We start from the raw sequence: 66,844 nt of genomic DNA on the forward strand, positions 1-66,844 counted from the left end.
TATGCACGTAGGAATGACGGTTCAAACATTAACCCAAAAATGCAAGGTATTACATTATCTCCCCCTTGGGAACATTCATCCTCGAATGAGACTGGTTAAATAAGAGTACTATACGAAGGTAAATGAGATCATATTTTGAACATGCATGACTTAGAACATGACTACATAACTGATTTCGAAACATGATACATGAACTAAATATCATGAACTGAACTGATTTATTGAATAAATGCAAGAACATAATAATAATTATAAGGCTGAGATAGAAACGAGAGACTCAACTGATGAGTAACCATTACTTCAAGTTGCATCCTATTTTGTGAATTAAATTGAAAGGTTTAGGACATGAATACTTGGGGTGTTATAATACATCTCCCCCTTGGGGTACTTCGTCCACCGAATGATACTGACTTAGCTGAAATACTAAGGAAAGACTGAGATGATGCACAGGAAAATTATGGACTGAATTATGACAGAATATCTAGGATCTGAAACTGATGAATGATGCATGAACTGAGCTGAATTTATAAATTACATGGATGCGAATGAATTAACTCACAAAATAGCCATATTCATGAGAATTTCAAATAGTATGACTAGATACAGAGATGGAAAGACATAGAAACTTGTGTGTCTGACTGCTAGTCTGGATTATTTTCTATACAGACTGAATTATACTGAAATCTTGTACTAGCTATACATTCCACTTGTACACCAACATGACATTCAAGACTATCTTCATAACCACACATGAACTTGTAGGCAAACCACTACAAAAGTATTTTTTTTCCTTATTTTCTCTAAACCTCTATCCTTAAAATTTTCATGCACTAGCCCAAGAAAACACATATAAAATTTTATCTAATCATAACATAAGGGGAGGTCAGTGAAAGTTAGAACATGAGGATCTAAAACATGAAAGAATAACTTTGACACTCAACTAAGGCTTAAAGAATAAAGTATCAATGGCATGAATTCATCAAAGAGGTATGAACTGAGTACATACATGGCATAAACTAAATTTTGCTGATCATTATAAGTATAGCATGAGTATCTGGATCTGAACATACTGTAAAACATGAGTACATGAGTCATGAGCTGCATGACCTGAGTTTGGAGCTCATGATTTCATGGAACATGATTTATACTGCTGAGTGAACTGGAACTCCTCATACTAGAAACTGAAAGCGTATATGGTTTTTCAATAAAGTGCATGGATATGAGATGTGATGATGGAGCTGATATATTAGGCATGAGTAAATATCGTGATGACTGAAAAAATTTGTACTAAGATAAGAATAGGTTGGGAATTGTCCTTCCTTACTGCTTTTCTACACACACTGGCAGTACTACTAGAATCTGAGAGCCTGACTTGGTTACTTGTTCTATCATCTCCCCCTTATCTTTAAGCCATCATCTTAAGTCTGTGACCACTTTACTAAAATCTAAACTGAACTGCAATCACTTTACTCTAGAGTCTGGGGTATAATAATACACATGAATGATAAAATCATCCACACCATCATACTTAATCTCGAATCAAAAAACTTAAATTCTTGCATATACTGTTCAAGCCTACTGATTTACCTTTCGTACAACTAGCCCCATGAATATATAATCTGATCAATCCGAATAACACTATCCCAACTCTACTACTTCTAAACTTATGGGTTTATACTTCTAACTCTAAATCACATACTGTAAAAGAAATTTTGAGAAGAAAATCTAAAAGCACATCTGACTTTGGCTTAATGGACGATTTTCATGAACATGAATAAAAAATTTCAAACTTTAGGACATAAGGGCACTGATGGGATAATTTTTGAACCAACATACAATCCTATAACTATCTGTGGGGACTGGCTGAGGAAACACTGTCAGTAAGGACTTAAGCTTCACTATTTCTATCGCCTCAAAACTAAGGTAGAGATAGGATGAATAGGATCTGCATAAATTTCTTAGATAATACTTTTACTGTATGATCTGAGACTTGAAAGAAGGGAAACATTTTCTAAATACCTTGTAGCCTCTCAAAGAACAGTACAAAGGTCTCCGTACCATTTCGTAAGACTCTACTAGACACGTCTTTATAGACACCCTAGAAAACTTAAACTTTATGCTCTGATACCAAGTTTGTAATGACCTGAGACTATCCCCTAGTCGTCACACGGTGCTTGGAACCACAAGTGATCCCATGTTAACCTATGAACTGGCATACTGTTAAGCAACTGAATTATAATATAATAAATGGTTATTCTGCTGTGCGAAAATATAATCATACTAAAATCTGAAATAAATACAATACTGATAAAGCTTTACAATCTGATAAAGCTGAAGGAAAAAACTGAGATTTACATGACTGACTCTGACTGACATCTATGAAGCCTCTACTATAATGACTATAAATAGTTGGGACATGCCTCCAACTACCACTAATTAATACATATGAAAAATAAATAAATTGTACATAAACTAAAACTATCTGGAGTTCCCAAAATAGGAAAACTCATCACCTGCTGGCTAAAATTTACAACTATCTGATCGTGATGTGCAGGCTATAATTAGTACCTACATTATGAAATAATGTAGTCACATAGACGTATATGTGGATCAGTACTTCTGAAATATACTGAGTATTCAAGGGTGAATGCAATAAGAAAAATTGATTTCATACGTAATCGTAAAACATGCATGCTAAGTGCAACTAGACTCACCAATAGGCTGGAACAAACTAAAAACTGAAATATCTTAAAGCATGAGTGACAAACATTTTTTTATAAGATGGTGAATCTCTACACTTAGTTTCTGTAAACTTTACTTTAATGATATAAGCATAACTAAAGCTGGGATATGATAAAACATGGATACTGTATGAATATTGGGTCTAAAACTACGTAATGGAGACTGACATAGATTTAGGATCTAAATATACAATCACACTGACCATGAATGCATAAACATAAAAACTTATCTGATTAACTGAATGACTGATAGTTGAATACTGGGCATGTAAGACTTAATTGTACTTATTCTAAATAATTAGACTGGAACTGTAGAGTATTATGCATATGAGGAAGGGACTAACTGAGTAACATGAGATAACTGAGCATGAATTCGTGAAACCTGTATTATTTGAGAATGCAAGACCAAGCTATAATATGATTCTGAAATAATATGTAAACTGAGGTATTGAAATACTGATAACTGAATTACTAATAATTGTACGCTATGGTCAAGCAAACCCAAAACTGAACTGAGTTACTAATATAATTACTGGAGTAAGACTCTTACTAAGATGGTAATTGAGACTGTAACTGAGACTGTAACTAAGACTATAACTAAGACTGTAACTAGAACTGAATATTGAGTTCTGATAATTGAGTAACTGATAGCTGTGATTACTGATAACTAAGTTATGGATAACTGGGTGATTGTTTTTGACAATCCTGATTCTGTAGAACTAAACTAAGTTTTATACTAAGCTGGGTAACTGTATCTGACAGTCTCGATTCTGAAACTGAACTAAGGTTTTATACTGAGTCTAAAACTGAAACTGTGGGAGTGTTTATCTAACCAACATGCCTCAATCTGAACTGAGTTGGGGTCCAACCTGTGAACCCTGCTGGAAGGGTGTCAGCACCTTGCCAAGGGATACTAACAATGGCTATGAGTTAACTCTCTCTAATAGAAAGCCCTTTCGTCAACCCTCATTGGTAGGAAAACTCATACAACATGTATCAACCCTAGACTGGTAGAAAGACATCTCAACCTATGGTGGCTACGTAGTTCTGTAACACAGGGATTGCTACAAAGGGTCAAACCCTTTACTGACAGGAATGCCTCCATCCCTGGGTTCACTCGGTGCTGATTCCTACTCCCAACTGAAATAGACACTGAACTGATTTCTATACTATACTAGGCTTGACTGAACTATTACGGATCGTGCTATCTAACTAAACTGAACTGAGTTCACTGAGTTCTATTAACTGACTGAGTACACTAATTCTGTTAACTGACTGAATACGCTGAGTTTTGTAACTGACTGAGTACTATTATACGTGACATCACTGAAATATTCTAAAACTACTATAAATCTAGGTAAACAGCTAGATTGTCGGGCATTAGATATCCCCAGGACTCGATAGCATTGAAAGTAAAATATGGCATGATAATAATAGCATAACAATAGTAGCTTGTTAACAACGCTTTCATTTAGACATTTTGTCAAACACTTGAGAGGCATGAACTTGTACATGAATGGGACCACGTGATAACATGTCGTAATCATGAACTTGAAAATGGGAATATCTTAAACATGGGAGCGTAGCATGATTACATGACTAAGATCATGAATTGGGGAATTCACATGTAATTCGTTTGAAATAGGACATGGGCGTTTCATCAAAACATGTAAAGTTCATAGCTTGAATGTAAGACTGTCTAAAATACGAGGGAACAATAGAGTTACATGGGAAAGTTCATAGCTTGGGGATTCATCTTGAAATTGACTTAACATGATATGGGAATTTCATCAAACATGTGGAAGGCATGAATTTAAAACATAAGAATATTGCTTAACATCACGAATTTAGGATATATCATGGTATTTACTTGAATAATGCATGGGAAACTCAAATTCATGGCAAGGGGAATTCAAAATCTTACATGAAATCATACATGGGCTGAATTAAATTAAAAACATCATGAAAACATGAAACTCAACCTTTCTTGAACATACAAAATACCATAATAATGAAAAAATCATTCTTTAATGAACAAAAAAGGATTTTGAACTCCTACATACCTTAAAGTTTTAATCTTGAAGGAGAAACACAATCTTCAAAGCATTCTTGAATTAGGAAACTTGATTTCTTGCTTTTCTTGAAGAAAAATTGATGTTCTTGGTGTTCTTGAGGAGGCTAGGATTTTTCTTTGAGAGAAAAGATGAATAATTGAGTGTATATTGCTTTTGGGGGCTGAAATTAAGTGTTATGGGCAGATTTGAGTGAGGGGAAGTGACCAAAGTTCCTCTAGACCCTTTATAAACTGAATTAGTGTGTGAAATAGTTTCGTAATGCATTGGCCGATGTGTCGCGTCGCGTCGGCTTACTGCCTCACACGGAAAATGCCATAACTTTTTGCTCGGGTAGCTTATTTTGGCGAAATTAGTATCGTTGAAAAGTTAATTCAATTATATACAATTTGGTAGGTCTTGAGCTACAAAATTCTACGTATATAAAAAGTTATACACATTTAAAGTAGACCCTTATAGAATCGAATGTCAAATTTTGGACGAATCAAAGGCTCTAAGCTCGACTTTGTTCTAAGTGATTCTTATGAACATTTTTCACCTCAAAAGCAAATCAAACATGAGGATAAAGATCATGAAACTCATATTTGCATGGGAATTATTTAGATTATAGCTTATACACGTAGGAATGATGATTCAAAAACTAGCCCGAAAATGTGGGGTATTACAATGTATGTGATTGAGGTCCATGATATATCTCATTCGAGAAAAATGTGGTTTGAAATGTGACAATGTACCCACAGTTTTATACAGAGATAATGCAGTATGCATAGCACATCTTAATGGAGGATTCATAAAAGGAGATAGAACGAAATACATTTTGCTAAAGTTTTTCAACATACATGAGCTACAAAAGAATGGTGATATTAACGTTTAACAGATTCTTTCAAGTGACAATATAGTTGATTTATTCATTAAATCTTCTCCAATTGCAACTTTCAAGAAGATGCTACATAAGATTGTGATGCAAAGGTTTAAGGATGTTCTCATTAGGGGGAGTTGATACGCATTGTACTCTCTTTCTCTTACGAGGTTTAGTCCCACTGAATTTTTCTTGTAAGGTTTTTAATGAGGCAACTTATATGCGTATTGTTAGAGATGTGTACTCTTTTTTCTTCACTAGATTTTTATTTTCACTGGATTTTTTCTAGTAAGGTTTTAACGAGGCACATTATCTATCTAGACATTCAAGGGGAGTGCTATATATGTATTTATATTATAGTGATTGTCTATCAAGATCTAATAAAATCTAGTTGACATCTATCAGAATTTGAAGTATATATCTTTTAGTAAGAAATTAGGAGTATTTTTTCCTATAAATAGAGAAGTTTTATTTATTGTATTCTCAATCAAGATGATCTCTCATCCTTCAAGAGAAATAAATCCCCTATAAGTAGAGGGGTTTTATCTCATCCATCAGGAGAAATAAAGTCTCCCTCTTCTCTCTCAATTTATTCTTGTTGTTCTTTATTTATATTTCATAACAAAAACCAATATATTTTTCAATCACAAAGAAAAGAGGGGTAAATTGTAATTTAGAGAAAATATATGGCTAGGTTTGTTATTAATAAAACTGATTAAAAATTAGCCTTCCTCTGTTGCCCAAAAATTTCCGATGGATGCTGCTCTGTTTTCTCCTTCTTCCCTGTTTGGCGTCAGTGATAGCGACTCCTCTGGTAATTTTTTTAACTATTTCCTAACTATATTCATAAACTATTCATTATTTATTAGTTAAATAGATTTTTTTTTCTTTTTTTTCTGGTGCAGATGAAGAGATAACGGAGACGCAGCAAAATTTTGTGGAGAGGAAGCACCTGTTTCCTGAAATGGTTAGTTTCGATCTAAGTTGCTCGGACTCTTCAAAATATGTATCTGCACACGTGTCCGAGCAACATAGGTTTCAATTGTACTTTCAAGAAATACCCCCGTTGGAATTATTGATTATTTGGGCTTTGTGGTCAGCTCCCAGTAATTTTATACTAGTAGTTATGTATGACACTTTCTGTTTTAACTTATTTGTCTTATTTGTTTGTCTGTTTCGAAAAGAATAGGTATTTACTTTTTTGGCGACTCTTTGATTCAATCTTTTACGTGAGATATTTAAGACCACAAGTTTAAAAGATGTTTTGGTACATTCTACTGCGTCTATTTACTTTTACTTGTCACGCTGCTTTTCGAAAGTCAAACTGCATGAATATTGACCAACATTTTATGGATTGTAACTTGTAGTATTTTTCGTATAACTTTTGAATATCTAAATTTTAAATTTAAAATACTCAATTTAATTCAATTTAGCTTCAAAGATTAGTCAAATTGACTCTTCTGGATTGAAATGTGACAAGTAAAAGTGAACAGAGGGACTACATATTTATTCAAAAATCTTTTTTATTTTCTTAAACTCCTTGCTTGTTAAAACCAAATAAACAAACTGAAACAAAGGTAGTAATTATTACCATTAAAATTCAAGAGCTGAAAAAGAATTGAGTATCTAGAACTTTAGACGTCAGTACAATACTCAATATTGTAATACCACTTAAGTCTAATTTTTCCTCGACATTCCATTTTCTATCACAGTCCATGTAATACCTCACTACTCTCTATATTGTTTTTCCTCTTTGTGTTGTTGCACCTACAAAATGAGTCAAAGCTCTCAATTTATTGGGAATGAAAAATATGCCAATGTCATCAACGACATAAGCAAAAGCTAGCAATTTCAACAATTCCAACTGAAGAGACTTTGGCTGATTTGCCAAATATATAGAAGTTTGAAAAAAGTTATGAAAGGAAGAAAACATCTTCCTTAAAACATGGAATTATGGGGCTAGACCCCACAAATCTTTCCTCCATTTCCATACACCTAAATGAGGTTCCGTCTTCTCATAGAGAGCTCATGCTAACAAGTTCTCTACACAGATCGGACTTGTCTCTTAGTATTGCCTTGGTCAGCATATTCGAAGGATTTTCACTTGTGTGAATCTTTTGACGTGAAACAATTCACTCTGCACTTGTTCATGAATTCAATGATATCTCACATCAATATATGTTGTTTTTATATGGCACATGGAGTTTTTGCTCAAGTCTATTTCACTTTGGCTGTCACAATAGATGACATACTTCATTTGTTGCAATCCATGTTTTTGAAGATATCATTTAAGCCATATCATTTCCTTTCCAGTTTAGTAGCTGCAATATACTCTGTCTCAGTTGTAAATAGTGCAACACATTCAATGTTATCAAAGGCGTGCTTAAAGTGCGTTTAAGACCTAAAGCGAGGCTCAAATGTGTTGAGCGCTTCACGTCACTTAATGTGTGCTTCAATGTCGTCATCAATTTTCTAAGCCATACTTTCCTTGCCAATGAGCCTTTTCTGAAGAGGCAACACTAAACAATTGATATTTCACTTTATTGTGTTTTTTAATTTCTTTGTTCATATATTTGCTATTCATGCTTATAATTGTTAATCTTGAACTACAATATATATATTAGTATTCTTTCCCTCTTTGCGCTTTTTTTCATTAAAGCACTTTATTCACATTTTCCGCTTAAAGTCCCAATAAACCTTAGAGCTTTTTTTGTGTTTTCGCTTTTGATAACACTGGACACATTTCTGCAACTTCTATTGTCATGATATTGCCTCCTCTGGAATGCAAACAAATATCCAGTAGTGGATTTTCTGTTATCAAAGTTACGTGTCATATCAACATCTATAAATCAAAGCAAGGTTTGCAATACCTGTATTTTTGGGTGAATGATGGAAGCCAACACATGTAGAATGGTTACTTTGAATGACATTAATTATGCTATTTTGAAGGGGGAAACGGAAGATTTGCTTTATCTCAAGAATTTTCATCAACCAGTCTTTCTATAAAGCTAGAAAATAAAATAGATGAAGAATGGAGTCTGTTGCACAGACAGATTTGTAGATTTTCTAGGTAATGGTTGAATATAATGTGTTGAACCATAATTTTAGGGAGATAATGCTCGAACCCTATGGGAGCATCTTGGAAGTTTGTATGCTTGGAAGACTGGAAACAACAAGATGTTGTTGATATAACAAATGTTGGATTTAAAATACCATAATGATTCTTCGGTGACAAATCACATGAATAATTTTCAGAGAATCATGAACCGGTTATTTGTTATGGGCCTTAAATTCGATGAAGAAATTCAAGGCTTGCTTCTACTTAGTTCCCTACCAGACTCTTCAGAAATTTTTAGGACTTCACCGTCAAATTTTGTTCCAAATAATATGATTGATATCTATGGATTTTGCCAATAGTAGCCCTCTGAATGAAGAGATGAGATGAATGTCTCAATGTTTTATCTTTATCGGATGTTTTGGTGACTAGCTCTAGGGGAGAAGCATGAAGTGTGGTTATCAGAATAGAGACCATTGTAGAAGTAAATTCAGAGGCAAATTATAAAGATATTGAGTGTTATCATTATCGGTTGAAAGGACACACAAAGAAGTATTGCCGGAAGTTGAAGAAGAACATAGGCAAGGAGGAAAAGAAAAAAGATGGCAATGAAAATTGCGTAGCCACCGTTACTATCGAAGATCTTGTTATTGTCCTTGATGCATAAATATTGCTTGTCATAAGTCAGGTTGGATTGTGGACACTGATGCCACATCTCACGTGACATCACAGAGAGATTTTTTCTCATTTATACCCCAAGTGATTTTGGAAATTTGAGTATGGTTACTAAGACAGTATCTAGGGTTGCTAGTATTGGTACGATTTGCTTGAAAACTAGTATTGGAACTAAACTAGTTTTGAACTATGTAAAGCATACACCTGATGTGTAAAATGTTTGTTTGCACTTGATTCTAGTGGTGTTCTTGATAATGAGGGATATGTTAGTATCAATGGTGGTGGAAAATGGAAACTTATTAAGGGTTCCTTGATTGTGGCTCATGGTACCTATCAAGGATGATATGTTGATTGTGGGCATGCATACTTCTAGGATTGACGAGTTGTAGAAATGGTTGTGTAAGTCTTTTGCTATGAAAGACTTGGGTTATGCTAAGCAGATTTTGAGCATAAGGATTACTCTTCTCAAAGAGGAAAGGATTTACTTAACACTGGAGAAGTACATTGAACGTGTATTGTAGCTTTTCAAGATGAAGAATGCTAAGCTTGGTAGCACACCTCTTGCTGGTCATATAAAGTTGAGCAAGAAGATGTGTTCTACAACAAAGGATGAGAAAGAAAGCATGGATAGAATCCCATATTCCTCCATTGTTGGAAGTTTAATGTATGCAATGATATATACTGGACTCAATATTGCTCACACAGTTTGTATTGTCTGCAGGCTTCTTGATAATCTGGGAAAGGAGCATTGGAAATTAGTCAAATGGATTCTGAGGTACCTGAGAGGCACAACAGGTGATTGTTTGTGATTTGGAGGATATGATCATGTGTCGCGCTATCTACAACTGAGGTGGAGTATATTGTGTTTACTGAAGCTTGCAAGAAAATGATATGGCTTAAACGATATCTTCGAGAACTTGGATTGCAACAAATGGAGTATTTGTCTATTGTGACAGTCAAAGTGCAGTAGACTTGAGCAAGAACTCCATGTACCATGCAAGAAAAAACACATTGACGTGAGATGCCATTGGAATCATAAACAAGTGAAGTTTCACATCAAAAAAGATTCACATAAGTGAAAATCATGTGGATGTGTTGACCAAGCAATACAAGAGACAAGTCTGACCTGTGCAGAGAACTTGTTGGCGTGAGCTCTCTTTGAGAAGACAGAGATACCTCTTTCATGTGCATGTGACGGGAGGGGGAGATTTGTGGGGTCCAACCCCATACCCCATGTTTTAAGGAAGATGTTTTCTTTCTTTGGTAAGTTTTTTCAAACTTCTGTAGATTTGGCAAATCAGCCAAAGTCTCTTCAGTTGTAATTGCTAGCTTTTGCTTATGTCATTGATGACATTGACAAGTTTTTCTCTCGGTATAAATTGAGAGCTTCGACTCATTTGGCATGTACGCCAACACAAAGAGGAAAAACAATATAGAAAGCAGTGAAGTATTCCACAGACTGTAATAGAAAATTTTATATGAAGAAAAAATTAGATTGAGGTGTATTTTAGTGAGGTGGGCAGTTAAAAGAGGGTTATTTCTTTTGACTGTGTAGTGGTCATTTTAAGTAATGTACTTGTGACTATAGAGTGCAAAATTCCTTGTTATAGTGATATCAGTTGCTTCTCTTGACCCGTGTTTTTTCCTTATTTAAAAGGTTTCCACGTAAAATTTTGGTGTCATTATTTTCCCTATTTTATCCCGATTATTTAACGGGGAATATTTTGTTGTTATTCTGCGTTTACCCGACTCACTGAATTTATCTGATTATTCTTTACTCTATGTATGCTCAAGGACATGAGATGTGCTATTTTTTTGGTTTATGCATTGAAATTTTTAGCGGCTTGTTGCTGATCAACTCTAGTTAGTTGGTTTTAAAAGAAACATCGTGGTTGCAATGTAATGATCTAATGAATCCTTCCAAGTTATCTGTAGTTCACTTGTACAATTACCTGTAAAATTTTTCTTCCTTTCCATTTCCTTCTGTGGTGGTTGGATGTTTGGGTTTATATGGTTTTGATATATTTTTTTCTGCACACTGATGCCATCTTCCAACTAAATAAATAGTTTTTGAGATTGTTATTGATATGAACATTCAGTTGATTGACAAAATCTTTACTTGTCAGAAGTTAATAGGAATCAAATCAGGTTTCCAGTGTTTATAACAATGCTTCTGTTTCCTTGTATTTATGCCAAAGTAAATGTGTGCAAGGGATATGTGAGTTCTGTATGTGTTGTTTATTGCTCTGTTCAGCATGGAAGCTAATACACTTTGTTTTGTCCACAGGAGTTGCTCATCCAAGAGTTCACTTTTCACCAGATGAATGCTAATTTACTTTGGCCTGGGACATTTGCATTTGCAGAATGGCTTGTGCAACATACATCCTGGTTAAGAGGGCGTCACATAATTGAGCTAGGCAGGTAGTACCTTAAAGCATTCAACATGTTGTCCTCTCATCCGATAAGGTTGGATCTTCGTCAGTATTTTCTCTGCTAAATGGTCTCAGCTTGTGCCCAATGCCCAAGCTATGCAGAATTTTCTTCGAACTTCACAATGCAAGGGTACCTTGCTGCTATTCTATTGAAATGTTCCTTGTAAAATTGAGAAACAAACTTCCTTTTCAATATCAGATAATGTTTCTCGTTACTGACTGTCAAAATTCCAATTGTCATTAACTTGTATTTGCTTCTTTAGGCAATGTTGACACAAGTGTTGTTCCACCTAAATTCCTTCAGTTATAACACTAAGCTTTGCAAAGTAATAGAGAACATTAATAAGATCACTTCTTGATACCAGGAGAACAATGAAATCTTTATATATTCAGTGGCACAATTGAAGATGAAGCAGGATCCCAGCGTGAATAAAATGCAGTTCGTGTTACATGCATGTTTTAGAAGTGATTTGTGAAGTTTGTCTATGTGAGATGTTTGATCTTATTGTTTTTCGTTCTTTTCTGTTATTCAGTTCGTGATCCCCATTTGTAGTTGTCGTGCTATCATCTGAAAGAGTCTATTTATATGCTTTTTTTTGCTGTCCTTTTGGTTCTCATGTGTATCTAATGTGATAAGAGGAAAGTGTGAGTTAAGAATTGTGTAAGTTATAAACATCAACTGGTTTGTTTTCCTCTTTCTACTCCCTTCCCTTTGTGACTTGTACATGGTGGTCCTTGTGCTACCTCTTGAGTTTGTCACAGTGGCACTGGAGCTTTGGCAATCTTCTTGAGAAAATCATTTCATCTTGATATTACAACGTCGGACTATGATGATCCAGATATTGAAGAGAACATAGCACATAATTGCCGGGCAAATGGCGTTTTGCCTGTCCTTCCTCACATAAGACGTTAGTTCTTTTCTCCATGAAGTTTGTTCTTAAACTTCTTTTATCACCATGATGCTAATTCTCCCTGGAGAAGAAAACTATAAACCATGAACAATTAACTTCTGTTTTGATCTACAAGTTAAGCTTTCTTGAGAAAACTTCCGAAAATAAATTGGCTTTTCTCTCAGATTCATGGGGAGATGTGTTTCCAGTAGCTGATCCTGACTGGGACCTCATAATTGCAAGTGATATCTTACTATGTAAGTAGTTCGCCTCGGACTTCCTTTGATCCTGTACGAGACATGTTTACCTTATTATCCCTTGCTATTATCTTGTACGTATCAGCTTGTCATTCTTGTGCGTATCTTCTAACCTTCCCTTTAATTTCTCATCGTTCTTGTTCATTTTCTACATGCAGATGTGAAACAATATGAGAATTTGGTAAAGACGCTATGCTTTCTCTTGAAGTCTTACAAGCCAAAAGTTAACAAAACAGGTTCTGGAACTAGTGAAGAAAAGGGTGAGTATATACTTTTTGTAAAGCTTACCTATTAATCTTAGACAGAAGTGATTAAACGGTCTATCTAAACTTATGGCTCAGATATATGTCCATTGCCTCGGCCAGCTTTCTTAATGAGCTGGAGACGCAGGATAGGGAAAGAAGACGAATCACTCTTTTTCACAGGATGTGATAAGGCCGGTCTTGAAGTAAACCATTTGGGATCTCGTGTGTACTGCATTACGCCCAAAGAAACCAGCACCATTGGATAAGTATAAGCTATGGTAGAGTGAAGTTTAAGAGCTGTGGAACTGAGGCTCAACTTTGTGCTGGCAACCCCCACCGTGAGGACACAGAGGTCTAGTATCCTTTGCCGTATCTTCATATGTTATTCTTCTATTAGATGAGGCTCATGCATGTTCTGCAATGCCCCTCATTAATGCTCCTCCGGTATGAAAAGTTCTTAATGCTAATTGATGTACGCAGATCTTAATGGGTGGTAAACGAAAATTTCTTATTTGCTTTTCGGGAATCATGAAACTATTGAGTGTAGGGGAAAGTCCCATGACGAAATGTAACTCATAGCCTTGCAGTGGATCATTTGATGTTTTCAGGATTTCAGTAGTGATTACTGTTATCTGGTCCATCTTAATCTGACTTTTTCACGTATATTCCGCAGCAATAGATACGTGAAATTGCTCTCTTATGTCTACTTACAAATTGAATTGAAATAAATGATCTTTTCCGGTCTCTTATTTCCATGCTTTTAACTGGGAAGCAGCTCAGTCAATTTGCATTAACCAAAAGGGATTATCAGTACTCACAAGCTACTTTTAGCTCCTGTAATTGAAGAATAATTGCTATCACAAAGTTTTCAATTTCACAAATAAAACTCGAGGGCCTGAAAAATAACAAAGAAAGTAGTATAAACAACAAATACTGCGTCTCGAGACACGTGAATATCCGTATATTTCCTATTAAATCTAACTGTAGAATATCGAAGAGCACAAAAAAGCATCCAATTTCGATAAAATTAAAGGACCAAAATTGCTGAAGTACATATTTTAAGGGTCCTTTGGTTCATTAGTATAAGATGAAATATCTCGTTCAACTCGGTATTAATCCAAAAATTGTAATCTCAAAACTATAATTCTAAAATAACTTGATCTGCGAATCAAACGTGTATCGGTCGGTTCGATTTAGTTTTGTGTATTATTGGTTCGATTTTATTGATTTTCTATTTGTAAACACGCTAAATCAACAACCAAACCAATAAGATATTCGTTAATGATTTTCAGTTAATTGATTTTTGCTTTTAACGGTTTGATTTTCAGCTTAACTGATACGGAGATGCTCCTCTAATTTTTATTTTTTTTGCTTTCTCTTATTTTCATTTGTTCTATACTGTCTTCATGCATGAGTTTACACAAATTACAAACACTACGATAACAACTATAAAATGCAAAAAAAAAAAATAATAAAGTATGTACTTAAAATTTGAAGTCACTATTATATAATTAGACATAAAAATATAACTGTAATATAATTATCAGTTTAACCATTAACTATATAACCTTAAAATTAGAACCTGAACCAATAACCTAATAAAATTTCTTACAAAACCGTTAAACCAATCATTCAATCTCGATAAAACAATACTCCATTCGTTTAAAAAAGAATGACCTACTTTGACTTACACAAAGTTTAAGAAAATAAAAATAACTTTTGAATTTTGTGGCTTTAAATTAAAGTTATGTCTAATGTATCAAAATGTCCTTTAATCTTATGGTCTTAAATATGTTATGTGAAAAGTTGAAATTAAAGTATTATAAAAAAGAGACGAGGTTATTCTTTCTTAAACAGATTAAAAAAAAAGTAAGTCATTATTTTTTAAACGGAGGGAGTAACAATTCTGTTCGATTTGGTTTATGATTTAACCCACCCTAAACATTAATGTTTAAACCTACCTCCAAAGCAAATATAAAGGACCATATATTTTATTCCATCCTTTCACCACATCCATTGGCTTATCATCAACACCACAAATCTTCCAACTCAAAGGTCAACTCCCTCCAAACTCCAAATCCAAATCCAAAAAATGGCCTTGTCCCTCCACTTCCAACAACTCTTCCATTCCCCCACCACATTCCCCTCGCAACCAAAACCACCAACTACCCTTCTAACCACCCTCAAATTACCACCAACACCATCCCTTCCTCTACTTGCCATTGCTCAAAACGCCTCCCTTAGCAACATTGACAAAGTTGTGTTGCCTCTTCAACTCAAACGAGAAATGATGCCGAAACATGTGGCGGTTATAATGGACGGGAATAGAAGGTGGGCGAAAATGAGAGGATTTCCAGTTGCATTAGGATATGAAGCCGGTATTCGAGCTGTTAGGAAGCTGATTGAGCTGTGTGGAAATTGGGGAATTGGAGTTCTTACTTTGTTTGCTTTTTCATCTGATAATTGGTTACGTCCTAAAGTAACGTCTTATGAGTTCCTCTTGTTTACTTTCAGGCGTAATACATAAATATGTGTCATGTAACTTGGCCTCCGCTGAAATCCATATCGTGCAACTTTGGCTTTATATGAATAGACACAGTAGGCAGATGCATCCTACGTGGCAAATCTCACGCGATTTGTCATGTAGGACACATGTATTTGATGTGATTTTCTCGCAGGACGTGTGTCTCCATTTGTTCAACTTTATGATAATTTAAGTGTCCATTTGTGCACATCCAAAGTTAGAGGAAATAAATGTCACTTGAGGCCAAGTTAAAAAAGCATGTTTATGTATTACTCCTTTTTTTAAGTGTTGGGTTAGTTATTTGTGTTTGCTGTTGTTGATTTAGGTGGAAGTTGATTTGTTGATGGGCTTGTTCGAAAGAGTACTGGAAGATGAACTTGAAAAATTTGCCAGGTTATCTTCCTTTCAGTTGACCTATATTCTTATTTTTCTCTAACAGGGGAGGATTTACAAACCATTTTACAAGAACAGCGGAACTCAATAGCTTTCCCAAAACTTAAGAAATTTATTAAATATGTACAAATAATCTAGATGTTAGAACCCATATACTTCAAATCCTGAATACGCTATTGTTATCTAAATGTATGTAGAATTAGTTCGTGGTTGTCTTTTGTCAACACTCATCATTCATGAACAATGTGTTAATGCTGTCCCTAGCCTGCACAATGAAAGCTAATCTCAATAGATGTTTCGGCATTATAACTCATATAATGTTCGATTTGCAGACATAAAACTCTTGATTGCTAGCGTAATCTTGCATAACTAATAACAAATTTATGGTCCTTTTAATTTATGCGTGAAACAATCAAAAATGTATCTATAGACAAAAATGTTCTTAATGCAGACACTTCTGGCATATCAATCTCTGTATTACTTTTCACTGCATAAGAATCCTTATTATTAGTCCATTGTGTAATTGTATCGTAATATTGTATAACTAGTCGATCAACCAAATGACCATATAGTACATAAAACATGGTTATAGGGCTATGGCTGCAGTAATTCTTTTTACGGAACAGGCTTAAATATGTCATTGAGTTATTGTGTTAGGGGAACTGGAGCACTCAGAGAAGTGTCGGGATTTTAGCTATTGTAGACGTTTTAAGGTAGAAGAGGTTAGACAGGCTGTCCGCAGGATGCGAAGGGGTAGGGCGACGGGGCCGGATGAGATACTGGTGGAGTTTTGGAAGTTCGTTGGAGAGGCTGGTGTAAGGTGGTTGACTGGATTGTTTAATGAAATTTTCAGGACGGCAAAGATGCCCGAGGCGTGGAGGTGGAGTACCATGGTCCCTCTCTGTAAGAATAAGGGGGACATTCAAAGTTGCAATAACTATAGGAGGATTAAGTTATTGAGTCACTCTATGAAGATCTGGGAGAGAGTGGTCGAGGTGAGACTGAGACGGATAGTGTCTATTTCGGAAAACCAGTTTGGATTTATGCCCGGCCGCTCGACGACGGAGGCAATCCACCTAGTGCAGAGGTTGGTAGAGCAGTATAGGGAGAGGAAGAAGGATCTGCACATGGTATTTATCGACCTGGAGAAGGCATACGACAAAGTTCCCAGGGAGGTGCTTTGGAGATGCTTGGAGGTGAGTGGAGTACCGCTGGCATATACCAGAGTAATTAAGGATATGTATGATGGGGCGAAAACCCAGGTGAGGACGACGGGAGAAACTCAGAGCATTTCACTGACAGGATTGCATCAGGGATCTACTCTTAGTCCCTTTTTGTTTGCGTTGGTGATGGATGTGTTGACGCGACGCATTCAAGGGGAGGTGCCGTGGTGTATGCTTTTTGCAGACGATGTAGTTCTGATAGATGAGACTCGAGGGGGTGTGAATGACAAATTAGAGGTGTGGAGGCAAACTCTTGAGTCTAAAGGGTTCAGGGTGAGCAGAAGCAAGACGGAGTATGTGGAATGCAAGTTTAATGACGTGAGGCGGGAGAATGAGGTAGTAGTGAAGCTGGAAGCACAGGAGGTATGTAAGAGGGATAAGTTTAAGTATCTTGGGTCCGTGATCCAGAGTAACGGTGAGATTGACGAGGATGTCTCGCACTGTATTGGGGCGGGATGGATGAAGTGGAAACTCGCGTCGGGGGTGCTGTGTGATAAGAAGGTGCCGCCCAAGCTTAAAGGCAAATTCTACAGGGTGGTAGTCCGTCCGGCCTTGTTGTATGGAGCGGAGTGTTGGCCAGTTAAGAACTCCCACATCCAAAAAATGAAGGTGGCAGAAATGCGAATGTTGCGCTGGATGTGTGGACTGACTAGAGGGGATAAAGTTCGGAATGAGACTATCCGGGAGAAGGTTGGTGTGACTTCAGTGGAGTGCAAGATGCGGGAAGCAAGATTGAGATGGTTCGGACACGTGAAAAGGAGGGGCATGGATGCCCCGGTCCGTAGGTGTGAAAGGCTAGCGTTGGATGGTTTTAGGCGGGGTAGGGGTAGGCCGAAGAAGTACTGGGGTGAGGTGATTAGGCGGGACATGGAACAGTTACAGCTCACCGAGGACATGACCCTAGATAGGAAGGTCTGGAGGGCGCGAATTTCGGCAGAGGATTAAGGCCAGTTTGGGTCGCTAGTGTAGGGAACTACTTGGTGGGGGTGTTATTCCTGTTATGATTCCGTGTTCCGTGTTCCATATTTTATTACGAATCTATGTGCTTTCCTCTGCTTTCCTCTGTTTTATATTACTTATGGGTGCCGTATTTATGTTATGTAATCTGCTTCTGTGCTTTACTATGTGTTTGTGTGGTATCTCGTGCCTTGAGCCGGGGGCCTATCGGAAACAGCCTTTCTACTTCATCAGAGGTAGAGGTATGGACTGCGTACATCTTACCCCCCAGACCCCACTAGGTGGGAATACAATGGGTTTGTTGTTGTTGTTGTAGTAGTTAGTATCGGAATTATTTATTCCAGCATTTATACCATAATGATGGGAGAAGTTATATCATATACATGGCGGGATAATTGGAATAGTAGACTTCTTTTAAGCCGTTATTTGAAAATGATTTTTCAACAATGTATGCTCCACTAATTCGTGATGGGAGAAGTTATTCCATATGCATGGCGTGATAATTGGAATAACAGACTTCTTTTAAGTCGTTATTTGGAAATGATTTTTTCAATAATATATACTCCCCTAGTTCGTGATGGGAGAATGGAGAATTTCTATTGGTACGCCTCTTTCTTTTTCTTGCTTGCCCTAATCATTCATTGGTTTATTTTCTTGCAACTTTGGAGTAAATATTGGAGTTACTGAAACTAAAACTAATCAGTCACTGTAGGATAGAATTTCTGAGGTTTCTGTGCGTAACATTTATAATGATTTAGAATCAACTAGAAATAGCCGAAGGATATACATTAATACCTATTTTTTCTGATTAGAAAAATAGTTGTTGTTGTAGAAAGAAAAATATTTTAATGGGTGTGGGTCAGGTTATGTTAAATGAATCGATTGTTGACATGGGTGAGCTGATTTTATAACGACGATGACATGAATGAGCTGAACTTTTAACTGATGGCATAAATGAGTCATTTCTGATAGTTTAATGAAATATTTGAGCCTTTTTCCTTATTTTAATTAATGACGTGGACCTTTAATAAAAATTCACGTGATAAAGCTGTTTTTGAAAATCACCGTTAAAAATTAATGGCATGGATGAGCCGATTTTGTAACGGTGATGGCATGAATGAGCCAAACTTTTAACTGATAGTATAAATGAGTCATTTCTGATAGGTCAATAACTATAAGCCCACGATTATTACTTTTGCTAAGATCATTAACTAGTTCGAATTACCGTCTAGACTCGAGATGAATGTTTAACATGTTAAGACTCGTTGATGGAAAACTTCAACTTTTATTGGTGAAATTGCTTTACGAATATCGTTATTAGCTGAACTAACTGTCAAGATGATGCTTAACGTGTTACGGCTGTTGATCGACAAGTTTGACTTAAGAGTCTCTTTATGTTTGTAACTGCAACTTCATCGGTACCAATTCTGGTTTTCACTGCCAAATTTTATATATCAGCATAACCTCTCCTCTTTTTCTTCTTAGTGCTATAACTTTGGGGTATTATGATTGACTCTGCTTTCTTGGATTTCCACAGAGCAGGGATTCGGATATCTATAATTGGTGACACTAGTATGCTCCACAAGTCATTGCAGGAGTTGATAGATAAAGCTGTAAAGACCACTAAGGAAAATTCACAACTTCACGTAGTTATTGCAGTTAACTATAGTGGACAGTATGATGTTGTACAAGCTTGTCAAACCATTGCTCAAAAAGTGAAGGATGGCATTATCGAACCCGAAGACATCAGTAGTTTCCTAGTAGAGCAGGAGTTACAAACGAACTGTACTGATTTCCCATGTCCTGATTTACTTATAAGGACTAGTGGGGAGCTAAGACTCAGCAATTTCTTACTCTGGCAGTTGGCCTATGCTGAACTGTTCTTTTCACATTCACATTGGCCTGATTTTGGAGAAGCTGAATTTTTGGAGGCTTTGTGTTCCTTTCAACAAAGGCAAAGGCGCTACGGTAGTCAAGGCTCCTAGCTTTATGCCATGAACTTTTGGATAATTGTGAGGCTGAGAAAACCTTATGGAGAACATTGAAGGTCAGTTCTCATGAGAAACACGTTTGAGTACTTAAGAGCTATGTTACTCTGATCCTTTTTGGAAGATCCAACATGGGTGTAACAACATTAGGTTATGTATTAGGTAGAAAATAACGAGGACACACGGCATCAATAGGGGAGTTTGGGAACAAGGTAGTAACGAGAGGTATAACGACACCAAAAGCATGATCGGAGGAGACTACCCTTGACAAAAGAGCCGAAATCAGCAATTTGGAAAGCGGTAACACCAGAGAGCATGAAGTCCAATGAGTGTCGAAGGGCCCGTGTCCACATGACATGGCTAAAAGGACATAAGGACTGATGTGCAGATATTATCGTACTAACCGCTAACGGCATTGCCGTGTGGTCAGATCCCATTGAATGAAGTATTGTAGGGCTCAAGTGGAGCCATTTAATTGGCTCATGCCCATCATTTCAACTTCAAGCAATACAACAAAAATTCCATTCACATTCTTGCTCTCTAAGTTTTCCTTATTTACAAGCAGTCTTTACTTTACAATGTGATCCTTGTCTCATCGTCCTCTGAGCGAAAGCTCACATCTCTGGATCGAGCGTCTGCATACGGGAAGGAAGCCCAGTAGCTTCATCTAGCTTGCTATTTACTTATTTCGTTGTTCTTGCTTCATTGTTACTTAAAGAAATAGCATTATTCGACTGCTAATAACTAAATCTTAAAAAGTTATGTGTGTCCCAACTGGATTGTGTGGGCACATACTCTAATCCACTTAGATAGGAGAACTCTTACCACTCAATTAAGAAACGGAAAAGTCACAATGAAATATCATGAAATTTCTTCTATTATTACAAGTCTGGTTACAACTCTTTGAATACAAAATCAATACTCTACCTTGAAGATCTAGTCTAAACTACAAGAGCTACTACAAGGAAATTCAAAAAATACATACTGCTGGAGAACTCCACCGGTAAGCATGAAACTACTGATCCTACAATCACTATACCCTTAAAAAGGGTATAACAAGAATAGTATCAATGCAAACAATAAGTACTGATAAGCATCATCAGTCGACCTGAATTAAATCACATAAATATTTGGAATGAAGACATGCACTTTAAGAGCTTTATTAGTCAAACAACCTTCTTCCCCTAATTCTTCACCTCCCTTATCTTTTGCCAATCTCACTAATACTAAGTCAACTTCTATAACATATTCGACTCTAATGCACTACCTTTCAATAGTTTTGTCACCTCTAATTAGGCATTTAACTCTCACTTAATTATTAACTTCACCTTACATAACTGCAATGATTTTCAACCCTTAGTAACCAATCAGTTTAGACCTTCAAATGATCGTGGCTTAGACTATTCACCATTTGGGACAACACCCACATAATATAAACACATGACCAGTTATTTGCAAATAAATACTACCATGTATACCTTAACAACTACCTTTACGCTAATATAAATGCATGCACCATTCAGCCTTCCTCAAATAACACCAAAAAATTCATTCAAGTGCAAGGCAATACAGACAATAAACTAAGTCCGGACCATGTCTACCGATTATTAACCAAGTTAACAATCATCACTCAACAACAATAACTTACACCTTGTCTCCAATACACATGTAAGTAGACAACAAGAGATACCGATATATTTATAAATTTTGTCCAAATACCGATACATTTCACAATAATGAATATAAATTTTGTGAAGATGTCCAAATACTGGTGCATTTCATAATAATTAACAAATATTACAACAATCATAACCACACTTATACTATCTACCAGCTTTTAGCATAACCTCATTATATGAGATATTAACACTTAAATTATCATTCAACGATTTACTTTCTTTGAACATGCATTGTAACAAGTATACGAAGAAACAATTAATATGTACACATAAATTAAGTTGAATTTCAACTACATTAAACCACCACCTACTTTCGTATATTAATTGAGGGCTTAACTAGGAATTGCAATGTCTAAGATACACATCCACACATATGGTTCACACCCTAATACGTCCAACCTTCCATCTTAAGACTAAGTCATTGCCAAATGCACTTCTCCACCTAGCATCCTTATTTAATTTATACCGAGTTACCAATCACCTCTAATTCGACTTCCATTAGATTCTTACACAATCTCTGGGTATAATGCCATTACAACCATTCGTAATTGGTTAACATAAAAAACAATACACAATAGTTCAAGCCACAAAATATCTCACACAACATCAATTCGCATTCAAACAAACAAGGATATGGTGAGAAATTTCTAGTAGCCAATTAGAGCTCTATCTTTTCTCCAACCAGAACATGAGGCAAGAAGATTTGCTGCTAAGAGGGCTTTCATTCAGATGGCGGGACAGTATTGGAAAAATGAGGTGAGAATGTCTCTCAAGTCTTCAATTAATTAAAAGAGACAAGTGGATCCCATAATATTAGTGGGTTAAGACCTTCAAACAACTGCACACAGTTGTTCGACAACTGCATTAGTTGTCCCGACAACTATTCAGTTGTCCAATAATTTTTCAGTTGTCCAACAACTTTGCACATTTTTTGAACAACTTCTTTAGTTGTTGAGACAACTTTTATAGTTCTTGAGACAACTCCTATAGATGTTAAGACAACCTTTACAGTTGTTGGGGCGAAAGTATAAAAATAAAAAGTTGAAAAAAAAAAATTATCACTTGTACCTAATTTTTATAAATTTGAAGGACCTGATCAACTTAATTGACAAACTTATTTGTCACTTTTAATTGTAATCTCTTCCTTAACTAATCAACCAAAGATGAAAGTAAGAGAGACAATTCTTAGGATTCTTTAATTCCAAAAGCCCAATTCTATGCCCAAGAATTCTTATTTGAATCTTCCATCCGTAAGCCAATCAATATAAAAGACAAGACACGTCGGCCATCATTCGATGTCGCCACTGATAAAGCATGCTAGCAAAAGAAAGTCACCCAAGAAGGCATGTCCAACCAAAACTTCACTTGTTGTAGTCTCCATGAATGTGTATGCCTATATTTCATCATTCTCCTCCACCGAAAGCAAGAATGACATAATTAATCGCGTCTGCAACTGAAATCCAAGCTGACGAATAAGAAAGTGTTTGGTTTTGTTTAGTCTTTATTAGCTTGATCGCAACATGAGACACAAATGAATAAGCTTTTAGAATGACTCCAATTAGCATATACACAACATTACCCCAGCCCTTCTTTTGGTAAATACGGTATCTCAGACACCTGACCGCTAACGCGAAGCATCTGAGATGGCCACAAATTAACAACTGTTATACACTGAAAATGAGGGAACGCGTCATCTTTTCTTCGTTTATGTCTAATTTCCTTTTACATTTCCTCAACTTGCTCAAAGTTGCAATTACCTGTGCCTTCTATGATGCATTTAATGCCCTAGTTTGAGCAAGTGATACATGTAAATTGTGAGGATTTTTGCCGTGATTTTCTTACCAAATTTAAGTTTTATTTTTCTTAGAAAGAAAATAAAAGTAATACCATAATTACTTTTAATTTTCAGAAAAAAAAATATAAAACTTTTTCCATATTTGGCTAGTTTCTTTCTTGGAGGAAATATTTCTCATACCCAAGGGCGGAGCCAGGCCTTGTTAGGGGATTCGATCGAACCCCCTTCGATGGAAAAATGCACCATTTATACATGGTTAAAATTATTTTTATGTATCTATAGTAGGTGTTGAACCCCCTTCGGCTAGGTTTTTTTCGAATATTGAACCCCCTTAGTTGAAATCCTGGCTTCGCCTCTGCTCATATCTTAACACAATAGTATCTACAATGTAGTCGCTTAAAGAGAGTTTTGTTTTAGGGGAGATTTTATCTCTCATTAGTTTTGTGCTTTTTAATAGTAAGTTTTATAATATGTACGTCAACTGACCAAAACATATAATAATTTTATGCTTTTTTAGTATAGTTTTCTTTATCGTTTGATTTATCGTCTTATAGTTTACAACGAATAGCTTCTGCATGACGCCCTCTCGAGTTCGAAACCAACAAGTGGTATCAGAGCTTACGGTTCAAAGATCCAAAAGTTTGGTGAAATGAGATTAAATAGGTTCAAAGCGGTTTCAAATCAAGATGCAACCAGTTTGGCAATAATGAAGTTTTTATCCAACTACATGTGGAGAACAAGTTTCAACCCTATTTTTAACATTCCTACTGCTACATCTTTAAAAGTAAAAATAACATATTTTTTATACCAATTTTTAACCCATAATATTTTAAATTTTATTTTTAACCATGACAAGCAACAGTTATGAAGATTATATCAAGAACAAAGTTCATGTATGTGATGTGAAGAAGGTGGATCTAGTGAAAAAAATCAAGCCCAAAAGGAAGATTTGTTAGGATTTTTGCCCTAATTCTCTTACCAAATTTAAATTTTATTTTTCTTAGAAAGAAAATAAAAGTAATATCATAATTACTTTTAATTTTCTGAAAGGAAAATATAAAATTTTTCCATCTTTGGCTAACCTCTTTTTTGTAGGAAAGGTTTTGAATATCTATTAATGTAGTCGTTTAAAGAGTTTTATTTAGATGAGATTTTATCCCTCATTAGTTTTATGCTTTTTAATATTAGGTTTTATAATATGTAGGTCAATTGGTCAAAATATATAATAATTTTATGCCTTTTTAGTATAGTTTTTTTCATCGTCTGATTTATCATCTTATAGTTTGCAACGAATAACTTTCGCATGATGCTCTCTCGATTTCTTAAGTCGGTTTTCTTAAATGTTGGAATCAAAACAAACCAATTAAATTGATTTTTTATCGCTTTCGATTTATCGTTTTTCCTTTAAATATATGACATGCTTGCAACTACCTATTGGATTTAACTATATTCCTGCATAACACTACCTAATCAATTACCATTTAAGTAAAGAAGAAATTATAAATGTAATCAAGTTATTTATGAAACCTACTCGATAAAATCATATGCATATAGTTCGAGAATCTAGCTATTTCAAGGAATAAACTTTCTTACGATGATTTTTTTTTAATTTGTATAAAATTATGAGTTCTGAATATTGTCGGTTTGGTTTGATTTTCTTGATTATTCTTTGCTTAAATATTTTGTTTTTTAAAAAGGACAATTTCTTGTACTAAAGTTTTTGCGATGCGCAAGGTCCGGTGAAAGACAAACTATTGTACACAATCTGATACCACATTTCTACTTGCTTAAAATTAAATCAAATCAAATTTTGTCGATACTTAAAATTAAACATAAAACCACATCGAACGAAAAAACGTATGGATTTCTTTTATTTGATTTGATTCAATCTTTTGGTTTTGTGTGAACACCTTACGTGATCGGTGTTAAAAGTGTTTTATCCGGACTAGATTTTTGTTTTATTCTATTAATAGCCACAAGTATAATTCCGAGGTTTTCTTCTCGCAACAGCCAACTGCAATTTGGCTGAAAGCGATAGCAAATAGGGATTATTTCTATTGTTATGAAAGCTCTAAGCATATTTATTTCTATTGCACTAAACAGATATATTAGAGGTTTATTTTAACCTTCTTTAGCAAAAAATTATATTATTTATACATAATTAAAATTATTTTTTAGGTATGTATAGTAGATGGTGAACTTCCCTTCAGCTAGTTCGTGTGTGTACTTTTTTTAGATTTTGAACTTTCTTAATAAAAATCTTGACTCCGCCACCAAATATATGGGTCCGGTTTCATTTAAGTTTCGTCAATTCTTTTTTTCCAGCACCTTCGGATTTGCTTTTATCTATGAACTAGTTTCTTAGCCATACACGTTACGATTGGTGCCTTGTCAATATGTACCAAAATTCTAGAACTCACGTTAGAAATTATGTTGGAGAAAATTACATAAAAAGTAGCAACAAAATTCCTTCAAAGGAAAAAGCCATGCCAGGATAATGAATTTGAAAATGCATGCACCATATATTTTTTTTACCATAGAAAAGAACTACTGCTCATTATTAATACAAACCAAATTCTTCCCTACATCGAACTTGATAGATGAGATGCAAAATATATTCACCATGAAAAATGATAGAAGTTTAAGACATTTCGTAATATTAATATTATGAAGAAATTGCAAGCTTTTCTTAGTGAAAATTCAAAAAGATGTTGGTTGCAGAATCATATAATTTAAAACCATTTATAAACCAAAATAACGCTATAATTCAAGGTCATATTATAAATACATCATATTGTTAAGTCCATTACACAGTTTTCCGCATTAGTATGAAATCAAGTAGATAAATTATATTGTTAAGTCCATTACACAGTTTTCCGCATAAGTATGAAATCAAATAGATAAATTATAAGTAACTCAAAAAAGCAGCTTCGTGAAAAATCGTGGAGCAGTTTCCTCAAGCTTGCAATCGAAAATAGTGGCAAGTAGCTTCAGAGGCAGCTATGCAAGCAGCTTTATCAAAAGCATCACATGAATTATTTTTGCTATAAAGGAAGTTAATTCAGTTGATATTGTATGCATCAAAGTTTTAAGAGAAATAAAATATATATACATATATCTCAGCCCCCAAACTTCATTGACTATATATCTTATTATCCTTTATTCTATTACTGTTATTTTATAACAGGCCGAACTTGTTATTTTCTCAAAAATTTCCTTTCGTTATCATTGTTTATGAGATAAGGATATCAATACAACTTAAGTAGCATAAAAGGATACAGTCATGAATATAACTAATTTAAAAATTAGGAAAAATGAGGTAACTGACACATAAAATAGAAAAACAATGAAGTACGTAAATAACTAACATACAAACTTGTCAATTTGTAGATTACATATTCTTTTAGACTTCTTTTTTGGTACATAAAAACTAAAACAAAGAGTTATGTGGCCAAGAGAGCCGTTCGTTTCTTGTCAATATTGCACAACACAAGTCTCGCAAGTCATCTTCGGAGTTGCCCTAATGATACGTACTGTTCACTTTAAATTTAAGTTTGTTAATTCGAGTCATCAAAAAGCAAAGGAGCTAGAAGGGTTTAAAATAAAAAGTCATAATACATAAATGTATTTTTTAACTTTGGCCTCAACTGACGTTTATATCTTCCAACTTTGAGTGTACATAAATAACATTTAAATTTGTGTAAAGTTGAATAAGTAGCCACATGCATCCTACGTGACATTCTACACGGCAATTTGCATCTTACATAACATATGCATGTGTCAACTTGTTAAAGTTAAAACAAGACTAAGTATCTTATGCATATTCAAAATTAGAGGACATAAATGTCAACTTAAGCCAGAGCTAAAGAGCACACATTTATGTATTATGTGGGAAAAAAAATTCATCTCTCTCCAATCTTCAAATCATAAATAGGTGAGAAAGAGCCCTTTTGGCCATTCAAAAAAAATGGCCTTCTCACTGCATCTCCAACAAATCTTCCTTTCATCCACTACATTTTCCTCCCAACCTAAATCTCAAATCTTCCCAAATTTGATAAAAAAAACTTCCATTCCTCCACTTATCGTCAAGAGCTCACTTAATGCTTCGGCTTCGACTTCGGCTGCTGAGAAGGAAATCCGGTTGCCTCCAGAGCTGAGTCGAGAACTGATGCCTAAACATGTAGCGGTGATAATGGACGGCAACAGAAGGTGGGCTAAGAATAGAGGACTGCCAGTTGCCTTAGGTTATGAAGCCGGTATTCGATCTGTTAGGAAGCTTGTTGAGCTGTGTGGAAACTGGGGAATTAATGCTCTTACTCTATTTGCTTTTTCCTCTGAAAATTGGTCACGTCCTAAAGTAAACTCTATCACTTCCCTCCCTTTTCTTTTAAGGGTACTTTGTGTCTGGTATGAAGGAAACTATTAGGCCTCGTTTGGTCGAAAGCAAGTTATTTTGGAGATTAGTTATCTTATTTTCAAGGTGGCATAGAAATAACACTACAATTCTGAGATAACTAATTCCTGAATGAGTTATTGCATGTATTTTACTCCAAACAAAAATAGGATATGCTTGTCTTGAAATTAGTTCTGCGATTAGTTATTTCTTGCACCAAACGACTCCTTATTATATTTTCTTTTTTCTATTTTCCCATATTTGGTTGTACAAAATTTTAAAAAATATTTTCTATAGAAAAATAAGTTCCTTAAAAATGTGAAAAATGACTTCGAATTAGAAGAAACAAATTGTATGAGTGACATCCTATGTTTATTTATATCCTCCTATCCACCTGGCGCCTCCAACCCCTAATTATTTTATCATGAATTTTCTTTTACTTACTTAACGAACACTAAAAATTGATTGCATTTTTAATTTACTCCTTTTAATTCTATTTTAATTTATTATTACTTTCTACATTTTAATTTTTTTATTTTTATTATTCTACATATTTTTTTAAAAATATTTTTTATTTATATTTCATTTCCTTTTCATTTTTCAACCTTTACTTCTTGTGATTTCATGTAATTTTCGTATTCTCGCTTTTTTATTTATTTTATGTTAACTTTTTTTTCATTTGGCATAATTTAGTTCGTATTCTAATTTTAAATTAAGTAGGACTCATTGTTTAATAAGGTTATAGACTTGATTTTTTTTTTTATATTTGAATCATATTTAAGTACGTTATGCTGAAATTTGACATAAGAGAATTATTTTATTTTTACCAAAATTTTTTAACTTAATGTTATATTTTCAGTTTCAATTCATTTGCTTTACTAGTATTGACTTTAATTTGATATTTTACATGCAAACCATTCATTTTTTAGTCAGAATTGATAGATTATCTTTTTATCAAATATTTTAATAGTTTAATGACATTCTTTTGTCAAACATGCATTTCATGATGTTTTTCAAAATCATGTACTTTAAATTTTTATGATTAATTTTATTGAAATATACTATTCTGAAAAATATAAATCAATTATTTTTAATAAGAACATATGTTTATTAATTAATTAATATATTTTGAAAGACTATATATATATATATATATATATATATTATTTTTAAAGGTCCTTATTTGTCTAATATAATCTTCACTTATTGACAATTAACTTTTATTTTATAAATCTAATATAACCATGCAATTATATTTCTATAATCAAACAAAACACTTGTAATTACAGTGTAACTATATTGTGGCAAATAAATAAGTGATCATAATTACTTGACTGTGTAATCACTAGGCTGGTAATTACTATCCTAATAATTAGACTAATTTCAATTACCAAGTCGCGTTTCAAACAAATCCTGTTGAATACTGATACTTTTGTATTTGTCGTTGTTGATCGTTTTTCTTTTGTGTTGTTTCGTTTATGTTATAGGTGGAAGTTGATATTTTGATGGGCTTGTTCGAAAAAATGCTGAAAAGTGAACTTGAAACTTTAGCCAGGTAAATGGTATATGCTTGATATGGAATTGCCATATCAAAACCAAAATTTGAAGAGTTTAAGTTTTGTGCTATGTCAGTGCATAAAATATTTTATACTATCAGTTAACTTGATCTGATATTACAGGTTATTCAATTATTTATATAAAAAATAAAAAATTAGGTAATCTGCAATAGCAAGTCAAGTTTACCTGATAGTGTAGAATATTTTGTACATTGACAGTGGACAAAACTTAAATTCAAATTTGAAACGCGATTTTAGTATATGGTATTTCGTTTTCATTTTGAATTTTTTTGGTATTTGATACTCATAAAAAAAAAGTCTGAAACATCAAATATATATATAGTTACACATACAATTTACGGAAAAAGGCCAGTAATACTCTTCAAGGATTGAAATTGGTTCAAAAATACCCTCAGTTAATCTATTGGGCCAGAAATACCCTTCAAGTATTGAAATTGGTTCAAAAATACCTCTTCATCCATCTTTATGACCCAAAAATACCCTTGCAACTAACAGTTTTTTAAATCATAATTAAAATTTTGAAAAAAAGGTCAGAAATGCTCTTCAAGTCTTGAAATTGGTTCAAAAATACCCTTCCATCCACCTTTATGTCTCAAAAATACCCTTGCAACTAACGATTTTTAAAATCATAATTAAAATTTTTATTAAATTTGTGACAATATTCTATTGATCGAAACTAAATTGATTAAAATATTAAGCCCAATTCGGACTCAATTAAAACTACTCAATCCAAACCCTACAAAATTAATCTTAATTTTAATCTGTGAATGGTGTGAAGTGTGTGGCGTGAAGCGATCTTGCATCGGGAATGCGCTTGTCAATGGTGGCAAGACAATTTGATGTATATAAACAAAAATAGTGATAACTATTTAGGAAATAATATAGTATTTTTTTTTTTACATAAACTAAATGTATCACGTAAAATGAAATGGAGAAAGTAACAAGACAGTGTTGCCTAAGACGTGGCATAACGAAGACATCTCAATTAATTTTGCTAGCTAACATAGATAAATATACGTCACAAAGAAATACTAAACTAGCATTATAATTAGCGAATAGAATTCTTCACAACATTACATTAGACTGATAGATTCTAAGTCAATAAAGTTCCTGCATTTGATAACAAAAATTACTCATACTACCAGGTAGTTTTAGTTGGGCAAATTTTGTACGATTTGAGTCGAATAGTTTGAGTTGGGTCTGGATTAAATTTAACATTTTAATTAATTTAGTTTTAACTAATAGAAAGTTGCCACATATTTAATAAATATTTTAACTATGATTTAAAAAAGTGTTAGTTGAAAGGGTATTTTTGAGCCATTAAGGTGGATGTAGGGGTATTTTTGAACCAATTTCAATACTTGAAGAGTATTTCTGACTCTTTTTTGAATTTTAAATTATGATTTTAAAAAACCGTTAGTTACAAGGGTATTTTTGAGTCATAAAAGTGGATAGAGGGGTATTTTTGAATCAATTTCAATAATTGAAGGGTATTTTTGGCCCAATAAATTAACAGAGGGTATTTTTTTTATCAATTTCAATACTTTAACAGTATTTTTGGCCCTTTTTCGTACAATTTATATACTATATTAGAGTGAAGGGTCATTTTTTTTTTTTAGTTAAGTTCAACTATGAACTTTTATAATGTAGGAAAAGTGAAAAATTAATAGTTTAAGTGTATTTGCTAAATAGTTGGTGATAGTTCAGATGTGATCGCATATTTGCTAGTTCGGATGTGAAATTAAAAAAATCGAAATACTTTAAATGTGTCTTTGACCATTAACTCTCTATTATAATACTAACAAATATATAAACTAATATTACTGCACACCTAATTGCTTAGACATTGACACTTTGACTATCCTATCTTGATTGAGATGTTCTTTTTTATTTTAATTGATTAACGAAAGGAACTGTTCTTACTTTCTTTTGGATATTTCTCTATGTGTAAGGTATTAGTATGATATAATTAAGATGTTTCTTGAAAAGTCGAAATTAAATTTTTCTATTATATGAGTATATATAAGTCAAAGTCGAACAAACTATGATTATCGATTTATCGTACTGCAAAATGTCGAAATCAACTTAAAAATAGTTAACCATACCAAATTAATTTGTTATGCTAATAATATAGTACTCATCTTTTTAAAATCAAAAATTAAAATTACCGAATTGAATTTTTCAATATCATACCATGTCCACCTCTACCGTTGACCGACATACGTACGTTTCTCTAGTAGAGGCGGATTTGCTCAACTTCTTACGCGTTAGCTTTGACCCAAATCTTCTATTTGTGTTAAAGATGTATATATGTATAGATAATCTATCTCGTAGTAGTAAAAGTGCTATGACTTTAAAATTTATAAATTTAAAATTCTAAATGCAGATCTTTTCTTTTTTTAAATATTTGTAGTATCTTCTATATCGGTTCGTGGCTGTCTTTTGTCAAACCTGTGAACAATGTGTTAGTTAATGCACTTCCTAGGATCGCACAAGGGAAACTAATCCCAATATACATTTTTTCATTATAACTCATACAAAGTTTTATTTGCAACATAAAACTTTGGATTACTAGTGTAATATTGCATCAATAATACATTTACTTCCGGTGTAAAATTCTACTTCACAAATACAGCGTTTTTCTTTTTTTTGCTTTATGCTTTACAAAATGTGGAACAATAAATATTTTTTAGCAATACCCAAATAAGTCATAAGAGTATCTAAAGACAAAAATGCTCTTAAAACAGACAATTCCCATATTAAAATCTCCGCATTACTTTTCACCGTATAACTATCTCTATATTATTATTTCAGTGCATAGCATCATTGTATTGTAGTTTTATATAACTAGTCCGTAAATCAAATGACCAATTAGTTCACAATTTGGTTTATAATGCTATAGTTATAGTAATTCTTATTGTTTGGTATACTACAATTTTTTAGTATTACCTCACACGTCATAAGTGCTTTGGTAAGATCATTAATTAGTTGAAATTGCTGTCAAGATGAACGCTTAACGTGTTAAAATTGGTCGATTGAAAACTTTTGACTATTATTTATGCAATTGCTTTGCTAAGATCATTGATTAGCTGAAATTACTGTCCAGATCAATTCTTAACGCGTTAAGACTGGTTGATCGATAACTTTGATCGCAGAGGTTCATTGTGTTTATAAGTCCAGCTTCATTGGTACCAATACTTATTTGCACTGTATGCATATTTGAGGTATTATGATTGACTTTGTATATTCTCAGGAGTTCCCTTATATGGTTCATTGGATTTATACAGCGCAGGGATTCGACTGTCCATAATTGGGGACTCCAGTAAGCTCCCCAAGTCATTGCAGGACTTGATAGAAAAAGCTGTAAAGACCACTGAGGAAAATTCTCGACTTCACCTCCTTGTTGCAGTTAACTATAGTGGACAGTATGATGTTGTACAAGCTTGTCAAACCATTGCTCAAAAAGTGAAGGATGGCATTATCGAACCCGAAGACATCAGTAGTTTCCTAGTAGAGCAGGAGTTACAAACGAACTGTACTGATTTCCCATGTCCTGATTTACTTATAAGGACTAGTGGGGAGCTAAGACTTAGCAATTTCTTACTCTGGCAGTTGGCCTACACTGAACTCTACTTTTCTAATGCACAATGGCCTGATTTTGGAGAAGCTGAATTTTCGGAGACTTTATGTTCCTTTCAGCAAAGGCAGAGGCGCTACGGTGGACAGGATTCCTAGCTTTTATCCCATGAAATTTTGGATCAACTGTGACGCTTAACAAGCGTTATAAAAATGGTTGAAGGTCAGTTCTTATGAGAAACAAGTTTGGGATATGTTAATATATATAGAATTTATTTTTACTAGTGTATATAGCCATATTTAGGCAGGGGCATATTTAGTTGGAGGCTATGGTTCACGTGAACTTATGCTCCTCTTCCGAGGCCTTGACCATATGTAGAAATGTCATATTTATACAAAATTACCTCAATATGTATACATGCACCCAAAGTCAAAGTGTCCTATGGTGCAATTATTATTGAGTACACCTCTGCAAGTGAAATTGACGGTTTAAACTCCAAGCATGCCTTGTAATTGGGTGCATCTCTACAAGTAAATTGACTGTTCAATTATTCCAAGCATGTCTTCTTATTTTATTTTTATTTTCTTTTTCCTTCTTTCGGTATTTGATTTATTCTTTGAAAATGCCAAGTTTGACTAAAAATCTTTACTCTAACAACACAGGAAAATTTTATGTAATTAAATCAAATATTGATATAAAATATATGTAGAAGTAACTAAAAGTAAAGCAAGACGAACGTGTAAAGAAAATAGTATAATTTCATATCATTACCATTTCTTTCAACAAATGAGGCTATTTATAGCCTAATGTACAATTGGTGAGGTATTAGTAGACATTTTAGCCAAATTAGGATGATGCCTTATGGAATCAATAGTAGCCACAAGACATCCATGTACAACACTCCCTTTTGGATGTCTATGTAAAAACAAAACTTTTTGAATACGTATTTGAGTGTTGCCTCATTAAAAACCTTACCAGAAAAAATCCAATGGGATAAAAATCTTGGTTAAGGTAAAAAGAGTACAACACGTATTCTTAATCCCCCTATGAAGACCCCGATTCAACTGGTTCAATCTTTGCATTCCAATCTTGTATACCATCTTCTTTGAAGTTGGTAAAGACTTGGTGAACAAATCGGCTGGATTGTCACTTGAACATATTTGTTGTACATCAAAATCGTCATTCTTTTAGAGATCATATGTGCAGAATATCTTTGGCAAAATGTGTTTCGTTCTATCTTCCTTTATAAATCCTCTTTTTAATTGAGTTATGCATACTTCATTGTCTTCAAATATAACTGTGGGTACCTTGATATCGAGCTTCAGGCCACATCTCTCTTTAATGGAATGTATTACTGATCCCAGCCATATGCATTCTCTACTTGCCTCATAAATAGCTATTATCTCAGTATGATTTGAAGAAGTAGCAACGATAAACTGCTTTGTAGATCGTCATGATATAGCAGTACCTCCGTATGTAAACACATAGCTTGTTTGAGATCTTATTTTATATGGTTCAGTTAAATAACCTGCAGTTGCATGACTAACAAGATCTAAACTATCTTTGTTAGTATATAATAGACTTATATTAATAGGCTCCTTTAGATATCGCAATATATGCCTACCTCCGTTTCAATATTTACATGAAAGAGAAGAACTGTACCTGGCTAGCAAATGAACAGAATGGGCTATATGAAGCCTTGCGTTGTTAGCAAGATACATAAGTGTATCAATAACATTGAGATATAGTACTTCAGGACCAAGAATCTCTTTACCCTCTTTTGGAGGTCGGAATGAATCTTTACTCACTTCAAGTGATCGAACAATCATTAGAGTATAAATATGCTTTATCCGTGTAAAATTATTTCAAGACATTCTCAGTATAGGCAGATTGGTAGATGAAGATCTCATCTGCTAAATGTTCAATCTGGAGACTAAGACAAAGCTTTATCTTTCTAAGATCTTTCATTTCAAATTTTTTCTTTAGATTTTCAATTGCCTTTTGACCTTTTCTGGAGTTCCAATGAGATTTATGTCATCCGCATAAACAGAGAGTATAACAAATCTTTGATGTCGTTTTTTTAATGAAAATATAAGGACAACTGACATTATTTATGTAACCTTCATTTATCAAGTACTCACTAAGGCAATTATACCGCATATGCCATGATTGTTTTAGATCGTATAATGATCTTTGTTATTTGATTGAATATAATTTTTGAGGCTTTGAACTATATGCTTCAGGCATCTTTAATCCTTCTGGAATTTCCATGTAAATTTCATTATCAAGTGATCCATTCAATATTAAATACATGACATCTTCTAGTGTCAGGACTACATGCCAAATAAATCTTATGTTTGTAGACACCTAATTTCATCCATCCCCGATATCTTTTACTCATTTTGCCTTATCCTACCGTGTACCCTCAACCGTATAATTATCCCTCCACAAAATGACAAAAATAGCAACCAACTCTCAACAAATTAATAAAAATTTTTATCTCATCCCTTAACCACTCATACCCCAATACCCTCCTACCCCACCTACCCACATGACCCCACCCCTCATATTTCTTTTACACAGTTTTGGCCTTTACAAAAGGGGATAGGCACAAAAGAGGCAAATTCCTCAATTTCTATTCATTGATTTTTTTCTTCATCATAATCACGATATACACACTCAGGAATAGAGGTCCAGGGAGGACAATTGACAACTCATAATGACCATTTTCACTCAAGAATGTTCTCACCATTTTTTTCACTAAATTCACACACATTCACTGAAATCAAGTCTACATCATGCACACATGCTACACCGGAGAGTAGACGTACATACACAGTAAGACCATCGAAAAATACACTATAATCTCCATTTTTTTGGATCCAGAGAATAGGCACCACACAGAACAAGCACACAAACACACCTTGGGACCTCATCGGAGATCACTCATCGTCACCCTCACTTCATGATATACCACGTACACACATAAATCAGAGAAGATGGTAAGAGATTGAGAAAAGAGTGAGAGATTGAGAGTGAAAAACAAAGGGTATTGATAGAAAAACAAGGAGAAAAGGGCTGGTGGGGAGGTAAACTATGAGCTGCGGAGGTCGCTGGAGCTCCGGCGATGCGAAAATATGGATTTCGAGATCCGCAGTCATCAAATCCACCAAAAAATGTCACCAACGACAATCAGTGACCATCTTCGCATACGTATTGGTTTGGGGATTTGGGTTCGTTCTGTCTCGATCCATTCATCGTGCTTAGCTTTGGGGATTTGGGTTCGTTCTATCTTGACTCATTCATCGTGCTTAGCTTGGGAGATTTGATTGAGTTGGCAGATTTGAGTTGAGTTTGTTGGATCAAGTTGTAGATTTGGTTTCGGTCCGTTGGCAACATCAACAACTTGGCATTGAACTTAATTTCGAGGTCCATTTTTCATATTTTTCTTCAAAATTTCATGATCTTTACGTGAATAATGGTGTGAATTATTGTTTGTTTTGATCCGGTGTTTGCTTTTTGCGATTACGAATTGCACGATGAAATGGTATCCTTTGAGAATTAAAATTGGTTGGTGGGGGCAAAATTGAAAATTTATAGAAAGTATGCGCTAGTTATTCTGATTCATTGATGTTGTTGAATGTGATAATGCTTCGATAGACCAAGAGTTGGTAGGCAAACGGTAGGCCGGGTAGGCAAATTTAGGGATTGTGGATTGATAGAATGTTTGAAATATGTGTTGAATGGTTTTGTACTGCATTTGGATCAATTGTATTAATTTATCGGGGAATTCACTGAGGCCATGTGTATTTATTCACCGGGGAATGTTCTGACGTATTATATTGGCGGAAGATGCTCGTGACCAAGGCCCGGAACGTTAGGTGGAGTAAGGCATTGGATCTTAGTCTAGTATTAGTTTAGAATAGGATTTACATTTCCGTATTTTTCTATTTTTGGGATTGTATAACTCGGACTGGACGTTATTTTGGTTTTGAACTTTGTTTGATTTATTTGTTGCTTGTTTTATGTGTCTTGTGTGGTTTATACATTTGTAATGTCAAATTAGCCGATACGCTTCACCAAGCGACCGTGGTCACGGGATCGAGGGGTGCCTAACACCTTCCTCTCGTTCAACAGAATTCCTTAGCCGGAATCTCTGTTCGCAAACCAGTTTCAAAGAGTCAAACAGTTTTGAAAAGGATTTTCCCAAAGGTGACTTGGCACATCGGATTATGCCAAGTGGCGACTCTGAATAAGAAAAAAATTGTAAATAATCCTTTTTCGAAACAAATTCTTCATTTTGGTCAGTTAATAATAAAAATCCTTCCGAACCTTAAAAATTAATCTTTTTTTTGTTGAAAAAGGGGTGTGACAATGTTTACCAAGAAGCATATTTCACTTGATAATTATTTCTACGTCGGCATGCTTAAATAAACATAGAATTCAGATCCTCATAATATTATACAATATTGCAGGATATTGTAGTAAAGGTATTGTCGACGAGAAATCATTTGTATCGATTCACAATGCGACATAACTTATTGAGATCTCACACATTATTATTTTCAGGTACCTGAACCTCTTCTTGAGTTTTCACGAAGCATATGTCATCGCTCTTCAAGAGCATTTTGCCTTTTTATTATAATCATTTGCTCCATTTTCTTTTCAAGGATTACTTTATTTGTAATCGATTGTTCTATCATGCTTCATACATGCTGTAGATTTTGTCCTTCAGGGATACATAGTAGGAGCATCTGCAGCTAAATATAAAATCAATTTTGGGTCAGCAAATATTTCTAACATTTGACTAGAATTATCTTTTAAATGAGGATCGTACTAATGATAATTCACAATATATTTCTTAGCTACTTATTATCTCCCCCTTATGTTAGGAAAACTAACATATAATCCAAGCTACTTTGGAGAATCCATCTTTGTGAATCATGGTATATCTATTAATTACATACTGCATATAGAAAAGCTATTAGATGGAAAATATATGGTTCCTAACCCTAAACTAATTGAGAAGGAAGAATATAACATAATTTATTGGTTTTATGCACACAAGTGCTATTGTATGAACTATGTATTTCAAACCAATACTTTTTATCCTTTTTCTCATAAGCAGTGATTTAGCTATTTATATGAGACATTCAATGCTAAACTAACTTGAATATAACCAGTATTATCAAAATCAATTGTCTTGACTACATTATCTGAAAATTATGCTCTTGACTCAATTTAATTGACAAGGCAACTTTATGAATGTCAAACTATAGGTTGACAATAAATGTACATATGACCATCTTATGGATGCATCATATCAAATGATGGGTGAATGGATCCTTATTAACCTTTTACATTTTTCTAAACTTAGGAAATTCAGTCCCAACATTAGCTGGTTCAATTAACTTATTATTAGAACAAGTAATAGTTCTTGAAGAATCTTCTAGTTCTTCATTATATGTCTAAAACTTAATATGCTCATCTTCAGGATGACAAAATCATTCACGCAATAAATAAATTTATTTAAACTAGTAAATTTCAAATCTATCATGATATGAGTTATTTACTAAAGTAAAAAAAATCTACTACTTCGTGAGTAGTTTGCAAGATTTTACTATTGCACAATCTTACTACTTTAGGAGTATATGTCAGATTTACTACTTCAAGAGTAAATATCAAATTTACTACTCCAGGAGTAACTTTCAAGGTTCTATTATTTTAGGAGTAGATTTAAGATAAACTTCAGACTTACTACTTCGGGAGTAAATTTTCAGAATAATTCTTTCTACCCCTTTTGAATGTGATTTTCATAGTCAAGTGCACATTTATATACCTTACTAAAAATTACTCCTATCACATTCACCTAAGGGAATGAATCTATAGTTTTAATATTTATCAAAAGTTCTCATTCTTTGAGAATGAAAGATAATTAACCAGTTTTCATTCTTCGAGAATGAAATATAACTATTACAACGTCCCTTAAGCATATCAAACTATGATACCTTAGGACCTCTGTTAATATTTCGCTACTTCAGAAGCAAATCGAGGTATACATATAGTTGTAGAGAATTTTCTCTAACATATTTTTAGTTTCAAATTTACTACTTCAGGAGTAAATTTCTGATTTTCTATTTCAGGAGTATTCATATATTCTTCAAGATGAAAATATAAACAAAGTAAACATTATAGTATTACTAGGACATAACGTATTACACAGACTTTATTTATTTACAAGATTAGTGAGATACTATCAACAGAAATGTAAACAAATATAACTTAACAAGAAAGTAAAATAATCAAACTATGTCATATTCATCATCTACAGGATGATTAACATATCCTTCGGGGATTGTAAAGAAATCTGAGACATCTAAATTTACGGACTCAATATTATCTTCATAGATAAAGTTTGCCTCAACGTCATTATCTATTTTCTTAAGAGATGCCTGATAAAGCTTCACTAGATGCTTTGGCATATGATAAATACGTGATTAGTACCTCTTTCCTCCACATCGATAACATTTCTTTTTAGTGTTCGTCCTTGGCACTGATTCAGTATCTTCACACTTCTTTTTACATTGTTGGTGTTGAGGGTCATTGTTTAGTGTAAGACAATCACCCTGATTAAAATATCTACCATAACTGGGGCCAGGGCTTTTTTCATGCCTGGTTTGATGAAAATGTGCAACATTCACTTCAGGGAATGGAGCAGTACCGGGAGGTCGAATTTTATGATTTTTCATTAAAAGATCATTATGTTGTTCCGCAATAAAAAGATGAGAAATCAATTCAGAATACTTCTTGAATCCTATTTCTCGGTACTGTTGCTGCAGGAGCATACTTGAGGAAGGAAAAGTAGAGAATATTTTCTCTTACATGTCTTGTTATGTGATATCTTCTCCACATAAATTTAACTGTGATTTAATTAGAAACATCATAGAATTATAATCAGTTATATTTTTAAAATCCTGTAACCTCAAATGAGTCCACTCATAATGTGCCTGTGGAAGGACGACCATCTTCAGGTGGTCGTATCTTTCTTTTAAATTATTCCATAATATAAGGGATCCTTAATCGTGAGGTATTTCATTTTTAAACTTTTGTCAAGATTATGATAGAGAAATACCATGGCCTTGGCCCGATCCTGATTTGATGCCTGATTGCTATTTTTGATAGTGTCTGCCAGACCCATCGCATCCAAATGTATTTCAGCATCCAATGCCTAGGACATGTATTTTTTTCCTGATATATCTAAGGCAACTAATTTGTGTTTGGATATATCTGACATTATTTAAAAAAAATACTTACCTTTATTACCTGTATTTGCTCAGAATGGTAGAGACTCGTGCTGATAACGTGATATAAAATATATATAGAAGTAACTAAAAGTAAAGTAAGATGAAAGTTTAAAGATAATAGTATTATTTCATACCATTGCCATTTCTTTCTACAAATGAGGCTATTTATAGCCTAATGTACATAATCAGTGAGGTATTAGTAGGCATTTTAGCCAAATTAGGATGATGCATTATGGTATTAATAGTAGCCACATGGCATCCATTTACAACATCTATATTTTTTGGGGGTCAAATCAAATATATATATAAGAACTAGAAACAGTGAACAATGTACCAAATAGTCAACCGGCTCAATTGATCCAACATTTTCGGGTTTCGGTACAAAGTAAGATATTTATGTGAACATCATTAAGATATTTCTCTGGACTCCATCTCTATACTCAAAACAGAGAAAATGGTTTTAAGTCATCCTAGATGGTTTGATGTGAAGCATGAGAAATAAATACCTTAGAGAAAAACCATACATGCAATTTGGTGGGTTTACCAATGGGAAAAAAATCGATGGGATGTAAGCGGACGTTAACAGTTAAACTTAATCTAGATGATTTCGTGGCAAGACTTAAGGCCAGAATTGTTGCTTAATGATATGCTCAAGCTTATGCGGTAGATTATTCAGATACTTTATCTCCGATTGCCAAACTCATTTCTTATTTGCTCATTCATTTCTCCAGATGCTTTTGAGAATTGGCATTTACATTGGGTCAATATCAAGAATGTGTTCCATCATCATGATCTTCAAGAGGAAGTATATAAGGAAAAAACACCCGATTTTATTGGTTAGGGAGAATATGGGAGTGTCTGTTATTTGGAGAAGTCTTTATATGGTTTGAAGTAGATTCATCGGGCTTGGATTAGTTAGTTCTGAAATTTGGGTTGAAATAAACAGCTTGCACTATCCTTCTAGTTGTATATGTTGATAACACTATTATTATGATCATATGAAGTAATTATATGGGATCTCTTTTCTTAAGTTTTCACTTACTGGTTTCATACAAAAGACTTAGGCCAGTTGAAATACTTTTTGGGAGTAGAAGTAAATAGAACCTTGAATGTAATTTTTCTATCTCTGTAATTTTTCTATCTCAGAGAAAGAATATTCTTGACTACTTGTAGAATTGAAAAGTTAGCAACTAAAGCTTATAGTACTTCGATGGTTCTCAATGTGCATCTTATGAAACATGATAGGGATCCTCCTGATGATCTGTTGTTCTATGTTGTGATGATGACTAAGAAATATTCAGGGACCAGGTACGTTATATGCTTTGCTGAAAGATAGTTGTACATTATCACACTTCGAATATTTTTGTCCTATAGCATAATTATTGTGCAGGTGCACAGTGGACAGCAATAGACCCCTGGTCCAATCAAGATTCCTACGCTCCTATATATAGAAAAAGATAGCAATATTGTAAATGAGTTTTTGCAATCTGATATTTCTCATGAAGGCAGCAAAAACCCTTTGGGCTCAAAATCTAAAATTTCCATTGCTTTTAGTTTTATTATTCTTGAATCATGCCCTAGAAACTGATTTACTCCAGTGTTGTGAGAAAAGTTTTTCTTTGTCTTTGAGTTTTTCTTAGGGATAATAGTTCGAAAAATACTTGTATTTTGCCTAAATTTCCAGTTGCGCATACTAAACTTTGAGAGGGTCCTATGGCCCTCTTGAATATTTTAAAAATAAAATTATTTGCTCCCCAAATATTGAGGTGACAGTGAGTGCATTTCACTCTCTTTGAGAGAGTGAGAATGAAAATTATAAATTAAAAATTTATTTTTAATATTTCTTTATATAAATATATATAATTTCAATTATTATTTTCTTTATTCAATTTCTTTCTTCTTCTTCTTCTTCTTCTTCTTCTTCTTCTTCTTCTTCTTCTTCTTCTCTCTCACAAAACTAAAAATCTTCAAAATTCATCAATGGTGTCTAAAATTAATCTCACATCTTTCTCATTGTCAAGGAGTCTCATCAATTTCATTTTCTTTTTTCTTTGACCATAACACATTTGCCACGTAAGATTTTGATTATTTTTTATTTTAATTTTCTTTTCTCTATTCACCAATGTTCAAATTTTCAAGAACCCATTTTTATTCTTGGCTTTGCCTCAAATTTTACCTTTCAATTGCAAGCCCCATTTAAATTCTAGTAATTTCTTATTAATCCCTCAATCTAATCATCCTAATGTGTTTTCCTTCCATAGAATTTTGACCCAAAATGACAAGAATAAGAATGGAGAAGAAAGTAACAAAAATTAATTTTAAATAAAAAATACACGTGTAAATATGAGATTGGCGCGTGTATTTCACCTTCTACTCCAAAATCGGGTATAGCATTTTGGGGAGGGGAAATTAATTCTTCTTTAAAATAATTCAGAGGAGTAATAAGATTCCCGCAAAGTTCAATATGTGCAACTGCAAATTTAGGTAAAGTACAGGTATTTTTCACACTATTATAGATAGAGTTACCTGGCTGTGTTGGATAGAGTTAGTTGACTTGGAGGGAGTTTTGAAGAGTTGTCTGGTGAAGGTTTGCAATAGAGTTATTGCAATTTTTATGACTTAGAGTTAAGTACATTTGAGTTTGTAATCAGAGTTGATTTGATCATAGTAGAGCTTGAGAAAGCCTATGAGGACAGGTCATGGTTTTTCCTCCCTTGAGCTGGGAGGTTTCCACTTAAAATTCATTTGTGTTGATTTTCTACTTTCCATTTTAGTATTCCTTATTAACTCTTAGGTACCTAGTCCCTCAGTGGTGGTGAATCCCTACATTTCAGTAATTGGTATCAGAGCGAGGTTCATTCTAAATGGTTAACACCTAGAATAGATCCTTGATTATGGATAAACTACTAAATCTGGAGAAAGGATGACCAACCACCAGACCACCCCGATTCAATGGTAAATACTAGATGGAAAACAAAGAATGTACAATTTTATCATGGCTGAAAATAGTAAGCTAATGAATGTGATACTTGATGGACCTTATGCTCATATGAAGGAAGCTAAGGAAGGTGAAATAACTAGGCTTCTTGCTAAAACTTGGAGAGAGTATAATGATGAAGATCATAGAAAGATTGAAAAGAATTTTAAGGCTAAAAAGTTATTAGTTGTGAGATAGGACCAGATGAATATAATCGTATTTCTACCTATGAGAGTGCAAAGGAGATCTAAAATTATTTGAAGATTGCTCATGAGGAAACGAGTCAAGTCAAGAAATCCAAGGTGGACATACTAACCACTCAATATGAAGTCTTCTCTATGAAGAGTGAAACAATTCAAGAAATGCACATAAGATTTACCTCAATCACAAACAAATTGCATTATCTAGGTGAGGTGATTTCACTTAATAAACAAGTGAGAAAGATATTGGGAGTTTTGCCTAAGTCATGGAAGAGTAAGGTTAATTCAATTTCTATGGCTAGAGATTGAAAACTCTCACTATGGATGAACTAATTGAAAATTTGAGAACTTATGAACTAATAAAACAACAGGATCAAGAGAAGAAGGAACCTAAAAGGGAAAAATCCTTGTCTTTAAACGCTTTAGAATCTGAGTCTAGTGAGGAAGATGAAGATGTTGTGCTAGAAACTTCATCAGGGTTATGAAGAAAAATGGAAATTTTCGTAAGAAGGGCAGCAACAACAGATCAATAAGTTCAATTAAGGTTTACCACAAATGTAGAGAACCAGGACATTTCATCAAGGATTGTCCCCTATACAAGATGGACTATTAAGAGTATCTGAAGTCAAGATGAGACAAACCAAAGAAGAAAGATCGGGTCCTTGACAAGTCTAGAAGGAAAGGTACAACTGATTATATAGTAAAACAAGCCTTAGCTATTTGAGAAAACTTATCAAGTAAGTCAAATGAATCAGAAAAGCCTAAAGATACCTCTATGATGGTTGTGGAAGATGGTGAAACTGTCTATAATTCTCTCTTTGCCCTTATGCCTAGATCAGATGATGAAAAAGATGATGAGGTAACTCTCTTTAAAATTAAGAAAAATTTGAATGACTGCACTTATAAGATGTTAAATAAACTTGCAAGTATCTTGATAGACTCTGTATGTGAGCTTACTGCTGAGAAGGATCTACTTGAAGATAAATTCGAAAATCTAGAATATGAAAAATTAGCCCTAATTATTCAGTTATCTGAGCAAGGAGAACACTCTATAAAATTAGATTCTGAAAATAATAAGATGTTGGAAAAATTGAGGAAGTTAGCTGAATTTGATGGAAAAAGAAAAGGGGACGCTAGCAATCTGTAACTTGAACTTAAGGAGATGTTGAAGAAGTCTCAAAAGCTTCTCATTTCTTCTCTTTAAAAGAATGATAAGTTAGAAAAGGTCTTAGTGCATATAAGAGAAGATCTTAACAAATCTATGAAATGGACTACCTTCTCATAGATCCTTGCTAATCTGACTAGTCAATGAGTGAATAATGGTAGAGATCTTGACAGTAAATATAGTAATCCTTTTCCTAAGTCTCAAAGCAAGTATGCTCATGTAGTAAAAAATCTTTTGCATACTAATTTTGGAAGATATGGTCACAAAAAGGATAAGTGTCAAGCAAGGATTAAAGCTTAGATAAAATCTGATAAGTGTTCTGCAGATGCAGTCACTTAGATGAGGACCTGTTCCCTTGACAAAATTCAGAAAGAATAGTCTCCCTGACTGGACTAATAAAGTTATGATTACTCCTTTATCTCCCTATTGGGAACTCAAACTCCCCAATTGGGAACTAAAATTAAATGGGTTACTAAATCTAACAAATGATCTTTGAATCAAGGAGGGAGTAAGGAAAAACAGTCAAAGTTGGTTTATGGATAGTGGATGCTCTAAGCATATGACTGGAAGAATTGAATATTTTTTATCACTCAAGGCATTTCAAGGAGGTGTATTTGGCAATGGAAAGAAAGATTATATTCTTGATGTTGGGAAGATTGAGAAATCCTTAAATCATACTATTCAAGATATGTACTATGTGGTTTAAAGTACCTTTCACTAACTGTGTTCCAAATTTGTGATAAAGGAACTGAAGTAAAATTCTTGTCTGGTTGGTGTACTGTTACTAGTTTGAAAATTGAGAGTATTTTTCTCAAGGATAAAAGATGTAAGAACATGCATGTGGTTGATTTAGACTTAGTCCTTGGACGTGAACTGACCTGCCTAAGTGCTCAAAGTGACAATATTGATCTGTGGCACATGATATTGGGCCATGTAAGCTCCTTTCTTCTGAACAAATAGGTCTTAAAGGACTTGATTTATGGTGTTCCAAAGTTGCAGTTCTCAGACACCATGATTTCTAATGCTTGTGTCTAAGAAAAACAAACCAGGTCATCTTTCAAGAAGAAGATCCAGGTAAGTATCACAAGACCCCTTGAGTTGCTACACATAGATAATGTGGACTTGTAAAGGTTTAAAGTAGAGGAGAAAAGAGTTACGTCTTTTGTTATTGTGGATGACTGCTCCAGATTCACTTGGACCTTGTTCCTAAGAACTAAGGATGAAACATATGAAGTCTTGATAATCTTTGCAAGTAAATTAAAGTAAAACTGAACAACAAAATAGTACGACTCAGGTTTGATCATGGAATAGAGTTTAAGAATGCCAAAGTTGAGGAATTTTGTGTTGAAAATGGCATTAGTCACAACTTATCAACCCCAAGAACTCCACAACAAAATGGAGTGGTTGAAAGGAAAAATAGTACATTGATTGATGTTGCCAGAACTATATTGATAGATGGTGGTATTACCAATAGAGTTTCTGTCATAAATTCGTTACTCTCACGATTTTATGAAAAAAAATTATAAATTTTTCTTTTTTATTTGACCAAGATTGATTTGTCACTTGACCAAGATTGATCTGTCACAAATTCATCAAAATGTTGTCACAACTTGTGATCGAATTGCTCCATCACAAATATTCTATCACAATTTGATCATTTTATTGTAGTAAAAATTTGAATTCAAGAGTGATGAAATTATATTTATAGGCTACTTCTCAACCAATAAAGCTTACAAAGTATATAACAAAAGGACCCTGTGTGGAAGAAAGTGTGCATGTTATCTTTGATGAAACTGGAAACATAAATAATCCTGCAGAAAATGATGACACAAATATGGAGAAACTAATACCAATTCAAAGGGATGGTTTAGCAGAAGCTAAGGTTTAAGAACAAAATACTCAAAATGGTGTAGCTACAGATAAAAAAGAAGGAAAAGAACAGGGTCCTCAGTTGCAGAATCCTAACATAGATGAGTCACAACAAAAAGCACAGGATAAAAAAAACTTAAGGACCTAGTTCCAGCAAACCTCAATAAACTTCAAAAAGATCAAATTGGACGCATAAGTCATCTCACCCCTTGAGAATTTGACCTCTTCATTGGAATTTGGAATACAAACAAGGGCACAACTAAGGAACTTTATGGAATTTTCAACTTTCATATCCCAAATTGAACCTAAAAATGTGAAGATTTCCCTCAAAGATGCTGACTGTATTTATGTTATGCGATAAAAACTTTAGCTATTTAAAAGGAGCAAAGTCTGGCACCTGGTCCCCAGACCTGCTGATAGAACTATCATTGGGACAAAATGGGTGTATAAAAATAAGTAAGATAAACATAAAAATATCATTAGAAATAGAGCAAGACTTGTTGTACAAGGATATAATCAGAAAGAAGGAATTGGCTATGATGAGACCTTTACTCTTGTTGCAAGAATAGAAGCAATCAGTATTCTTATTGCTTTTGCAGCTTAAATGGGTTTCAAGCTATTTCAAATGGATATAAAGAGTGCCTTTTTAAATGAAAATTTGAAGAAAACATTTATGTCAAGCAACCTTCAAGTTTTAAAGATATTGACCTTCCACATCATGTGTTAAACATGGATAAAGCTTTGTATGGGCTAAAGCAGGCTCATAGAGCTTGGTATGAAATTCTATCATAGAGCTTGGTATGAAATTCTATCAAAGTTTCTTATGAAAAATGATTTTAAGAGAAGGAAAATTGACAATACCCTATTTCTTAAGTCTAGAGGAAATGACTTATTGATTGTGCAGATTTATATTGATGACATCATTTTTAGAGTAACTTCTGAGTCCTTATGTCAAGATTTTGCCAAACTGATAGAAAGTAAATTTGAGATGAGCATGATGGGTGAGTTGAGCTTCTTGCTAAGGCTGCAGATTAAGCAAACTTCCCAGGGTGCTATGATTTGTCAAGAAAGATACATCAAGGAGCTGTTGAAGAAATTCAACATGAGGGATGCCAAAACCTATTGATACTCTCATTGGAACTAGATCCAAAATGAATACTGATGAACCTGATCTCTCAGTTAATGAAACCATGTATAGAGAGATTATTGAATTTTTGCTATATATTACTACTAGCCGGCCTAATATTGTGTTTAGTATGGGTATGTGTGCCAGATTTTAAACTTGTCCAAAAGAGTCTTATTTAAAAGCTGCCAAGAGAATTCTTAGACATTTTGAAGAAATAGGGGACTTGGTCATGTTCTATCCTTTTGGAGATAATTTTGATTTAGTTGGGTATGTTGATTTTGATTATGCTGGGTACTTGGTAGATAAAAAAATACCTCAGGAATGGATCATTTTCTTAGTTCACCTCTCAATTCTTGGGGTTCTAAAAAGAAAAATTTAGCTGTTTTAGCTACTATTGAAGCTAAATATGTAGTTGTCGCTTCATAAGAACCCTGTGAAAAACAAGCTAAGGCTAGGTCTGATTAAGATAAATTAACCTGCTAAGTGGATCAAATTCTTCAAATTTTCGCTATGATTAGGAGGCAAGTATCCTTGTTTAAATATATGCTAATTGGTCTAACTAAATACCATACCTTTGTAGGTATACATGAATGGTGAGCAACCCTTGAAGGAGAGATGATAAGACAAATATCAAATAAAGAAATTCTTTCAAGCAAGGGAGAGAACCAGCTCCATCCCACAGGTTAGTATCATGTGTGTCTTTTATAAAAGTTATATAAATGACTGTCGGAAAAAACACATGTCCTTTTTCGATTGTCTGAAAGTTGTCAAATTGCCTAAAAAAAATAAAAAAGTGTGCCTATTGGGACCAGACACGTCTCGTGTCCTTTAAGTTCAAATGTTGCACCTCTTTAACTCTTTAAAACCAAATCAAATCCCCTTTTTTACTCATTATATCCTAAATTATCTCTAAAACTCTAGCATAAAAATTTCTCTCACCTCTTCATAATTCCTTTCTTATTTTCAAAGTTTCCTTCCTTAAAACCTAAAATAGCTAACAAAGCTTCTCCTTTAAACCCGTCAAAAGAATCAACAATCATCCATTCCCCCACACCTTTCACTTTAAACCCACTCCTTATTCCCTCTTCATCATATGTGCTCATGGTGGATTTCACCATAGAGGAAACCTTTGAAATCGTAGAACCAAACCCATAAAGGGACATTGTTGTTGACACTAGTGAGGCTTTTAGTTCACCAATAGAAACTAATTCCCTACAATTGTTACTCCCTCAGAAACACCAAAAGTAGACACCCTCTCAGAAAATCCCAAAAGAACTAGGTTCTCCCACATTCTTAAAGTCTAATCCTATTTTTTCTCAGTTGTTTGGGGAGGATCTTCTCGTTGAAAACTTGAAGGACTAGGTTCTCCTACATTCTTAAAGTCCAATCTCATTTTTTCTTAGTTGTTTAAGGAGGATCTTCTTGTTGAAAACTCAAACTCATCTAGTAGTGTATTAGCATGAGAAGATTAGATGGCTGGTTGTCTTACTCTGTTGGCTAGTGCTCAAAGAGAGAGAACTGGTAAGTTGGAGGAAAATCTATTTAAGGAATCCTTACTCCCCACTCGCATTGAGCATCTTGATATATTTGTGCAACATCCTATGAGGGATAATGAGGAGGGGGAGGATGTAGACGACCTAAGATGGGCAATACAAAATCAAAGAGGGAGTAAAGAGAAAGGAAAAACTGGGTAACCTGAGAAAGTGGTAAAAACTTACACCACTGGAAGTGTGGAAAAGAAATTGATGGGAGATGTTATGAAAGCAAGCAAATCAGCCACAACTAAGAGGAGAAGGCTAAAAAAGAAAACCATGGTGATGAAGAAAATATGAAAGAAGTTGATGTGGAAGAAGGAAAGGAAGAAGTTGATGCTGATGTTGCTGTGTAAACTAAGAAGAAGAGAAAGGAAGTTTATGAAAGAAGAATGATCAGGTCCTCCTAAACAAAACCATTGTCTGATAACCCAAAGAAATATATTGCAGTAAAAAGGAAAATGCCTGAAGAACCTGGTACTGTGGAGAAGAACTTGTCAGAAGAAGAAGGAGAAAGTGTCTTAAAAAAGGAAAAAGGTAGAAAAAAGGGAAGAATCTATCGAGAAAAGAAAAAAATGAGATACCAAAGTCTCAGAAAGTCTTATTTTGAATGGTGTTTGTTTCAAGGATATTTAAACAACTTGAAATGGTAGAACTAGTGTAGTATGTGAGACTCCAGGGTTATTTACATCTCTTTGAGGAGCTAGTAGCCTCTGTGTTTGAGAAGAAGGTCAAAGAATTTTATTACGCTATAAAATTTGTTGAAGATGGGTTGACTCTGTCTGCCTTAGTTTAAGGCAAGAAAGTGAATTTAGATTAAGAAATTATAGGTAAGATTTTAGATATTCCTATTATTAGAGTGATATTTGTGCAGAAACAACAACCTTCAGTGGAGTTCATGAAGGTTGTTTCTAAGGTGGGTAGAACTTCTATAGTAGGTGTGAGAAAGAAATTCCTAAAAGGGGAGTTCCAATTGGTGTATAAATTTGTGAACAAGGTGGTTATGCCTAGGTCAAAAAAGAGGATTGTAGCTTCTACAATTGATCTTTTTGTAATGGAATATCTAAGCAAGTTTGAACTTGTGAGTCTGCCAGACTTGATGATTGAACAAATGTACAAAATTATACATGTTAAAGAAAAAAATCATGGGATGCCCTATGGGTATTTTCTGAATAGAGTGTTCAATCACTTTAAAGTTGTTGGTAAGAAGGTCACACTTGATATTCTAAGCAAATTTTCACTCTGAACATACTAATTAAAAATGAATATGTTGAAAGAAAGGTGGGGACATGTCCCAAGTGGCTGAGTTGATTATTACATTAAGTTTAGAAGTGAATAAATTGAGCATGCAATCGGCTACAAGGAAATCTGAGATCACACACCTCATACTAAGGAATCAACAGATGTCTTCAGAAGGACCTAGTGCTTTAGAGGAACTGAAGGCTGAAAATGGAGCATTGAGGGCACAAATTAATGCTTTAACAAGAGAGGTCAAACAATTAAATGTTGAAGTAAAAGACCTCACTAAGAAGCTTCTAAATTCTCATATTTATTCTATAGAGAGTGCAAATAGAGATATTACTTAGATCCCTTGCCTCAAAACCTCCACCTTCTTAAGTACCCCTGTTGTTTTATCCCTTGAGTCAGTTGCCTTTAATTGTTCCAGTGGTTTTTTTTTTTGTAAAATGTACTGTATGGTACATATCCTGTTATTATATAAATGAAACCTTTGTTTATGTTTATTATCTATCTCTCTTTTATAAAGTTGTTTATTCATGTTAGTGTTGCCCAGTGGCCATGAGTTAACATGATTGTGCTAATTGTTAAACTTGATTTACTATCCTAACTTTTTATGATGCCAAAAGGGTGAAAATGATTTCACTAGGTAGGGCATAAGAAGTGGGGACCTTTTCTTCAGTACCGTAGAGTATTGATGTTATTGATAGGGGAACTGGTGGATAAGAAGTGTTGTTGATAAGAAAAATTTAAAATGGATCTTGAATTCTTGAAGATATGTTGAAACAAAAGGGGAGTTGAGTGCACATTAATGAATTCAATTTGTCATCATCAAAAAGAAAAAAATTATTGTTCTATATTTTTATAATGACTAAGAAATATTTAGGGACTAGGTCCATTGTATGCTTTGCTGAAGGACAGTTGTACACTGTCGCACTGTGCATAGTTTTGTCCTATAGCATAATTACTGTGCAGGTGCACAATATAAAATAATAGACACCTGGTCCAATAAAATTCCTATCAAGATTCCTACACTCCTTTATATAAAAAAAGGAGTAACATGGTAAATGGGTTTTTGCAATATGATATTTTTCATGGAGGCGGCAAAAACCTTTTGGGCTTAAGATCTGGAATTTTCATTGCTCTTAAATTTATTATTCTTGAGTCATTTCCTAGAAACTGATTTACTCCAGTGTTATGAGTAAAGTTTTCTCTTTATCTTTGAGTTTTTCTTGGATAGAGTTACCTAAGCTGTGTTGGCTAAAGTTAGTCAACTTGGAGGAATTTTTGAAAGAGTTGTCTGGTGAAGGTTTATAATAGAGTTATTATAATTCTTAGAACTTAGAGTTAAGTCCATTTGCGTCTTTAATCAGCGTTGATTTAATTATAGTGGAGCATGAGAAAGTCTATGAGGACAGGTCGTGATTTTTCTCCCTTGAGTAAAGAGGTTTCAACATAAAAATCATTTATGTTGATTTTTACTTTTCATTCCTATTTTACTGTTCCTTATTAACTTTAAGGACCTGGTCCCTCAGTGATGGTGAACCCCTACATTTCAACATGATCTATAGAGATACAAGGGTTAGCTAGAAAATGAAACTCTGTGACTCATCTAAATATTGCTTTGTGATAAGTAATGTTAGTCAATTCATTCTGTGCCTATGGTTAAACATTGGGCAACTTTGGAACATATTCTATGTTACTTGAAAGAAGCCTTTGAACTTGACATATTGTATTGTAATCACAAGCATACTTGTGTTAAGTGTTTTGCAAATGCTGACTGGGCTGAATCTAAGATTTATAGAAGATTTATTACTTGTTATTGTATCTTTGTTGGAAAGAACTTGGTATTGTGGAAGATTAAAAAATAAATTATTGTATCTCAATCCAGTGCAGAATGAGTATATAATTATCAACTATGTCACACTTTACAGATGAGATTATATGGGTAAATCATTTGTTAACTGAAATCGGGTTGAAACATCAGGCGCCATGAAAATTTTTGTATGATAATCAAGCTTCTCTTTAACATACTGCATCAAATCAAGCGTATCGTGAAAGAATTAAATATATTGACATTGACTGTCATTTTATTCGTTAAAAAATTTAGAAAAACTTGATTTCCTCGGGCTACGTTAAGATAGGAGAGCAACTAGTAAATTTTCTCACAAAGGCATTAAATGAAACTCAAGTTCATTTCCTTTATAACAAGCTGGACCTGATCAATATCTATGCTCGAGGGGTAGTATTACAAAATGTATATAGATTTCTCTGAAGCATGATCAATATCAATGCTCCAGCTTGAGATGTACTGTTACAAATGTATATGGACTTCTCTTCTAATAATCTACATAGGCACATTGACGTAGCCGATTTATGGGAATCCTTCTTTATTTTTTTTCTTAGTTAGCACCTAATGTAATGTATTTATTTATTGCTTATCTATTGGAATAAGACAATTTCTTCCATTCGATTACAAGGTACTTAAAAGCTATGTTGCTCAGATTCTCCAAAAATAATGTCGCACCCGTGCTGGACCCTACTAATACATTTTTTAGGATTCAACACGGGTGTAATGACACTTTTGAAGGATATCAACAAACATAGATAAAGAGCAGTCGGTACTTTTAAGAAGTTCATCGTTCATTTTACTGGGCACCTGGATTGAAGTGATTCTTGTTAAGGTTTTTGCCCTGATTTTCCTACCAAAATTAAGTTTTACTTTTTCTTAGAAAGAAAATAAAAGTAACCATAATTACTTTTATTTTCCCTTAAATGAAAATATAAAATTTTTTCATATTTGGCAAATCTCTTTCTTGGAGGAATGATTTTGGACCTTTGTAAATAGAAAACACCCCTTCTCATACCATACACAATAACATCTACAATGTAGTCATTAAAGAGTTTTTGTTTAGGGAGAGATTTTCTCCCAATAGGTTTTATGTTTTTCAATATAGGTTATTTATATGTAGGTCGTTTGACCAAACCATATTAATAATATATATTTTTAGTATTGTTTTCTTTGTCATCTGATTTATCATCTCTATGATTTGCAAATTAATAGCTTCCGCATTACGCCCTCTCGATTTCTAACCCAACAAGTGGTGTCAGAGTCTATGGTTCAAAGATCAGATGATTCGATTGAGGATATTTTAAGGTTAAAGTTGCAATAAATTTAATGATAATGAAGATATATGTCCAAAAACTACATGTGAAGACGATTGTCCATCATATTTTCAACAATCCTGCTGCTAATCCATCTTTAAAACCAAAATCAATTTTCAACCCATGTTTATGGGCTCCAACTTTCAACCTTTGCTGACTTTTATGCTTGGGCTTCTTTCAACTCGTGCATTTACTTTTAACGCATGAGCTCCACTCTTAATCTGTGCTCACTTTCAATGCACAAAGCTCCACTTTCAACTCTGTTTACTTATAATATATGGCTCCAATAATATCAACCCATGTTTTTATTTTTAACGTATAGGGCTTCAATTTTCAGCCCATATCAACTTTTAATCATGGTAAACAGCAGTGATATATGAAGATCGTTGATAGATGAAGATCGTATGAAGAAGGAGGATCAAGAATATTTTGCCAGAAAATCAAGCCAAAAATAGGAGATTTGTTAGGATTTTTGCCCTAATTTTCTTACCAAAATTAAGTTTGACAAGGAAAATAAAAGTAACCATAATTACTTTTATTTTTCCTTAAATGAAAATATAAAACTTTTCCATATTTGGCAAACCTCTTTCTCGGAGGAATGGTTTTGGACCTCTGTAAATAGAAAATACACCTTCTCATACCATACACAATTGCATCCACAATATAGTTATTAAAGAGTTTTTGTTTAGGAAGAGATTTTCTCCCAATAGGTTTTATGTTTTTCAATATAAGGTTTTTTATATATAGGTAGTTCGACCAAACCATATTAATAATATATCTTTTTAGTATTATTTTTTTTGTCATCTGATTTATCATCTCTATGATTTGCAAACTAATAACTTCCGCTGACGCCCTCTAGATTTCGAACCCAACAATGATGAGATATTACAAAAGTTGAATACCCAACTTGTTTCATGTCAATAAGCTAAGAAGAGCAGTCAAAGAAAATTTATGTGGCCTGGATTTTTCTGAGAATAGTCAAAGAAAACTTTTTGCAGCCTGGATTTTTCTCTTCCGTGGAGTTGCACGTTTCTCATGACCCTGCAAATGGACAATGCGAGATATTTCGTATAGTAGCCAATTAGAGCTCTATCTTGTATCCAACAAGTACATGAGGAAGGATGACTTGCTGCAAAGGTGATAAATATGGTATCTCTGACACCTTACCGCGAAGAATCTAGAATGGTCACAAAGAACTGGTATAGACTGGAGCTGAGGGAAAAGAAGCTACTTCTTATTATTCCATTTCTTATATTTTATGTCCAATTCCCTTTATCGTTTTCTCAACTTACTGAAAGTTTCTATTACTTGATGCCACGATGATGTATTTTATGTCATAGTTTGAGCAAGTGATACATGTAATGGTGTAGATATAGAGAGAGAACTTAGAGGAGATACCAACAGGTAAGAGAATGTCAATAGAAGAACCAATTAAACTACAAGGAGGTAGTAAAGGTAAAATTCTAAATATAGCAGCACATGACCCACAAATGTGGGATACAGTGATAAATTTATGGAAAGAAATAGTAGCAGCAGATTACTTAAGACATTATACAGAAACAGATACGAAAACAATGTATAAATATTTGAAAACCTTTTTGGGAAATCTGCAAAAGCCATATGGGAAAGTTTTAAAACAAATTGCCCATATGATTTCCAGGTTTTATTAAGTATGGGACCAAACCCCTATAATTTCACAAACAAAATGTATATGTTATTAATTGGAAAAGATTCAAACAGTGGATTATTAGCACTACAAAAAGAAGCATTAATAAAACTAGACAATTAAGTATTTCACATTGGGTATATATAAAGAAATTTCTACAAGACTATTTTTATTATTACACTGTCAGCGGAAACACTTTTAATGAAGAATTAGGCAAAAAAGTATTCAATAAATTACCTGGAGCTTTAGGAAGAGAAATAGAAGATAGATGGTATAAAAGAGATGGTGTAGTAGCCAACCCAAATCTAAAATGGACAATAGGGCATAGAACACAACATATAATGGATATACTAACAGAAAAATGTACAAACATACAAATACAAAAACTATTAAAAAGAAATGAAATAAATTTCTGTAAATCTGTTATATACACAACCCAGAGTTATGATCAGAAACAATATAGAAAATATAAGAAGAAACATAATCAGAAATCATATAGTCGTAAACAATACTTCTTAAGAAAATCAAAAGCTAAAAAACCGTGGTTAAATAGAGATAGACATGTTAAGAAATATAGAAATGATAGAAACTATAAAAATAAATTAGAATGCTATACTTGTGGAAGCATAGACCATTTAGCTAATGTATGTCCTAAAAGAAATAATAATAGAACTAGAAATTCTCAACTAATAGAAGACTTTCAAGAAACTTTACTAAGTGTAGACGAATACATGTCAGATACAGAAAGTATATACTCAATAATAAGTATTGATATAAATGATAAAGATAATCCTAAATCTGATTCTTCAGAATCAAAAGAAGATAACTTAGTCAATGAACTAGGACAATATATATATATATATATATAGTGTAACGTTGGTTGATTGGTCGAAGAGAGGATCTTTTCTTATGTTTATAACCAGAGGCTGATCCAATATTTAGACCTGATGAGTTTAATCTGTAATATTTAGACTTTAACTCATTGTACTTTTGAAATTAGGTTCGAAATGTTTTGTTTTTTGTACTTTTCATTGGATTTTCGCATTCACGATATTGCTCTCTTTAAAAATAGTACGTGTTTGTGTGTGACGATCCTTCAAAAGCTTACTTTCTTGTAAAAGCCATATAACTTCAGGTAGCAAGAAACATCATAACTTTTTTGAAGCTTAGGCATCTGGCCGTTCCGTTTTTATTGCTTACCTGAATATTGATTTTGTTACCCCATCCACTTGGCCCACGTTTTTTTTGGCATTATGGAAACATTTTGTGCTGCAAACTGTACCCTGAAGGAAGTTCCAAGACTTGAAGTTGTTAAAATGTTTCCAATTACACCCTGAAGATTACTTAGTGTTGATGTGATTTTATTATTTTCTACTTGGTGAGATTTCTTTAGTTAAACCAGCTACTAAAAGGGTATCTCGGTATCTCGATATGCATGAAAACTAAGATTCCATACGAAATAGAACCTCTAAATTAGTATCCTTTAGGGGTGCAAATGAACGGTTTGGGAGAGCTTAGGTGGGTCAAAATGGGCTGAATTATTAAACAAGTCATTGCTTAACCTGCCCAACTTGGCCCAATTTTTGTTCTTTCTTTGTTGGAGATACCAATGACTATTCTTGATCAAATATTTACAAAAATATAACAAATTTATCTAATTTTACAATCAAATTATTTTTTAGTCTTATGTTTGCTTTCGGTAGACTTTTCAAACTTGAACTGGAGTGCCCACAGGAGTGGAGGTTGTCAGGAGAAACTTACAAATCATTTCATATAACGTTGAGGCTTGGTTGACTAACATTGATACGACTACTGCAGATGTGGCAGGTGTATTGCGAGGTAAACTTGAGGTTGAAAGTGGTTGTTTATATGGTAGGCGTCCAAATTTGAAGTCACGATTCTTGCTGAGTAAGAGACCTAAGAGAATTGCACTGGATGTGATCGATCTTCAAACTGAAGGCAAAGATTATGTTGATTTCTCCTATGTTGCACCACCTGCAGCCAAAAATTGAACCTATACCTAGTTATAGTGACGAGGAGTTTGAATCCAGAAGTATGAAAAAGGTCATGGAAGCTTTGAGAGGTGAGTGTGTTGTTATAATTGGGGTATATGTTATGGGTAGTGTTGGAAAGACAACACTGGTTGAGGAAATCAGTCAAAGGGTGAAACAAGAAAGGTTGTTCGATGAGGTTGTCATGGTAACTATCACTCAGAAACCAGACTTGAAAAGAATTTAGGGTGAGATTGCAGTAGGAATGGGTTTGAGGTTAGAAGTGGACAATTTGTGGAGTCGTGATATCATTTGTGTTCAAGGTTAATAGGTCAGGACCTTGTTGTCCTTGTAATTTTGGATGATGTTTGGGAGGCTCTTGATCTAAATTAACTAAGAATCTCAGTGGTAGCAACCACAATCATCGGTGCAAAGTGACATTGAGAACACATCTCCGAAATGTTGTTAAAATGATGGAGGCTCAAAAGATCATGGAATTGGAGCCTTATATGAAAATGAGAAGTGGATTCTATTTAGGAAGAAAGCTGGTAATTCATTTAACAGTCTTTCTTACACAGCAAAAGCTGTTGTGAAAGAATGCAATGGACTTCCAGTTCTGTTATTACAATTACATGAGCTCTAAAGTGTAAAAGCAAGCCTTCATGGGAGGATGCCCTTAAACAATTACAAATATCTGTATCAAAAATCATCCTGGAGTGCGCATGAAAGTTTATCAATCTCTAAAGCTAAGCTATGATTACTTGGAAAGTTATGATGTTAGGTTCTTCTTTTTGCTATGTTCCTTATTCGAGGAATATAGTGATATTTGTCCTGAAGAATTACTTAGTATGGAATGGGGCTGGCCATCTTTTTGGAAATTTAAGATTTAGAATAAGCAAGAAAAGGGGTGTCATCTATTAGAAACATTGAAAGATAGTTTCTTGTTATACCAAGGCATCCTCGAAGGTTATGCTAAAAATGCATGATGTGGTTCGTGATGTGGCTATATCAATTGGGTCTGTGGGCAAGTATGTCTTTATTGTTTGTCATAATATAAAACTCTAAAGAGTTTCCAAGAAGAACTTACAAACAATGCACTCACATCTCAATTGTAGCAAAAAGACTTGATGAGCTTCCTAAAGCAAGATTTTTGCCCCAAGACTTGAGTTTCTAATGTTAACACTCTATGAAAAGCCATTCAAATTACTGGATGACTTTTTTGTTGAAATGAGTATAAACTCAATCTCAATGTCAGAATGTTTCAAGTTTGAGGGACCCAGATATGGGTACCCCATTCTGCTTTTCCCGCCCTTGTTAGATAGTTGTCAAATCTGAGGATGCTATTTCTGATTGTTTTAAGGTTGGATGACACTATATTGGCTAACTTGTCATTGTATAAATTCTCAGCATTAGAGATTCTCATTTGAAGGTGCTGCCCCCGGAGATAGGAAAATTGACCAATCTTATTATGTTAAGAATTTAGGAATAAGGAAGTAGAACTTAAAAAGGATTTCAGCAGTAGTCCTATGAAGACTAGTTCGATTAGAGGAACTATATACACAACCTTAGAACATTGTAGTTCCTCCACCTTGAAGAAGTTGGAATCCTTATCAAAGAGATATGTTGTGATCCACCTCTATTAGAATTCTTTGTGAAACTTGGACGTCTTGTTACATGTGATCTGTTCTCGTTGACACATTTACTGAGGATCTGTTGTCACATTAGTATTCTGTTCCCTAAACTTGAAAGGGTGGACACAACAGAGTGTGATAGGCAACAGTATCACTTTTGTCTGTCCTTGGCTAGGAATTTGTCAAAACTTGAAGACCTGACAAAAGCTTTCCCTGATGATGATGAAGAGGAGATCGATTGGAGGATAAATAACAAACTGGAAGGAATATGGTCCAGGTAATCAAGTTCCCCAATTTATATGAGATGCACCTTCAATTTCTGAAATGTCTTCACTCACTTTTGCAATGACATTGTTGAGGACATTGAACTCCCTCAGTTACGAATCATACACTTCATTGACTTACCTCAATTCAAAAATTACTAGCCTACACCCAAGAAAAGCAACTCTTCTATGGAAGCAAATCCTCTTTTTGATGAAGAGGTGTGCGTCTGTATATGCCATATCATGAACGTTTTCTTTTTCGAGTTTGCAATTGGAGTGTTTTTATGAATTAACTTAAATCAGGTTAGTTGTAATTCTAGTACCCTTCGGTTTAATTAGTTATTCACTTCATTTACAGGATGAGATATGGTTTGATTGTTTCTGTTTGTAATTGAATATATATTGAGTTTTCATTCCTTAGAAAAATGCAAGGCCCTTAAACTTTTCAGGTTCCTCTTCCTGTTGGAAAACTTTAAAGGGTTCGCCCAATATAATCTTGTAAATTACTAGACAAAGATATAAATACAAAAGAACGGTAGAAACACTAACCTTGTTGCATTGCAATAACTTGATTTGTTGAAGATCTTTTCTTAGGTAATCAATTGTATGATCTTCTAAGTTTTAATACGCGTTCTATATTCTTTTCTAAGATGGGGTAGAGAAAGAAAAATTTTGTACAAACTTAGGGAACATGATATTTATATTTTGACTCTTCTAAAAGGCACCATTTAATTATGTCTCTTTAGAAGAGGTACCTTTTCAATTAAGTTTTCATCATACTTATGAAAAGGCCCATGAGGTTTATCCTATTCAAAATAAAACGCTACTAATTAGATATTTACATTGTAGGCCCAAATACTTCAATACTTTATTAGATCATAAATTGAGCTTCTTTGGAGATAACATATCTATGTACAATATATTAATATATGAGTCCACAAAATAAAAATTACTAACAATCTCCCATTTGGACCACATATATTTTAGAATCAATGATCACAAATATCAGCAATACCAATGATATAGATCAGATATGAAAATTACATGTAAAATAATCTAAGTCATGTCTATTTTCAAATAGTCCTACCTTATGGCTTTAATAGTCCAAAATTAATTTATTACACCTTATGCAATACAACAATAGAAAGTTAATATATTTATTTTTCAAAATTATCAATAAACACACGAAATTCATAGATTTCATAAAACTTGAGTCTGTACATAAAATAAACTTTAACATATCAATAACATAAATAAAATAACAAACTTCCACTAAAATGGTTCATTATCAAGTTTGACAACACCCATATGAGCCACATGCACATGAAACACTTTAGGTGGCAAACCCTTCGTGAGCGGATCGACAATCATCAAGTTTGTACTAACATGCTCAATCGACACAAGACGACTCTGAACCCTTTCTTTCATAACCAGATGCTTAATGTCTATATGTTTTGATTTTGACGAACTTCGGTTGTTTCTTCGAACATAACTCAGCAGATTTGTTATCACAATAAATTTTCAGTGGCCTTTCTATACCATATTTGCATTTCAGTGATAAAATTTGTCAGTCATATTCCTTGATTTGATGCTTCATAGCAGGCCACAAATTTGGCTTCCATTGTAGAGGAAACTATTAATGTCTGTTTTACCCTTTTCTAAGAAACGGCTCCTCCAATCATCATGAAAACATAACCGGATGTAGATCTCCTACTATTAAGACATCCAGTAAAATTTGAATCAAAATACCCTACGATCTCTAAATGATCCAACATCTAATAAGTCAGCATGTAATCTTTAGTTCTTTGAAGATACCTCATAACCCATTTTGCAGTTTTCCAATGATTTATTCCCGAATTATTTAAATATCAACATTTCTACTATGTACGCAATATTTGTATGCATACAAACTTGTGCATACAAGAGGCTTTCCACTGCTGATGCATATGGAATTTTATCCGTCTCTTTCTTCTCTGTATCCAAATCTAGACATTGGTCCAAACAAAACTTATCAGCTTTTGCCACGGGTGTATCTCCTGGTGCATAATTTTGCATGCCAAATCTACTTATCACCTTATTAATATAAGTCTTTTATGATGGTTTAGGAATGTTTCTAGTGCGATCCCTATGGATCTTTATACCTAGAACAAAGGACGTCTCACCAAGATCTTTCATTTCAAATTTACTTGACGAAAATTTATTGGTTTCATGCAATAAACTTACATCATTGCTTGACAGAAGAATGTCATCTACATAAAGAGTAACATATTTTCTCCCACTGAACTTGAGATATATGCACTGATCAACAGTGTTTTTCTTAAAACTAAAAGAAGTTATCACGTGATTAAACTTCCCGTACCATTGACTGGATGCCTGTTTTAAACCATATATGGACTTCTTAAGTTTGCATATAAGGTACTTTGAATCTTGAGACTCGAAGGTTTCTAGATGCACCATGTATATTGTTTATTCAATGTATCCATTGAGAAATACAGTCTTTACATCCATTTGATGTAGCTCTAAATCATAATGAGCTACAAGTGACATAAAATTCTAAAGGAGTCCTTTAATAAAACTGGTGAAAACGACTCTTTAAAATCTATGCCTTCCTTTTGAGTGAATTCCTTTAGCAACTAAGCGTGCTTTATATCCTTTGATGTTAACTTTTGAACCACGCTGGGCTTTAAAAATTCACTTACAACCAATCAATTTTGATCTTTGTGGTAACTCAATAAGATCTCAAATGCCATTGTCTTTCATAGACTTCAACTCATCTTTCAAGGCTTTGACCCATTTAGCAGAATTTCGAGCTGATTTTTCTTGACTAATGGTTATAGGATCATCTTCCAATCCTATGTCAAAATCATGTTCTTGAAGATAAACAACATAATAATCCGAAATTTTATTTCTCCTTTCTCTGCTAGATTTTCTTTTAGGCACTTCAACTTGAGGTTGTTGAACATGAGGTAATATCATTGTGTTTTCTTCATAATCTTGATTTACAGGTTGAAACACATATGGTAAAATAATTTGATCATTTTCACTAGAATTGATATTATCAAATTCCTCTTCAAACACAATTTCTTTGTTTTGATTACTCCCACTATAACCAACATACAAAGGATCTATTTGAGGAATTGTAAAACGTAAAACCTATCGATCTTTCTCAGTAACCTACAAACTAGCAACAAACAGTTCTTGAATCCAATTTTTTTTCATTAGGCTTATAAGTCCTTGCTTTGGCTGGACATCCCCATACATGCAAGTGCCTAATTCTAGGCTTCTTACCAGTCCACAACTCGTATGGGGTCTTAGCTATTGCTTTGCGAGAAACTCTGCTTAGAATATAAACTGCAGTCCTTAATGCTTCTCCCCAAAGCAACTCAAGTAAAGAAGAATGACTAATTATACTTTTTTACCATATCCCTAAGATTTCAATTTTGTCTCTCAGCTACACCATTTTGACTTGTAGTCCCCGACATAATGTATTGAGATACAATCCCACACTCTATCAAATACTTTGCAAAAGGTTCGGAACGTTGTTCACCCGATCCATCGTATCTACCATAGTGTTCTCCTCCACGATCAGATTTGACAACCTTAATTTTCTTGCCTAATTGAATTTCAACTTCTGCCTTGAAAATTTTAAAACATCCAAAGATTGTAACTTCTCATGAATTAAATAGAGATATCCATAACGGGAGTAGTCATCTATAAAGTTAGTGAAATATTGTTTACCATTCTATGAAACTGTAGGGAACGGGCCACAAATGTCTATATGTATCAACTCTAAAGGTTCTTTACTCTTATAAGCACCTTTTTCCTTATATTCATTTGTTTTCCCTTAATACATTCTATGCAAATTTCAAAAATTGATAAATCAAGAGAATTAAGAATTTATTCTAACATAAGCCTTTGAATTCTTTGTTTAGAAATATGACTCAATTGCTTATGCCATAGTATTGATAAATTCTCATTTGTTAATTTGCACTTAATACCAAAATTATTTGAATGCAGGTTTTTGCTCCTGCATGAGGCTTGTCTATTTAATTTATATAACTTATCAATTAGAGTACCAATTCCAATAATATTTGAATTTAGAGAAATACTAAAATTCCAATAGAATAATTATATTCAGATATGTCCAAACAAGAAATAGAAATTAAATTATGTCTAAAAAATGGTACAATAAATGTTTTCTCTAGTTTCAAATAAAAATCAGTATCTAATGAAATTTTAAAAACACTGATAGCCTCCACAGCTGCTTTATTGTCGTCACCTATATAGATGTATTTTTCAGCATCAATTGGAGCTCAGCTCCGTAGACAATCCTGCATAGTAACACTTACGTGAGTAGTTGCACCCATATCTATCTACTAAGTTTCACTGGGTACCACAATCAAATTAACTTCTGATCAAACAAAGCTGAGAATTTTACCTTTCATTTCATGCCATCCAGTGTACTTAAAACATTCTTTCTTTATGTGACCAATTTTCTTGCAAAAGAAACAATTCATTGGATTCTTGGACTTTGATGTTCCTTCGTCTGAAGTTTCCTTAGTCTTACTTTTGTTTTGCTTATTTGAAGCGGTTTTAGTTCCAAAGGTAGATTCCAAATGAGCACTTTCAATCTTCTCTCGTTTCAGTCTATTCTCTTCTTGCACACATTGAGCTATAAGCTCTTTCAAAGTCTTTTTCTCTTTTTGAGTATTATATGAAACTTTTTGACTAAATTGTGTTGGAAAGGAGATCAAATCTAGATGCACTAGTATGTCGTCAGACAATTCAAGCTTAAAAGCCCTGAGTTTTGTCACAAAATTAGACATTTCCATAATGTACTCCCTTATGTTTTCTTTTCCTTATAACGCATTAAGACTATCTTATTAAGAATAGTACTTGTTTCAACCTTTTCTTTAGCAGCGAATCAGTCAACGATTTCTTTTAAGAAATCTTTGGCATCTTTGTTCTCTATTATACTGGCTCTTAAGGATTTTGGAATTGAGTGTTGTATCACCATGCAACACATGCTATTTGATCGCTCCCACTTCTCGTATGCAGACTTTTGTTCATTTGAACTAATTTCATTCAAGTCAGTGGGATGATCAAATCTCAATGCATAATCAAGATCCATGTAACCAAGAACAATCATAATGTGGTCTTTTCATTTCTTGAAGTTTGTGCCATTAAGCACAGGAATGTTGTTCGTGTTGGCAGATATAGAAGACATTATAAGATAAATAAATAATGCTCACAATTAACCATTAAATAAATCATGTATATGTGAAAATAAACAAATTAAATAAAAATAAAAGAAAATAACAAATAAAATTAAAGTTGCATATTTATCAAATACATATACACAAAAGTGGGTCCATCTCAAGATACCTAACACAACATTATCATTTAGTCTTTGGATAGAAATAATAACTTGTAAATGGTACTCTTATACATAGTTCATGAACATTGATTACTAAAACGGCCTAACAATATGTCTTTCTTTGGACTGATATATTTCTAGCATGTATTACAGATGTATCAATTAGTCAAAACTACTTGTAATCTGGCCAAAATAATCTCCTTTGGGATAATTATTTTACATAGATAAAAACATGCTTACATGTTCAAAGTAAATAAAATCTACACAATAAAGGTCACTTTGGAAACATATTGATTCAATCTACTCACCTGAACAAGAAGCACAAATAATATAATAGCTAATAGAATACTGTCCAAACTTAATAATAATAATAATAATAATAATAATAATAATAATAATAATAATAATAGCAAATAAATATATAGAAACTGAAATAAGGGAGAATGATATGGTATCACATATGATCCTAAAAGACATCCTCAATCACTTTAGTAGTTCTTTAACAAATACTTCTATATATACTAGAGTTGCAGGGCCCATGTCAGCACGGGCCCAATACTATAGACATCTTTTAGCACCAATATTCGATATTGATGAGATACAAACATAAATGTACATTGATTTAAAATAATAATTTTTTAAATAATAACTATTTGACAGTACTCGCTAAGGAGTGAACTTTTATAAGATAGTTTTTTTCCACATGTTAAAAAAGTGTGATATGTCGTGTAGTCGGGTTATTTTAATTATTTGATGATAAGATTAAGACCTGTTACAAAATATAGAAAAAATGTAGATCTAATATTCATAGGATTATTTCATATAAAAACTGGAACAAAAGATACTTCAATTAACAATAAAGTCTTGGATCATCTTCTCAAAGATGATTATGGTTAAAGCAGCTGCAACAAACATATCATAAACACATAATTTTCTTGTTTTAATTAAATACTATTAATTTTTTAATACATAAATAACTTATAATAATTAATTAGGGGTGATAAAGTAAATTCACGGCGCAACTCTTGAAGCAAACATGTCGAAACCAATGTTTGAATTAAATATTGTGAATTTTTTAATACATAAATGACTTATAATAATTAATTAAGGGAGATACAGTAAAATCATGGTTGAAGGAGGTCAACTTAATTTAATACATCAAGAGTTAATTTATCATTTTATGTCTATTTTATTTTTTTAAAATATGATTAAATTTTTAACACTTAGATGACTCATAATAATTAATTATAAGCGATATTTAGAAAAATTATGGTTGAAGTAGCTGCAGTAGACATGTCATCTATTTTTTTTAATTAAATATTATTAATTTTTAATACATAAATGACTTATAATAATTAATTAGGGATGATATAGTAAAATCACGGTTAAAGCAGCTGAAAAAAAGTCATAAATATCTATTTTTTAATTAAATATTATTAATTCTAATATATAAATGACTTATAATAATTAATTAGGGGCAATATAGTAAAAAATATTATTAATTCTATTATATAAATGATTTATAATAATTAATTTAGGATAATATAGTAAATCACAGAGCAATTAGGGATGATATAGGATGACACGTCATCTATTTTTTTAATTAAATATTATTAATTTTTAATATATAAATAACTTATAATAATTAATTAGGGATGATATAGTAAAACACGGTTAAAGTAGTGAAACAAACGTCATAAATATCTATTTTCTAATTAAATATTATTAATTCTAATATATAAATAACTTATAATAATTAATTAGGGGTAATATAATAAAAAAATATTATTAATTCTAATATATAAATGACTTATAATAATTAATTAAGGGTAATATAATAAATCACTGAGCAATTAGGGTAATACAGAAAATGATGAAGCAGTTGATTTTTTTAATTAAATATTATTAATTTTTAATACATAAATGACTTATAATAATTAATTAGAGATGATATAGTAAAATTACGGTTAAAGCAGTTGAAACAAACGTCATAAATATTTATTTTTTAAT

At 33.5% G+C, this 66,844-nt stretch overlaps 3 protein-coding genes and 1 pseudogene across 4 annotated transcripts; all 4 read left to right on the forward strand.

The window, feature by feature from the left end:
- The first annotated feature begins 6,327 nt into the window (after positions 1 to 6,327).
- Positions 6,328 to 13,886, forward strand: LOC107852920 (protein N-terminal and lysine N-methyltransferase EFM7). Of its 2 annotated transcripts, none has more exons than XM_016697954.2 (7): positions 6,328 to 6,486; positions 6,578 to 6,639; positions 11,690 to 11,823; positions 12,597 to 12,742; positions 12,910 to 12,981; positions 13,140 to 13,241; positions 13,323 to 13,886. In XM_016697954.2, the coding sequence occupies exons 1-7, from the start codon at positions 6,426 to 6,428 to the stop codon at positions 13,490 to 13,492; spliced, it is 747 nt and encodes a 248-aa protein (XP_016553440.2). In that variant the 5' UTR covers positions 6,328 to 6,425; the 3' UTR covers positions 13,493 to 13,886. The 2 variants fall into 2 exon arrangements, with proteins under 2 accessions (XP_016553440.2, XP_047254231.1); XM_047398275.1 differs by having other exon boundaries at positions 11,690 to 11,819; positions 12,674 to 12,742.
- Positions 13,887 to 15,218: 1,332 nt separating this feature from the next.
- On the forward strand, positions 15,219 to 20,839 carry LOC107852925 (cis-prenyltransferase 4, chloroplastic). Its single transcript, XM_016697960.2, has 3 exons — positions 15,219 to 15,705; positions 16,076 to 16,143; positions 19,861 to 20,839. Exons 1-3 carry the CDS (start codon positions 15,319 to 15,321, stop codon positions 20,306 to 20,308), a joined length of 903 nt encoding a protein of 300 aa, XP_016553446.2. The 5' UTR covers positions 15,219 to 15,318; the 3' UTR covers positions 20,309 to 20,839.
- Positions 20,840 to 27,610: 6,771 nt separating this feature from the next.
- On the forward strand, positions 27,611 to 33,888 carry LOC107852902 (cis-prenyltransferase 4, chloroplastic). Its single transcript, XM_016697938.2, has 3 exons — positions 27,611 to 28,142; positions 29,666 to 29,733; positions 33,043 to 33,888. The coding sequence occupies exons 1-3, from the start codon at positions 27,753 to 27,755 to the stop codon at positions 33,488 to 33,490; spliced, it is 906 nt and encodes a 301-aa protein (XP_016553424.1). The 5' UTR covers positions 27,611 to 27,752; the 3' UTR covers positions 33,491 to 33,888.
- A 23,402-nt stretch (positions 33,889 to 57,290) lies between these two features.
- Positions 57,291 to 60,560, forward strand: LOC107852890 (annotated as a pseudogene).
- Positions 60,561 to 66,844: the final 6,284 nt, after the last annotated feature.

The sequence above is a fragment of the Capsicum annuum genome, chromosome 10 (assembly GCF_002878395.1).
Source record: "Capsicum annuum cultivar UCD-10X-F1 chromosome 10, UCD10Xv1.1, whole genome shotgun sequence".
NCBI lineage: Eukaryota > Viridiplantae > Streptophyta > Magnoliopsida > Solanales > Solanaceae > Capsicum > Capsicum annuum.

Excerpts from the sequence above, each read along its gene's own strand:
- LOC107852920 (XM_016697954.2), top strand. The coding sequence starts at position 6,426 with ATGGATGCTGCTCTGTTTTCTCCTTCTTCCCTGTTTGGCGTCAGTGAT. Across the intron at positions 11,824-12,596 it reads CACATAATTGAGCTAGGCAG|TGGCACTGGAGCTTTGGCAA; the intron begins GTAGTACCTTAA and ends AGTTTGTCACAG. Across the intron at positions 12,743-12,909 it reads TGTCCTTCCTCACATAAGAC|ATTCATGGGGAGATGTGTTT; the intron begins GTTAGTTCTTTT and ends CTTTTCTCTCAG.
- LOC107852902 (XM_016697938.2), top strand. The coding sequence starts at position 27,753 with ATGGCCTTCTCACTGCATCTCCAACAAATCTTCCTTTCATCCACTACA. Across the intron at positions 28,143-29,665 it reads AAAATTGGTCACGTCCTAAA|GTGGAAGTTGATATTTTGAT; the intron begins GTAAACTCTATC and ends TTTATGTTATAG. Across the intron at positions 29,734-33,042 it reads GAACTTGAAACTTTAGCCAG|CGCAGGGATTCGACTGTCCA; the intron begins GTAAATGGTATA and ends GGATTTATACAG.
- LOC107852925 (XM_016697960.2), top strand. The coding sequence starts at position 15,319 with ATGGCCTTGTCCCTCCACTTCCAACAACTCTTCCATTCCCCCACCACA. Across the intron at positions 15,706-16,075 it reads ATAATTGGTTACGTCCTAAA|GTGGAAGTTGATTTGTTGAT; the intron begins GTAACGTCTTAT and ends TTGTTGATTTAG. Across the intron at positions 16,144-19,860 it reads GAACTTGAAAAATTTGCCAG|AGCAGGGATTCGGATATCTA; the intron begins GTTATCTTCCTT and ends GGATTTCCACAG.